The following is a 71,788-nucleotide window of genomic DNA, read 5'->3' as shown; positions in this document are numbered from 1 at the left end:
AGGTAAGCCTATCTGGGCTCACAGCAGGGCTTCCAGACTCCCAGGTCCTCCTCCCTGGTGCAATGACCACAGGATACCAGGGAATGGGTCATCTCGATAGACAGCAAAGGGACATGGTTAAAAGCGCAGGCCCGAGGCTCACACTGCCCAGGCTCAGCCTCTTCTCAGCCACTTACCAACCCCAGGACACCGAATAGCCATTTAACTCCTCTTTAATAGCTATTGAGCTTCAGAGAGTCCATTCATAAAACAGATAAAAATAGAAGTTGTTTCATGCAATAGATGCCCAGTATCTGACATGCAGTGAAGCACTCAATAAATTCTAGATATTATTGTTATTAATGTTGACATCTTTCATTGGATTCTCTTTGTGAATTACAGCAAGTTTATAGGCTGGGGGGGATATTGAGAGCACTTCTTTGCTATTTGTGGCCAGGCTTGTAAATCTGAAGGGTTGCTTTGGTTTGCTATTAGCATTCAGTTGTGCCTAGAGATACTGTATAAATTTTAAAAAGCCTGTTTATGCCAGGTGTTGCGGCTCACGCCTGTAATCTCAACATTTTGGGAGGCCAAGGCGGGAAGACAACTTGAGTCCAGGAGTTTGAGACCAGCCTGGACAACATAGTGAGACCCTTCCTTCCTTCCTTTTGTTTCCTTCTTTCTTTCTTTTTTTTTTTTTTTTTTAAAAAAAGACTGTTTGTGATGACTGTTCTAGACATAGATACTTTTACTTCAATGGAAGAGGATATTTGATATTATATCTTCCTGAATAAATGTACATAATCTACCCTATTAAAAAAAAAAAACAAACCCCTGCCAGGTGCAGTGGCTCATGCCTGTAATCCCAGCACTTTGGGAGGCCGAAGCGGGTGAATCACAAGGTCAGAAGGTCGAGACCATCCTGGCTAACACGGTGAAACCCCATCTGTACTAAAAATACAAAAAATTAGTGGGGCATGGTGGCGGGTGCCTGTAGTCCCAGCTACTCAGGAGGCTGAGGCAGGAGAATGGCGTGAAACCGGGAGGCGGAGCTTGCAGTGAGCCGAGATGGTGCCACTGCACTCCAGCCTGGGTGACAGAGAGAGTCTCTGTCTCAGAAAAACAAACAAACAAACAAAAAACAAATCCCAGCCAGGTGCGGTAACTTACACCTGTAATCCCAGCACTTTGGGAGGCCAAGGCAGGCAGATCACAAAGTCAGTAGTTTGAGACCAGCCTGACCAAAATTGTGAAACCTCATCTCTACTAAAATACAAAAATTAGCCGGGCATAGTGGTGCATGCCTGTAATCCCAGCTACTCAGGAGGCTGAGGCATGACAATCGCTTGAATCCAGGAGGCGGGGGTTGCAGTGAGCCGAGATCATGTCACTGCACTCCAGCCTGGGCGACAGAGCGAAACTCCACCTCAAAAAAAAAAAAAAAAAATTCCAGCTCTATCCAAAACACAGGCAATAACAAATGCTGGCAAGGATGTGGAGAAGGGGGAACCCTCATACACTCTTGGTAGGAATGTAAATTAGTACATTTACTATAGAGAACAGTTTGGAGGTTCCTCAAAAAACTAAAAATAGAGCTATAGCACGATCCAGCAATCCCACTGCTAGATTTATCCCCAAAAGAAAGGAAATCAGTCTATCAAAGAGATCTCTGCATTTCATGTTTATTGCACCACTGTTCACAGTAGCCAAGATTTGGAAGCAACTTAAGTGTCCATTGACAGATGAACGGATAAGGAAAATGTGGTATTTATACACAATGGAGTACTATTCAGCCATAAAAAGAATGAGATTCTGTCATTTGCAACAACATGGATGGAACCGAAGTTCTTTCTGTTAAGTGAAATAACCCAGGCACAGGAAGACAAACTTTGCATTTTCTTCCTTATTCGTGGGAGCTAAAAATTAAAAATAATTGAACTCAGGCCAGACGCGGTGGCTAACGCCTGTAATCCCAGCACTTTGGGAGGCTGAGGCAGGTGGATCACTTGAGGTCAGGAGTTCAAGACCAGCCTGGCCAACATGGTGAAACCCTGTCTCTCCTAAAAATACAAAAATTAGCCAAGCATGGTAGCTGGCGACTGTAATCCCAGCTACTTGGGAGGCTGAGGCAGGAGAATGGCCTGAGCCTGGGAGGTGAAGGATGCAGTGAGCCGAGATCGTGCCACTGCACTGCAGCCTGGGCGACAGAGCAAGATTCCATCTAAGAAATTAATTAATTAATTAAAACAAAATAAAATAATTGAACTCATGGAGATAGAGAATAGAAGGATAGTTACCAGAGGCTGGGAAGGGTAGGTGGCAGGGGCGGGTGAAAGAGGGGATGGTTAATGGGTGCAAAAAATAGTTAGAAAAAATGAATAAGACCTTGTATTTGATAGTACCACAGGATGACTATAGTCAATAGGAATTTAATTGTGCATTTTAAAATAACTAAAAGAGTATAACTGGATTGTTTGTAACACAAAGGATAAACGCTTGAGGAGATGGATACCCCATTTATCCTGATGTGATTTTTTTTGAGACGGAATCTTGCTCTGTCGGCCAGGCTGGAGTGCAGTGTCACTATCTCAGCTCACTGCAACTTCTGCCTCCCGGGTTCAAGCAATTCTCATGCCTCAGCCTCCCAAGTAGCTGGGATTACAGGCATGCGCCACCACACCCGGCTCATTTTTGTATTTTTAGTAGAGATGGGGTTTCGCCATGTTGGTCAGGCTGGTCTCGAACTCCTGACTTCCTGACCCACTCAGCCTCCCAAAGTGCTGGGATTACAGGTGTGAGCCACTGCGCCCGGCCCCCTGATGTGATTATTATACATTGCATGCCTGTATCGAAGTATCTTATGTGCCCCATAAATATATACACCTACTATGCACCCACAAAAATAAAAAACAAAAAAATTCGAGTCCTTGGTGAAGGATTAGGACGGATCTCAAGGTTTTGTCCCTGAAGTCCCCTTCACCCTTCTGCACTCACCTCTGCACACGTTTCTGTCTTTACATGACATCCATCAATCAACTACGTTGATGTAGTTGTAGTGCTGCTCACTGCACAATCAGGGCTGTTTGCCGAGTAGGCATTTGGGACATCACGCCATGGGTCGCCACTGAGGCAGAGCCAAAGGTGAGTAACTGTGGCAGCTCACAATGTAGTATTCTGGTGGAGAAAACCAACAAAGTGAAAAAACAGTCTACAAAAGGACACCTGCCTCCTTCCCTCCCTTCCTCCTTCCCTCCTTTCATTCTTTTTTTTTTTTTTTTTTTTTTTTTGAGATGGAGTCTCGCTCTGTCACCCAGGCTGGAGTGCAGTGGTGTGATCTCGGCTCACTGCAAGCTCCGCCTCCCGGGTTCACCCGGGTTCACACCATTCTCCTGCCTCAGCCTTCCTAGTAGCTGGGACTACAGGCGCCTGCCACCGCGCCTGGCTAATTTTTTGTATTTTTAGTACAGACGGGGTTTCACCGTGTTAGCCAGGATGGTCTCGATCTCCTGACCTTGTGATCCGCCCGCCTCGGCCTCTCAAAGTGCTGGGATTACAGGAGTGAGCCACCACGCCTGGCTGGCCTGCATGCCTGCCTGCCTGCCTGCCTGCCTGCCTGCCTGCCTGCCTTATTTCCTTCCTTCCTTCCTTCTTTCTTTCCTTCCTTTCCCTCTTTCTTTCTCCTTTCTTTCTCTCTTTTTCTTTCTTTCTTCTTTCCCCTTCTTCCTTCCTTCTGCCCCCTCTGTTTCCTTTTTCTTTCTTTTCTTTCTTCCTTTCTCTTTCCTTTTCTTTTGTCTCTTTCTCTTTCCTTTCTCTTCTTTCTTTCTCTCTCCTTCCTTCCTTACTTCTCTCTCTTTCTTGCTTTCTCTCTCTCTCTCTCTCCGTGTGTGTGTGTGTGTTCGCGTGCTGACATTCATGACTCCAGCTCCCCAAGATGGGGCGTCTTTGTCCGTGGGATCCAGTGGAGATTTTGTTTCTGCCTGGATTGCAAATCTGGGGCAGGAAAGCAGAAAAAGTACCAGGAAGCCAGGCATGGTGACACGCACTTGTAGTCCCAGCTACTTGGGACACTGCCGCTAGAGGATCGCTTCAGCCCGGGAGTTCACGACTGCAATGAACTATGATCGCATCACTGCACTTCAGCCTGGGTGACACAGCAAGACCCTGTCTCTAAAAAAAAAAAAAAAGTATTAGAGAACTGCCACTTAATGCTAGAAAAGGAGGGAAACTGCACTAGGAAAACATATGCATAATTTAACAAAAGGAACAAGAATATTTGATGAAGGTGCAGGAGGAACATACTCTCATACACGGTTAGAGAATGAATTAGTTTCAACTTTCTAAAACCCTACCTGGCAAATAAAGTCTTTACATTTTAAAAGTATATAGTTTTTGGTCTGTGCATATTTGCGTGTGTACAGAAAAACACGGGAAGGCGCTAGGCAAACATTTATAGTGGTTTTACCTAGTTGAAGGAATTATGGATAATTATTTTTATGTTTTCTTATAATTTCTTCCAATGCTTCTGCCTTTCCTCAAAAATCGTTGTTTTTTTGGGTTTTTTTGTTTTTGCTTTTGTTTTTTTTTGAGACGGAGTCTTGCTCTGTTGCCCAGGCTGGGATGCAGTGGCATGATCTCAGCTCACTGCAATCTCCGCCTCCCGGGTTCAAGCAATTCTTCCATCTCAGCCTCCTGAGTAGCTGAAATTACAGGCATGCGCCACCATGCCCGGCTAATTTTTGTATTTTTAGTAGAAACGGGGTTTCACCCTTTGGCCAGGCTGGTCTCAAACTCCTGACCTCAAGTGATCCACCGGCCTCAGACTCCCAAAGTGCTGAGATTACAGGCGTGAGCCACTGCGCCGAGCCCAAGAAAAGACATCTTTAAAAGGAAGGCGGGAGGAAAGAAAGGGCTCGACAAATGTAGGCACGCAGGGAGATGCCTTCATTTACACACATGAGCCAGGTCAGATCCACCTGGGGGCAGAGGAGGAAACTGAGCTTCCAAACTAATATTTCTCCCAACACAAAGACTCGGGACCATGATTACAGCTAGTTCTGTGGCCCAGGACAGGCAATCTAATCCCTCTGAGACTCGGTTTTTTATTTATTTATTTATTTTGAGATGGAGTCTCACTCTGTCACCCAGGCTGGAGTGCAGTGGCGCGATCTCAGTTCACTGCAACCTCTGCCTCCCGGGTTCCAGCGATTCTCCTGCCTCAGCCTCCTGAGTAGCTGGGACTACAGGCGCCCGACACCACGCCTGGCTAATTTTTTATATTTTTAGTAGAGATGGGGTTTCACCATATTGGCCAGGCTAATCTCGAACTCCTGACCTTGTGATCTGCCCACCTTGGCCTCCCAAAGTGCTGCGGTTACAGGTGTGAGCCACCGCACCCAGACTATTCTTTCTTATTTTTTTAGAGACAGGATGTTGCTCAGTCACCCAGGCTGGAGTGTAGTGGCACAATCATAGCTCTCTGCAGTCTCCAGCTTCTGGGCACAAGTGATTCTCCCACTTCACCCTCCTGAGTGGCTGGGACCACACTTGGCTCTTTTTTTTTTTTTTTTTTTTTTTTGGAGAGATGAACGCTCACTGTGATGCCCAGGCTGGTGTTAAACTCCTGGGTTCAAGCAACCCTCTCACCTCTTCCTCCCAAAGTGCTGGGATTACAAATGTGAGCCACTGAGCCCAGTTGATTTGTATTTTTTAATCCGAAGCTGCTCTGGTGTTAGGACTGACTTGCTTCCTGACCACAGATTTAGATGTCACTGCAGTACTGATTCCCCAGTGCTCTGAGGCACGCATCCTCCTGTTGGGGAGTCCTTATGGTCCCTTCAGGGCTTGATTCTTCTCAAATGTTTAAGCATTTTTATTTATTTATTTATTTTTTGAGACAAAGTCTCTCTCTGTCACCCAGGCTGGAGTGCAGTAGCGCCATCATGGCTCACTGCAAGCTCCGCCCCCTGGGTTCACACCATTGTCCTGCCTCAGCCTCCCGAGTAGCTGGGACAACAAGCATGTCCCACCATGCCCAGCTAATTTTTTTTTTTTTGTAGAGATAGGGTTCTCACTATGTTGCCCAGGTGGATCTCAGACTCTAGGCCTTAAGCAATCCACCCACCTTGGCCTCCCAAGGTGCTGGGATTACAGGCATGAGCCACAATGCCCAGTGAAGCAAAACACTTTGTATGCTCTCCCTGCTCCAGAGACAGAGGGCACTTCCCGAAAAGATATGAGGCCACAGACACGCAGTGAGCTGGCAATCTGTGCTTAGTTTTATTTCCTGGAATTGGCAAGGGGAGTCACTGCTCTCAATTGGGCATCGAACTTCCAAATGGTGAAAAACGAGGGTTGTGTGTATATCATGGATATCTCTGTGTGTATGTGTGTGTGCGTGTGTGTGTGTGTGTGTGAGAGAGAGAGAGAGAGATCGAGTTTGGCGGCCAGGCACAGTGGCGCACACCTGTAATCCCAGCACTTTGTGAGGCTGAGGAGGGTGGATCACTTGAGTTCAGAAATTTGAGACCAGCCTGGCCAGCATGGTGAAACCCCATCAATACTAAAAATACAAAGATTAGCCGGGCATAGTGATGCACGCCTGTAATCCCAGCTACTCAGGAGGCTGAGTAGGAGAATCTCTTGAACCCAGGAGGCAGAGGTTGCAGTGAGCTGAGCTCATACCACTGCACTCCAGCCTGGGCAACAGAGAAAGACTCTGTCTCAAAAAATAAATAAATAAAATAAAGAGTTTGGGGAGCTACAGAGAGGGGATAGCAGAGTTATTTCGCCCTGGGCTGTAGTCATCCTTGTTGAAATCTGACTTCGTTCATTCCATGGAATTTGGGGAGTGGGATGTATATGGAATAAATGTGTCTGGGATAGCTGCATTCAGCATTGCACACACCCAGCTAGGGAGATGGATCACCTTCCCAGGACAGCTTGATCCAGCTGCCTGCTTGGGGTCGGAAGCAAAGACAAACTGGGACCTCCACCAGAAGTCCCATCCCCTGGATACAAACAGGGGGAGGGCGGTGGCAGCACCTGGCTTCTTACTGCGTGCAGATATCAGCTGGCCACAGGAAGCCCCATTTCAACACCTTCAGAGGCCATCTGCCAAGCGCATCTATTCTAGATCCTACAGCTGTGATCACATGCACTGAGTAGGTGTGAAGAGCTGGGCGTCCAGGACTTTCCAGCCCAACCCTGCAGGGTCTTTCTTCTTGGCCCCAGTCTCTGGCTTCTGTTGACATAGCTGCGAGGACAAGTTCTCTTTCCCCGCGTTCAGGACTGTCACGCCATCCACGTATAGTGTGAGGTCGGCCTTTCCTGGGGTGGTTGGAGAATCAGTGTGCAATTCGCAGTTGACCTTCTCTATTCTATTCTATTCTATTCTATTAATTTAAATAGAGACTATGTTGCTCAGGCCGGAGTGCAGTGGCTATTCACAGGTGTAAACCCACTGCTGATCAGCACGGGAGTTTTGACCTGCTCCGTTTCTGACCCGGACCGGTTCACCTCTCCTTAGGCAACCTGGTGGTCCCCTGCTTCTGGGAGGTCACCAATGAATGCCAAACTCCTGGGATCGAGCGATCTCCTCACCTCAACCTTCCAAGTAGCTGGGACTACAGGCATGAGCCACCACACCCAGCGCAGTTGACATTTCTTATGTGCACCCAGAAATGTCATCCTGGTGACCAAGGAGAGAATATGATGCCCCCTGTTTATAAAAGCCCAGTGCTATAATGGGGTTACCAAGTGTCTATCAATGCTCACACAAAAAGTCTTCCATGAGAAGGAGTGAAGCTCAGCCGGGCACAGTGGCTCACGTCTATAATCCCAGCACTTTGGGAGGCAGAGGAGGGAGGATTGCTTGAGGTCAGGAGTTTGAGACTAGCCTGAGCAACAAAGTGAGACCCAACCCCCACACACATCCCCCCCAAAAATTAAAAAATTAGCCTAGCATGTTTGCAAGTGCCTGTGGTCCCAGCTACTCGGGAGGCTGAGTCGGGAGGGTTGCTTGAGCCCAGGAGGTCAAGGCTGCAGTGTGCTATGATAACATCACTGCACTGAAGCCTGGGCAACAGAGCAAGACCCTGCTCCTAAAAAAATTACAACATTAATAATAAAAATAAAATAAAGATCACCCAGGCAGCTTAAAACTCAGGTTATCCCTGTGGTCAGTGCTGCAAGGCATTGACTGTTAGCATTGACGAGTGTCTTCAAGAAGCTTCCATCAGAGGCTGCAAAATGGTACCCACAGGCCAAGCTCGGCCGTAGATCGCCTTGACTGGCCCATGAAGAGTTTGAAAATAATTGTAACTAACTGCCAATATTCAAACATTTGGAGATTTCATGTGGGAAAAAAAAATCTGCATTTTCCAATTCTCTGGCCACGCGGAGCCCACATTCAGGCCTAGTAAGCGCCCAGGAGCTGGGCTACAAATGCAGCTACCCCCTTAGAGTTGGCCTTGGTGCCCACAGGCCTCTCTCCCAGGGGCCGGGTCTGCTCAGGCCTGTGGACACCTCTCCAGCCCTGCTGGAAAAATGCAGTTCCCGGAGTGTGTTCTGACCAGGAGGGACTCCTCAGAGCTCCTGAGGAAGGCATGGGCCCCTGGCCTGAGGCCCACTGCAGCTGTCCCAACCCTGTCACCACCTCCGGGCTGTGGTTTGATTTGGTTTGGTTTGGTTTTAGAGACACAGTTGCACTCTGTGATCCAGGCTGGAGTGCAGCGGTGCAATCATAGCTCACTGCAGCCTTGAACTCCTGGCCTCAAGTGATCCTCCCGCCTCAGCCTCCTGAGTAGCTGGGACTATAGGTGCCCACCACCACATCTGGTTCATTTTTACATTTTTTTGTAGAGATGTTGCCCAGGCTGGTCTTCAACTCCTGACCTCGAGCGATTCTCCTGTCTCAGCCTCCCAAAGTGCTGGAATTATAGGCTTGTGTCACCCCACCTGGCTGATTTTTATTGCCTATTTATTTATTTATTTATTTTTGAGACAAGGATCTCATTCTGTCACCCAGGCTGGAGTGCAGTGGCACGATCATAGCTCACTGCAGCCTCAAACGCCTGGCCTCGAACGACCCTCCCACCTCAGCCTCCTGAGTAGCTGTTCATGCTCAACACCTGGCTCATTTTTAAGTTATTTGTAGAGATGGGATCTTGCCATTTTTCCCAGAGTGGTCTTGAACTCCTGGCCTCCAAAGATCCTCCTGCCTTGGCCTCCTAAAGTGTTGGGATTACAGGTGTGAGCCGTTGCACCAGACCCCGGTGTTTGTCTCTGAGGGACTTCCCCACGCATGACCTCACCTGACCCTCAGAGAAATCATCCAGAGGGAAAAGGGACAAGGTCACTACCTGTGCAGGGAGAGCCCTTGGGCTGGGTAAATGGCGCAAGGTATGGGCTGAAGCTTCCCTTGGGGAGGGAAGGGACATAGGTCATGCGACAAGGTGATGTGGCCTGGACACTGTGGGGCACTTTCTCATCCTGGGTGAAAGTAAGGACGTAGGGAGGATGGGAGCATGGAGTAATAGCAGAGTGGGTGACAGGAGAAAGTGGAGGCCCGGCCTGAAAACGGAGGGGGACAATGGTGGGAGGTGATGGGCGGTGGAGATGCCAGCCTGGCCCAGCCGGGACTCAGAGCTGTGGCAGCGGCGCCCCCTGGTGGCCGTGAGGGAGCCTGCTTCCCCTTCCCTGGAGATTTGATGGCAACATCATGGGAGAAATGATACAAAGCTGAGCAGGTGCCAGGCACCGTTCAAAGTACACAATACATGGGTGTTTCTCTTTTAAATTTTTTATTTAAAATATTATTTAAAATTTTTTAACAGGCAGTTTTCCTTGGGTCTTGAAGTCATAATTTCTTTTTCTTTTTTTCTTTTTTTTTCTGAGACAGAGTCTCATTCTGTCGCCCAGGATAGAAGGCAGGGACACAATCACAGCTCACTGCAGCCTCGACCTCCCACCTCCCAGGCTCAAGCAATCCTCCCACCTCAGCCTCCCGAGTAGATTGGACTACAGGTGCACACCACCACGCCCACCCAATTTATATATTTTTTTGTAGTGATGAGATCTCACTGTGTTGCCCTGGCTGGTCTTGCACTCCTGCGCTCAAGTGATCCTCCCGCCTCGGCCTCCCAAAGTACTGGGATTACAGGTGTGAGCTGCCATGCCCAGCCTGCGTGGGTGTTTCTACAAAATCTTAAGTATCTCTCACAGCAACCCTGTGATTGCCACTATTATCACTATCCCTTTTCACAGCTGAGGAGACCCAGGTTCTGAGAACTGAGGACAGTGATATATCCTATGCAGTGCTATACTGGGATTTGAGCAACCCAGGCCCACCCCAACCCACTTCAAAAACAAAAGTAGGCCAGGTGCAGTGGCTCATGCCTGTAATCCCAGCACTTTGGGAGGCCGAACCAGGTGGATCATTGACGTGAGGAGTTTGAGACCAGCCTGGCCAACATGGTGAAACCCTGTCTGTACTAAAAATACAAAAATGAGCCAAGCCTGGTGGGCGCCTGTAGCCTCAGCTACTCGGGAGGCTGAGGCATGAGAATTGTTTGAACCTGGGAGTGCAGTGAGCTGAGATCGTGCCATTGCATTCCAGCCTGGGTGACAGAGCAAGACTCTGTCTCAAAAAAAAAAAAAAAAAATGTAGACCCAGCAATTCCACTTCCGGGTAGATGCTCCAAAGAATTGAAAGCAGGGATTCCAGCTGATATTTGTGGGATTTTTTAACCTCTTTTTTTTTTTGAGATGGGGTCTCACTCTGTCCCCCAGGCTGGAGTGCAGTGGTGAGATCATAGCTCACTGCAGCCTCAACCTCTAGGCTAAAGCAATCCTATTGCCTCAGCCTCTCAAGTAGCTGGGACTACAGGCATTCCCCACCATGCCCAGGTAAGTTTTTTATTTTTTGTAGAGATGGGGTCTTGCTATGTTGGCCAGGCTGGTCTCAAACTCCTGGCTTCCAGCAATCCTCCCACCTCGGCCTCCCAAAGTGCTGGGATGACAGGCCTGAGCCACTGCACCCATCCTCAACAGATATTTGTACACCCATGTTCATTGCAGCATTATTCACAATAGCCAAGAGGTAGAAGCAACCCAGGAGTCCACCTACCAATGAATAAACAAAATGTGTCTATCCATACAGTGAAATATTATGTAGCCCTGAAAAGGAAATAAATGCTGAAATAAAAGTTTCCTCCTGCTACTGCATGGAGGAAACTTGAGGACATTATGCTCAGTGAAATCAGTCAGTCACAGCTGGGTGCCGTGGCTCACACCTGTAATCCCAGCACTTTGGGAGCCTGAGGTAGGAGGATCACTTGAGCCCAAGAATTCAAGACCAGCCTGAGCAATAAAGTGAGACCTCATCTCTACAAAAAAATTTTAAAAGCCAAGTGTGGTGGTGTATTCCTGTAGTCCCAGCTACTAGAGAGGCAGAGGTGGGAGGACTGCTTGAGCCAGGGAGGCAGAGGTTGCAGTGAGCAGAGATCATGCCACTGCACTCCAGCCTGGGGGACAAAGCCAAACCCTGTCTCAAAAAAAAAGAAGAAGAAGAAGAGGAAGAGGAAGAGGAAGAGGAAGAAGAAGAAGAAGAAGAAGAGAAAGAAGGGAAGCAAGGGAGGGAGCGGAGGGGAGGAAATAAGTCAGTCACAAAGAGGCAAATATGGCTGGGTACAGTGGCTCACACCTGTAATCCCAGCACTTTGGGAGGCCGAGGCAAGTGGATCACTTGAGGTCAGAAGTTTGAGACCAGCCTGGCCAACATGGTGAAATCCCGTCTCTAATAAAATACAAAAAATTAGCTCGGTGTGGCGTGGTGGCGCAAGCCTGTAATCCCAGCTACTTGGGAGGCTGAAGCACAAGAATCACTTGAACCCAGGAGGCAGAGGTTGCAGTGACCCGAGATTACGCCACTGCACTCCAGCCTGGGTGACAGAGTGAGACTTCTCTCAAAAAAAAACAACAAAAAGGCCGGGCGAGGTGGTTCATGCACTTTGGGAGGCCGAGGTGGGCGGATCACCTGAGGTCAGGAGTTCGAGACCAGCCTGGCTAACATGGCAAAACCCCGTTTCTACTAAAAATACAAAAAAATTAGCTGGGTGTGGTGGTGCGCGCCTGTAATCCCAGCTACTCAGGAGGCTGAGGCAGGAGAATCGCTTGAACCTGGGAAGCAGAGGTTGCAGTGAGCTGAGATTGCACCACTGCACTCTAGCTGGGGCAACAAGAGCAAAACTCCAAAAAAAAAAAAAAAGGCAAATACAGCGTGATTCCACTTATATAAGGTACCTAGAATAGTCAAACTGATAGAGACAGAAAAAAAGTAAAATGTTGGTTATCAGAGCCTGGGGGTAAGGAGGATGGAGAGTGAGTGTTAATGGGGACAGTTTCAGTTTCAGAAGATGGAAAAGTTCTGGAGATGGATGGTGGTGACAGTTGCACAATATTTTGTTTTTTTCTCTCTCTGTCTTTTTTTTTTTTTTTTTTTTTTTTTGAGACAGAGTCTCGCTCTGTCACCCAAACTGGAGTACAGTGGCGCGATCTCGGCTCACTGCAACCTCCGTCTCCCAGGGTCAAGCAATTCTCCTGCCTCAGCCTCCTGAGTAGCTGGGATTATAGGTGCGCACCACCACACCCAGCTAATTTTTGTATTTTTAGTAGAGACGGGGTTTTGCCACGTTGGCCAGGCTGGTCTTGAACCCCTGACCTCCTGCCTGCCTCGGCCTCCCAAAGTGCTGGTGTTACAGGCGTGAGCCACCATGCCCAGCCCGATTGCACAATATTTTTGATGTTATAAATGCCACTGAATTGTACCCTCAAAAATAGCTAAAATGGCAAATTTTATGTTATGCATATTTTACCATAATTTTTTAAAAAAAGCAAGTGTAGGATCCACTCCCAGCTGGGGCTCTGGCCCTGCCCTGGCCCCACAGTGGAGGAAGGTGCTTCTCTCCCATTAAGGTGGACACACATTGACCAGGATTTTGAGCGTGTGGTTTTTTCCTTCCCTAGCCCAGGCCTCGACCTTCTATGACAATCTGCTTTCCTCTTTCATGTGATTTTACTTTCCCAGACTGGAACATTCGCTTTCTGTTCACTTTACTGAACAATTCTCAGATATCCAACCTCTCTTTGTCCTTTCTCTCTCTTCTCTGAAGCTTCCTTGGCACACAAGACACCTAGGCAAGCCTGGGTGGGTACAGGAGTGGTTCACCCCATCCCTGGAACAGGATCAGGGGCTTTCGGGCATAAAGGCCTCCTCCCTGGCTTGATGGTCAACCTGTGCCCGGTGTCACATCCACCAAATGACTTTGTATTTCCCAGCTCCTCTTCCACCCCCACTCTCTTGGGAGAGGTCAGGCCCTTCCAGCCCAGAGTGGGGGTCAGTGTGGACCTGGGATTTGATGTATACTCTAAGCTTGGAGAAAAAAAATGGTTAAAAAGTCCCCCAAGGGCAGCAGGAAATCAGGCTCTGGCCCCAGATGTATTTGTGACAAAAGGGATTAGACTATTGGCAGCTCCTGTTAAAATCAGCCACTGCTGATGGGTTGATCCATGGGTTGATTCAAGAATTCTCTGCAAAGTCTGTAAAATTCCATCCTTGGTCTTCTTGCTTTAATGACAGTCTTTCACATTTTTGTCCTAACGTGTTCCTTCTCAGCCTGATTTTTTAACAAACTGGCAACTTTGAAATGTAAAACAGTGAAATCTAGAATTTTCTCCCAGAGAAAACTTTTCCAGAGAGAACTTCACACACACACACACACACACCAGTTGAGAACCATATGCTAAGAGCAACTATGTTTACTTTACAAAAGAATAATGTCTTGGCTGGGCACGGTGGTTCATGCCTGTAATCCCAGCACTTCGGGAGGCCGAGACAGGCAGATCACTTGAGCTCAAGAGTTCGAGACCAGCCTGGGCAATATGGTGAAACCCTGTCTCTACAAAAAAAATCAGCTGGATGTGGTGGCACGTGCCTGCAGTCCCAGCTACTCGGGAGGCTGAGGTGGGAGGATCGCTTGAGCCTGGGAAGTGGAGGTTGTGGTGAGCCAAGATTGCGCCACGGCACTCCAGCCTGGGAGACAGAGTGAGACGCTGCCTCAGTAATAATAATAACAACAACATCTTGAAATATCCATTTCTGTCTCTTTATTGCCACTGGAGACAGTGAGCCAGGTTGCAATTATTTTTTTCCCATTCCTCGCTCCTGCAGGCAGCCAGGCCACTGGGTTCTGAGCTCCTTGTCTCCAGGGAGTTAAGATAAACATGCTAGAGTCAGCTTGCTTCAAGTCTCAGCTCTACCATTTGCTAACTTTGGGTAAATCATTCAAGCCTCAGTTTCCCCATCTGTAAAACATTGAAGATTATCAATGTAACTACATCCTACATGGAGTAGACAGCAGACTACAAGGGTGTCTCGAGACCAGCAGAGGCAACATAGTCTTGCTCTGTCACCCAGGCTGGAGTGCAGAGGTGCGATTATAGCTGACCGCAGCCTTGAACTTCTGGGGCTCCAGCAATCCTCCTGCCTTAGCCTCCCAAGTAGCTGGGACTACGGGCGCACGCTATCACACCTCACTAACTTTTTAACTTTTTCATAGAGATGGGGTCTCTCTATGTTACCCAGGCTGGTCTTAAACTCCTTGCCTCAAGCATTCCTCCTGCCTCTACCTCCCCAAGCAGTGGGATTACAGGCGCGAGCCACTGCGCCTGGCTAATTTTTAAATTTGTGGCAGAGACAGGTGTTGCACGATGTTGCCCAGTCTGAGTCTATATTTTCATATGGTCATTATTCCCCATGTTGAACTTAGAGGCAAAGTCTTATTATTATGGTTGTAGTTGAGAAAACCTGGGCTCAGCAATATAACAAGGTTCATCTGAGGTCAGCCAGTTTATAGCACACCTGAGTTGGAACTGGACCCCCACCCCCGCCCCCGACCTTCTGTCGGGTACAAGGTGCTGCCTACATAATGCAAAATATCCACAGTAAATTACAGTGAGGTGAGGCTGGAGCTGTAGTCTGCATGACAAAGCGTCTTTAACACACAAACACACACTGCAGTAATCCCCACGTACAGTATTCCCCTGTGAGAGTTAGTTGGCTTTTAGGTTGAAAACAAGCTGATTCTCTGAAACAAGAAACATGTCAGATTGCTTTGCCAAAAAGAGATTCACACACTTTTTTTTTTTTTGAGACAGTGTCTTGCTCTGTTGCCCAGGCTGAGTGCAGTGATGCAATCATGGCTCACTGCAGCCTCGACCTCCTGGGCTCAAGTGATCCTCCTGCCTCAGACTCCCACAGCTGGGATCACAGGCATGCACCACCACACCTGGCTAATTTTTTTATTTTTTGAGGAGATAGAGCCTCACTATGTTGTCCAGGCTGGTCTCGAACTCTTGGGCTCAAGCAATGCTCCCATCTCAGCCTCCCAAAGTGCTGGGATTACTGGGATTACAGGCGTGAGCCGTAGCACCCGGCCTCAGACACATAGGACGAAATCTCCAAACTGCTTCTCTATAAACGACAGACGGTGACTCAAGAACATGAGCTCGGCCGGGTGTGGTGGCTCATGCCTCTAATCTCAGCACTTTGGGAGGCCAAGCTGGGTGGGTCACTTGAGGTCAGAGGTTCGAGACCAGCCTGGCCAACGTGGTAAAACCCCATCTCTACTAAAAATAAAAAAATTAGCCAGGCATGGTGGCAGGTGCCTGTAATCCCAGCTACTCAGGAGGCTGAGGCAGGAGAATCACTTGAACCTGGGGGGCAGAGGTTGCAGTGAGCCGACATCGCGCCATTGCACTCCAGCCTGGGTGTCAGAGTGAAACTCCGTCTCAGAAAAGAAAAAAAAGAACGTGAGTTCAAGGAACCTGACCCTCACGCCATCTTGTTTCCACCTCGGGCGTTTATTTCCTTGTTTATTTGTGTTTCTTTTCTCCTTCCCCAGAAAACTGACTTCATGAGACCGAGGATCTCATTCGTTGATCGATGCTGCATATTCAGCATGTTGGATAATGAGGTTGGTGAGATTAATGAAATCCCACCCACCAGGGCCGACCCATAAAGAGTGTTTTTATGAAGAACATGCTCCTGAACTCCGCTCCAGAACCAGCTTTTGAAAAGAAAAATCTGAAAAAATTTGACCTCAGTTAAACTGGTCCAAGTCCCTGAGCATAACCAAATCTTTCCTCATTCACTCTTCCCTTAGACCATGTTTAGTTCGGTTGCTGATGACAATATTTGTTTTAGTAAGGCTGTCACTCTACCTTGGGTGAAGATTTGGGTTCTGTGGACTGATGTTTTTATTTTATTACTTCATTTTATTTATTTATTTTCATTTATTTTATTTATGTTATTTTATTTTATTTTTTACTTGACACAGGGTCTCACTCTGTTACCCCGGCTGGAGTGCAATAATGTGATCATAGCTCACTGCAGCCTCAAACTCCTGGGATCAAGTGATCCTCCTGCCTTAGCCTCCCGAGTAGCTGGAACCACAGATGCATGCCACCACGCCCAACTATATATATATATATATATTTTGTTGTTGTTGTTTTTGGTAGAGACAGGGTCTTGCTATGTTGCCTAGGCTGGTCTCTAACTCCTGGGCTCAAGCCTACCTCAGGCTCCCAAAATGCTAGGATTACAGGTGTGAGCCATTAGGCCTGGCCAAGATGTCTTGATTTAAAACAAAACCCTCTTCTGTGTTTGACACGGGGCCTTTCCACTCATGCTCTGGCGTCTGCTGCGGTGCTGCGGTTCTCACTCTGGGATTTTTATTCCCTCTGACTTGCCTTCCTCTGGTAACATCTATAGGCAGCTGCGTAATTCATGCCCACAAAGAAGGACAGACCGAGGAGGCTGGAGAAGTCAGGGTTCCTCTGGAAATAAATATTCTGTATTCTGTTGCATGCACACATATATGCACTTTTTTTTTTTTTTTTTTGAGATGGAGTTTTGCTCTTGTTGTCCAGGCTGGAGTGCAATGGCATCATCTCGACTCACTGTAACCTCCTCCTCCTGGGTTCAAGCGATTCTCCTGCCTCAGTCTCCTGAGTAGCTGGGATTACAGGCGCCCGCCACCACGCCTGGCTAATTTTTTTTGTATTTTTAGTAGAGATGGGGTTTCACCACATTAGCCAGGCTGGTCTCGAACTCCTGACCTCAAGTGGGGCACCCACCTCGGCCTCCCAAAGTGCTGGGATTACAGCCACGGTGCTTAGCCTTTATTTTCTTATTATCAAAAACCCTAATACTTTATATAGGCTCTAACCCACAATTCCCCTTCCAGGAACTTAAAATATTTACATAAATTGTGGAGATCTCCCCTTCTCATGGCCGAGATGGATAACCCTTCTTGCCTTAAATTCCTACAACTGCACAAAACACAGGAAACAGCAGCTTGTTTTCGTTTTTGAGAAGGGTCTTGCTCTGTTGTATAGGCTGGAGTACAGTGGCAAAATCAGGGCTCATTGCAGCCTCAACCTTCCAGGCTCAAGCGATCCTCCCACCTTGGCCTCCTGAGTAGCTGGGACTACAGGTGTGAGCCAGCATGGCTGGCTAATTTTTATAATTTTTGTAGAGATGGGGTTTCACCACATTGCCCAGGCTGGTCTTGAACTCCTGAGCTCAAGCCATCTGCCCACCTCAGCCTCCCAAGTACTGGGATTACAGGCGTGAGCCACCAAAAGCTTTAATTCTTTTTTTTTTTTTTTTTTTTTTTTGAGATGGAGTCTTGCTCTGTCACCCAGGCTGGAGTGCAGAGGCACCATCTCAGCTCACTGCAACCTCTGCATCCCCAGTTCAAGTGATTCTCCTGCTTCAGCCTCCCAAGTAACTGAGATTACAGGTGCTCACCACCACGCCCGGCTAATTTTTGTATTTTTAGTAGAGATGGGGTTTTGCCACGTTGGCCAGGCTGGTCTCAAACTCCTGACCTCAGGTGATCCGTCTGCCTTGGCCTCCCAAAGTGCTGGGATAACAGGTATGAGCCACCACACCTGGCCAACTGCTCCGTTTTGACCAATAATTTGGGAATGTGATTTTAAAAAAGCTTTAATTCTTTATATAGCCTTTAACTCACCCTTCCAGGAACTTAAAATGTTTTATTTTTTTCTTGAGACAAGGTCTCACTCTGTCACCCAGGCTGGAGTGCAGCGGTGCGAACATGGCTCACTGCAGCCTTGATCTCCTGGGCTCAAGCAATCCTCCCACCTCAGCCTTCTGAGTAGCTGAGACTATAGGCGCACATTGTCATGCTCGGCTACTTTTAGTATTTTTATTTTCTTGTAGAGATGGGGGTCTTGCTGTGTTGCCCAAGCTGGTCTTGAACTCCTGGCCTCAAGCAGTCTTCCCCCCTCAGCCTCCCAAAATGTTGTAAAAATTGTGGAGACTTCCCCAACTTACAGCCAAGATGGATTAACCCTCTTGCCTTAAATACCTACAAAACCATACAATACATACGCAAAGGCAGTTTTTAGACACCGGTCAATAGGCGGCACTAAAGACCGTGATCTCTGTTAGGGAAGAACCCAATGAGGCAAAGTGTTTCCAGCTGCCACAGGAGGAGGGCAGCCAGGCAGAGCCCAGCGGTCTCCCTGAGTGCAGGAGACAGAGCTGAAAGTGTGAGCAGGCCTGGCCAGGTGTGGTGGGTCACACCTGTAATCCCAGCACCTTGGGAGGCCGAGGTGGATGGATCATTTGAGGTCAGGAGTTCGAGACCAGCTTGGCCATCATGGTGAAACCCTGTCTCTACTAAAAATACAAAAAATTTAGCTGGGCGTGGTGGTGCATGCTTGTAATCCCAGCTACTTGGGCAGCTGAAGCATGAGAATCACTTGAACCTGGAAGGTGGAGGTTGCAGTGAGCCGAGATCGTGCCACTGCCCTCCAGCCTGGGCCACAAAGTGAGACTCCGTCTCAAAAAAAAAAAAAAAAAATGTTTGAGCAGGCCAAAGCAGCTGGAATTTGCAGGATGGAATCCCGCAGGAGAGATGAGCAAAAAAAACCAAACTCTGCAGCTTTGCAAAGGAAACCTCTTGACTCTGAAGCTGAGTGGGATCAGCTCACGCATGGAGGAAATTACCCGAGCAAGACCAGGGGAAGGAATCACACAATAGAAACAGGCAGAATAATTCCAAAGTCCACAAAAAGCTGGGAACCGTTCGTGTTCCCAGCAGGCAAAGTGAAAAACCTCATAATACATGGGGCATTGAGTCAAGTGTTCAGAGGAGCATTGCCTTCGTGGTGCGGCAGAATTGGCCCTAGACTAAGGGTTGCTCTAGTTCTGCAAGTCTCAAAAGGACCACACATCTGGGCATGGAGGCTCACGCCTGGAATCCCAGCACTTTGGCAGGCTGAGGCAGGTGGATCACCTGAGTTCAGGAGTTTGAGACCAGCCTGGCCAACATGGTGAAACTCCTGTCTCTACTAAAAATACAAAAATTAGCCAGGTGTGGTTGTGTGCACCTGTAGTCCCAGCTACTTGGGAGGCTGAGGTGAGTGCATCGCTTTAACCCAGGAGGCAGAGGTTGCAGTGAGTCGAGATCGTGGCACTGCAGTCCAGCCTGGGTGACAGACCGAGACTCCCTCTCAAAAGAAAAAAAAAAGGATTACGCTATTTCCAAGTCACTTAACCATGTCCCAGAATAAAGCTCAAGAATATATTTTTTAAACAAGAATATTCAGCGCCCAACCAGGTAAAATTCACAATATCTGGTGTCCAGTAAAAAATCACCAGGCATGGCAGGGAAGTGTTGGCTCACACTTATAATCCCAGCACTTTGGGAGGCTGAGGCAGGAGGATTGCTTGAGGCCAGGAGTTCAAGACCAGACTGGGCAACATAGCGAGACCTCATCTCTACAAAAGTAAAACTAAAAAATTAGCCAGGTGTGGTGGTGCACACCTGTAAGCCCAGCCAGTTGAGAGGCTGAGGTGGGAGGATCGCTGAAGCCCAGGAGGTTGAGGCTGCAGTGAGCTATGGTGGCACCACTGCGCTCCAGCCTGGGCAACACAGCAAGATCCTGTCTCTAAAAAATAATAATCACCACATATGCCAAGAAGCAAGGATTATACCCCAGGAAGAGGAGAAAAACCAATGAAATGAAATGACAAAGATAGAATTAATAAAGAGATTAAAACAGCTACTACAACTATTTGATATGTTCAAGAAGGTAAATGAAAATATGAGCATGTTAAGGGTAAGTATGATGGCTCACACCTGTAATCCCGGCACTTTGGGAGGCTGAGGCGGGTGAATCACGAGGTCAGGAGTTTGAGACCAGCCTGACCAACATGGTGAAACCCCGTCTCTACTAAAAATACAAAAATTAGCCGAGCGGGGTGGCACATGCCTGTAATCCCAGCTACTCAGGAGGCTGAGATAGGAGAATCACTTGAACCCGGGGGCGGAGGTTGCAGTGAGCCAAGATCGCACCACTGCACTCCAGCCTGGGCAACAGAGAGAGACTCTGTGTCTCTCAAAAAATAAATAAATAAAGTAAAAATAAGAAAACTGATGTTCTGAGAGATTAAGTGAATTTCCCAAAGGCAGACAGCTAGAAAAGCCCAAGATAGGATGGGATCTCCTGTCTCCTGAGCTTCTTTCTATCCATTCAAGGTCATATCTAGATAAGAACATGAGGGTTTTTTTAATTATTATTTTTTAGAGACAGGTTCTCGCTCTGTCACCCAGGCTGGAGTGCAGTGGCACAATTTTATCTCACTGCAGTCGTGAATTCCTGGGCTCAAGCAATCCTCCCACCTCGGCCTCCCAAGTAGCTGAAACTGCAGGCATGCGCTACCATGCCTAGCTAACTTTTTACATTTTTGTAGATGTGGGGTCTCCTCTGCTGCTCAGGCTGGTCTCAAACTCCTGGCCTGCAGCAATCCTCCTGCCTCGGCCTCCCAAAGTGCTGGGATTCCAATCGTGAGCCACTGCACCTGGCCAACATGAGAGTTCTTGAGGGTTTGGAACAATCCTCTGAATTCAACTCTGACATCTGTCCCAGGTCGTTGAAGCTTTTTTTTTTTTTTCTGAGACAGAGTCTTGCTCTGTCACCCAGGCTGGAGAGCAGTGGCACGATTTCGGCTCACTGCAAGCTCTGCCTCCTGGTTTCACGCCATTCTCCTGCCTCAGCCTCCCCAGCAGCTGGGACTACAAGAGCTCGCCGCCACCGCACCGGCTAATTTTTTGTTGTTGTTGTTTGTATTTTTAGTAGAGACGGGGTTTCACCTTGTTAGCCAGGATGGTCTCAATCTCCTGACCTCGTGATCTGCCCACCTCGGCCTCCCAAAGTGCTGGGATTACAGGCGTGAGCCACCGTGCCCGGCTCATTGAAGCTTTTGGGCGACAACATCTCTTCCTTGATGGTTTTCTTTTTGTTTTTTTTTTGTTGTTGTTTGCTTTGTTTTTGTTTTGTTTTGTTTTGTTTTGTTTGAGACAGTTTCATTCTTGTCCAGGCCGGAGTGCAATGGCGTGATCTCGGCTCACTGCAACCTCCATCTCCCAGGTTCAAGCAATTCTTCTGCCTCAGCCTCACGAGTAGCTGGGATTACAGGCGCCCGCCTATAATTTTTGTATTTTTACTAGAGACGGGGTTTTACCATGTTGGCCAGGCTGGTCTTGAACTCCTGATCTTAGGTGATCCACCTGCCGTGGCCTCTCAAAGTGCTGGGATTACAGGCGTGAGCCACCGTGCCCGGCCAGTGTTTTTTTATGGGATGGTTTTTCCTGGGTTCTGAATCTCATGGGGATTTCTGCCCAATACAAGGAGACCCCCCACAAAGAGAACCCACATCATGGACAAGTGCAGACAGATAAAAATACAGGACCCTGGAGCGAGAGATGCCAGCTCTGTCATTATGTGGGGTTTAGTTGCAATTTCTCCTTAATTAACTCACTTAAGTCTTCATTAACTGTTGCCTCCAGCTCATCCGTAAGTTGAGATGGAGCCGCTCACATTTCTTGTTCATGAAAAAATCAGCATCCTATAGCATTTTGTTTCTTTTCTGCTATAGCATTTCACACGTGCCTAAGCAGTTTGGGGCTCTCCCTATATATATATATATGTATATATATGTATTTTTTGTTGTTGTTGTTCTTGTTGTTCCTGCTCAAAAACTGAAACATTGATTTAGTGACCACAGAGTTGGCCAGAGAGCAAAAGCAGCAAGAACAGGTTTTGGGTGAAAACTGCTGGAGAACTTCTTGGCAAGAAGTCCTCAAATGTGGTAGCCTGGAGGTGGCTCACTAATGCTGACACCAAATGTGTGTGCCACAGGTGGTGGTGGTTATAGTTGTTGCTGGTTTTTAGCAGGATGGGAGGGAGGTGTGCTTTAACAATCCCAGTTCTGGCCGAACGCGGTGGCTCACACCTGTAATCCCAGCACTTTGAGAGGCCGAGGCGGGCAGATCACCTGAGGTCAGGAGTTCGAGACCAGCCTGGCCAACATGGTGAAACCCCATCTCTACTAAAAATACAAAATTAGCCGAGCTTGGTGCCGTGTGCCTATAATCCCAGCTACTTGGGAGGCTGAGGCAAGAAAATGGCTTGAACCCAGGAGGCGGAGGTTGCGGTGAGCCGAGATCGCACCATTGCACTCCAGCCTGAGCAACAAGAACGAAACTCTGTCTTAAAAAAAAAAAAAGAATCCCAGTTCTTGGGGAGGAAGTTGGAATAGAACCAGCTGGGTCATGTGATAGACACTTCCACTGTGTTTTCCAAAGGAAATTTACATTCAGGAAGGAAAACATGTTGAAGAGTGGAAGGAGAGCCAAGAGAGTTGCTCAGTACTTGGGTAACACATTTCTTATTCAGAGGAAAGTGAGTTTAGCAGGGAAGGAGGGTTCCAGTTCCTCCCTCACCAGTGCTTGGCATGGGTCAGCCCTCCTCATTTTGGACATTTTCATTAATGTGTATTGGCATCTCATTGTGGTTTTATTTATTTATTTATTTATAATTTGTTGTTGTTGTTAGAGACAGGGTCTTGCTATGTTGCCCAGGCTGGTCTCAAACCCCTGGGCTCAAGTGATCCTCCCACCTCGGCCTCCCAAAACATTGAAATTGCAAGCATCAGCCACCACACTTGGCCTACTTTTTAATTTAAAAAAAAATTTTTAGAGACAGGGTCTTGCTATGTTGCCCAGGCTAGAGTACGGTGGCTATTCACAGGCATGAACATTGCACACTACAGCCTCAAACTCCTGAGCTCAAGTGATCCTCCTGCCTCAGCCTCCTGAGTGGGTGGAACTATAGGCATGTGCCACTGGGCCCTCACAGTGGCTTTAATCTGCATTCTCTAATGGTGAATAACGTTAAGCATCTTTTCATGTGCTCATTTGCCATCCATATTGAAAGTTTGTTTTAAAGATAGGATCCATACACCAGCATGTTTGTATTGTGAAAGAAGATAAATTCTCAGGACCCCAAACTCACTATGCCAAAGAGAAAGTCAAGCTTGGAAACTGAGTCATGCAATACTGTCTTCCCTTTTGTTCCCAAACGGAGAGCTGTATTTTCATAACCCCATGTTCTAGCCTCATGCATAAGCCAGGTGCCCACCATGATAGGTTACATATCTTCCCAGATGGCTCCCTCACAAGTTGCTCACAAAGTGAGCCCCTAATTCTTTCAGGATACATCTCCCCCTATAAACTAGCTCTAAAAGCAAATTATGTTAAATCTCACACTAACAATGTCGATTACCAGCTTATTTTCACATGGATAGGACAAGGACAAGACCATAAATCATCCTTCCACCTACCCTGAGATAAATGCAGCATGGCCCTATTCCCCTACTACCTCTTTTCATGTTTACTTTATGTTATATAAAATGCAGATTTACTGAGCTCAAGATGAATGCATCATAAACTTTACTCTTTTCACGTTTATCTTATGTAAAATGTAGATTCACTGGGCTTAAGATGAATGCATCACAGACTCCTTTTCAAGTTTACTTTATCTTGCGTAAAATGTAGATCTACTGAGCTCAAGATGAATGCATCATGGACTCCTCTTTTCACATGTTTATCCTATGTAAAATGTAGATTTACTGAGCTCAAGATGAATGCATCATGGACTCTTTCCTCTACTTCTTTTCACATGTTTATCTTATGTAAAATGTAGATTCACTGGGCTTCAGATGAATGCACCATGGACGCCTCTACTCTTTTCATATGTTTATGTTATGTAAAATGTAGATTTACTGAGCTCAAGATGAATGCATCATGGACTCTTTACTCCCTCATGTTTACTTTATCTTATGTAAAATGTAGATTTACTGGGCTTGAGATGAATGCAACATGGACTCCTGTACTCCCTCTTTTCATATGTTTATCTTATGTAAAGTGTAGATTTACTGAGCTCAAGATGAATGCATCATTGACTTTTTACTCCTTTTTTCACATGTTTACTTTACCTTACGTAAAATGTAGATTTCCTGAGCTGGAGACGAATGCCTCATTGACATGTAAAATGTAGATTTATTGATCGCTAATCAGAGCCTTGAGAGAATGGGACCACTTGCCTCTCTGCCTGCCCTCCCTTCCTTTATCCCTCCTGCTTGCTCTTTCCCCTTTAAATAGTGAAGTTCCCAAACCCTCTTTGGAAACTCACAGGTCACAGATGCTCCTGTGGCTGATGTTCCTCCCGGGCGTGTCCTCAAACTGCTGCATCAACCTCAGTCAATGGGGACTCATGCCTCAGTCCCTTTTTCGGTTAATATTATGTTAATGGGAAAGATCTGTTAGGGAGAGAGAAATTGATGGCACAGGAGAGGGAAGGGGGAGTATGTGGAGTGATGTGCTTGAGAGGGTGGCAGGAATGGAATCCAGTTTAGATGGTGGAGGGGCTGGCTTTAGATAGGATGTGGATGGTTCATTTTTTTTTTTTTCTCGAGACGGAGTCTCGCTTTGTCACCCAGGCTGGAGTGCAATGGCATGATCTCAGCTCACTGCAACCTCCACCTCCTGGGTTCAAGCAATTCTCCTGCATCAGCCTTCCAAGTAGTTGGGATTACAGGTGCGCGCCACCACGCCCAGCTAATTTTTTGTATTTTTAGTAGAGATGGGGTTTCACCATGTTGGCCATGCTGGTCTCAAACTCCTGACCTCATGATCTGCCTGCCTCGGCCTCCCAAAGTGCTGGAATTACAGGCGTGAGCCACCACACCCAGCCTGATGGTTCATTTTATAGCTAAGGCAGGAAGGCAGAGTGAAAGGATGCAGAGGCTGGGAGAGGGCTGATGTTGTCTAGGGAACTTGGGGACACTCCCCTCTGGTCGTTACTATTTTCTCAGTTAAGGAGAAGGCAAGGTCATCTGCTGAGGATGAAGACATATTAGGGTTTGAGAAGGAGATCAGGAATGCAAGAATGATCTGGGGAACAAGGGGGAAAAGAGGGGGCCAGGTGCTGTGGCTCATGCCTGAAATCCCAGCACTTTAGGAGGCCGAGGCAGGAGGGTCACTTGAGCCCATGAGTTCGAGACCAGCCTGGGCAACATGATGAGATCCCGTCTCTACAAAAAATAAAGCATTAGTCAGGCATGGTGGTGCATGCCTGTGGTCCCAGCTACTGGTGGCGGGGGGATGCTATAGTAGGGGAAATCACTTGAGCCCAGGAGGTTGAGGCTGCAGTGAGCTGTGATCGCACCACTGCACTCCAGTCTGGGTGACAGGGGAAGACCTTGTCTCAAGAAAAAAAAAAAAAGGAGGAAAAATGACCTTCACGGTGTTCTAAAAAGCAGTGGCTTCCAGTTCAGAAGGGGTTTGGTGCTCTCTGTCTAATGAGTTGGGGTTCTCTTTTCTCCTCCACGTTCTAGGGTTTTGATGCCTCTTAGCATCACCATCTCTCATTTGGGGAGCAATTATGAATCATTAGTAAAAGCTCAACTTTTTTAAGAAGCAAAACCAGCAAGAAAATTCAGCATGTCTCGGTTTTCTAGACGGCATCCTCGAAGATCACACCCAGGCGCTTAATAATTTAGCCTTTTGGGCAAAGTTCTCATTAGAATAGATCAAATAGGCTGGGCATGGTGGCTCACGCCTGTAATCCCAGCACTTTGGGAGGCCGAGCCAGGCAGATCACCTGAGGTTGGGAGTTCGAGACCAGCCTGACCAGCATGGAGAAACCCCATCTCTACTAAAAATACAAAATTAGCTGGGCGTGGTGGTGCATGCCTGTAATCCCAGCTACTCAAGAGGCTGAGGCAGGAGAATTGCTTGAACCCGGGAGGCGGAGGTTGCAGTGAGCCGACATCGTGCCATTGCATTCCAGCCTGGGCAACAAGAGTGAAACTCCCTCTCAAAAAAAAAAAAAAAGAACTAGAGAAATAGAGTGTGATTTCCCGGCAGGAATTTTGACTGGCATGAGACATTTGACTTAAAAGACCTGCAGAAGACAGGGGGCAGTGGCTGTAGTTTGATACCATCGGATATGACCTGGGATTCCCATTAACCAAATTTGGTGTCATCATGACCCAGTCACCCGATCTAGTCACCCTGAGCCCCTCTGCAACTGCTTCAGGTGTTTCCTGGCCAGTGTCAGGGCCGACGAGTAGTGTGATTCGCAAATGCCTGCATTATTCATGTTTTTGATCCATTCTAATGAGAACTTTGCCCAAAAGGCTAAATTATTAAGTGCCTGGGTGTGGTCTTTGAGGATGCCGTCTAGAAAACTGGGACATGCTGAATTTTCTTGCTGATTTTGCTTCTTAAAAAAATTGAGCTTTTACTAACGATTCATAATTGCTCCCCAAATGAGAGATGGTGATGCTAAGAGGCATCAAAACCCTAGAACGTGGAGGAGAAAAGAGAACCCCAACTCATTAGACAGAGGGCAGCAAACCCCTTCTGAACTGGAAGCCACTGCTTTGTAGAACACCGTGAAGGTCATTTATGGTGGCCATACCATTCCCATAGCTTGTCAGCCAAGGTGTTTTTTTATTAGGCTGGTGCAAAAGTTATAATTGCAAAATTATATTATAGTGGCAATAATACAAAAACCACAATAACTTTTGCACCAACCTAATTAATAAACATGAATCACCTCTAGCGATGGGAGAACACTAAATTCAGGAAATATACATGCTCAGCTGTGACCTGGAAGTCCCAGAGAACTGTTCTGGGCTTGGGCAACACATACCCTGTGCATTTAGAGACAGTGAGTTTAACTGTGTGTTTAATACATAGGTAACAATACTGAAATCTTTTGTTCTTTTATTCATTTTCGGAAAAGAAAATGCTTATACACATCTAGATGTAGGTCAAATATGCCACACTCTTGATAATAATAGAGTTGTCTTCATTTGGATGAAGATTTTCATCACTTCATTCCCATAATTTCAGGGCAGTTTAAAGGCTACTCGTGAATAGTATAGGTATTTGTACAAAAATCCAATATTTTTCTGCCTGGTGCAGTGGGTCGTGCTTGAAATCCTAGTGTTTGGGGAGGCTGAAGAAGGAGGATTGTTTGAGGCTAGGAGCTGAACACCAGCCTGGGCAACATAGCAAGACCCCCATCTCTACAAAAAAAATAAAATTTAATTAGCTGGGTGTGGTGGTGTGCGCCTGTAGTCCCAGGTACTTGAGAGGGTGAGGTGAGAAGGAGCCTTGAGCCCAGGAGTTCAAGGTGACAGTGAGCTATGAATGTGCCACCGCACTCCAGCCTGGGCAACAGAGTGAGATGAAGGACAGAAGGAAGGAGGGGGGGAGGGAGGGAGGGAGGAAAGGAGGAAGGAAGGGAGGGAGGGGGGAAGAGAAGGAGGAAAGGAAGGAAGGGAGGGAGGGGGGAAGAGAAGGAGGGAAGAAGGTAGGAAGGAAGGAAGGAAGGAAGGAAGGGAGGGAAGAAGGAAGGAAGGAAGGAAGGAAGGAAGGGAGGGAGGGAAGAAGAAAGGAAGGAAGGAAGGAAGTTAGAAAGGAAGGGAGGGAGGGAAGAAGAAAGAAAGGAAGGAAGGAAGGAAGTTAGAAAGGAAGGGAGGGAGGGAGGGAAGGAAGGATGTTGAATTTCCTACCTCCTTGATAGGATGGGAGGGATTGGAGTGAAAATTAGGTTGACTTATTATATTAAAAAACCAAATGTATTGTTTGATTTTCTCACATCTGACCTGTGTACTGAGAATTTAAACTCACTCAACTCCCAGTAATAACTGCTAAAACCATCTGGGTGAATTTCTCTGTAGCCTTTTACTGATATGTGGTGGATTTGTATTGTGTCAATTTAGCAAAACTGGGACTGCATTTCCTAAAATTCCCCTCCCTGCCTAGTTCCAGTTTATTGTGAGCAAGAAGACATATCTGTGGAGTGTGGAGGTTGGCACTGGTTACCATGTAACCTGCTCCCACAATTGTGTAAGGTCCAGTCCCTATAACCGCCATCCTGTGTCTATAAACATATATTTTCCAATTTACAAAATACATTTAATATAGTGTCTGTTTCACTTTACAATATGTGGTGGATATTTTTCCATATCATTAAATAGACTTGTAGACTATCCTTTTATTTTTTATGGCCCATCAATTAACAAATCCCTGCACATTGGATGTTGAGGTGATTTCTAATTGCTAAGAGAAACAAAATCTTTGTGTCCATCCGCAATAGTTTGTTTGTTCATTTTTCTTGCAGTTCTTTAAAAAAAATTCCTCCTCTGCCTTCTGGCCTGTATTGTTTCTGATCAGAAGTCTGATGTCACCGGGGGCAGTGGCGTGCGCCTGTAATCTCACCTACTCAGAAGGATCGCTTGGGCCCAGGAGTTCAAGACAAGCCTGGGCAACATAGCAAGACCCCATCTCAAAAAAAAAAAAAGAGAGAGAGAGCAGTCTGATGTCAATCTTATCTTTGTTCCTCTGAACATATTGTGTCTCTTTTTTCTGGCTGCCTTTATGAACTTCATCTTCTCTTTATCACTGGTTTTAAACAATTTTATAATAATGCGCCCTTTATACGTGTTGGCTCTTCCTCCTCCTCCTCCTTTTTCCTCCTCTTATTTTTTCTGGAGGTTCATTGAGCTTCTTGAGCCTACTTTTATCCAATGTGGAAAATTTTCTGCCATTATTTCTTTAAATATTTTTCTGTTCCTTCCTCTTTCTCCTTTCCTCTGAGACTCCAATTACATGTATATTAGGCCACTTTAAGTTGTCCAATAGCTCACTGATGTCTGGTTTTATTTCTTCCAGAATTGTTTCACTCTGCGTTTCAGCTTGTATCTTTTCTATTGCGATGTGGGGGTGTTTGGGAGGGGATTGGTTTTGTTTTGGGGGATTGTTATTTTTTAGGACAGGGTCTTGCTATGTTGCCCAGGCTGGAGTGCAGTGGCACAATCTTGGCTCAATGCAGCCTTGACCTCCTGGGCCCAGGTGATCCTCCCTGGTAGCTGGGACCACCATACCTGGCTACTTTTTAAAATTTTTTGTAGAGATGGGGTTCCACCATGTTGTCCAGGCTGGTCTCAAACTCCTGAGCTCAAGTGATCCACCCACCTCAGCCTCCCCAAGTATTGGGATTACAGGAGTGAGCCACTGTGCCCAGCCTCTATTCCATTGCTATGTTTTCAAACTCATTACTCTTTTTTTCTTCAGTGTCTACTTTGCTAATCCCATCCAGTGTATTTTTCATCCCTAGCTTCACTGTGTTTTGTTGTTGTTGTTTTGTTTTGTTTTGTTTTGTCTTTTTTGGAGACAGGGCCTACCCAAGCTGGAATGCAGTGGCAAGATTATAGCTCACTGCAACCTCAACCACCTGGGCTCAAGCAATCCTCCTGCCTCAACCTCCTGAGTAGCTGAAGTCACAGGCATGCACCACCACACACAGGCGAACTTTTTAATTTTTGTAGAGATGGGGTCTCACTATGTTGCTCAGGCTGGTCTTGAACTCCTGGCCTCAAATGGTCTCCCACCTTGGCCTCCCAAAGTGCTGGGATTACAGGTGTGAGCCACCACGCCCAGCCACTCCCATCTTTATTTCAGCCTTTTCTTCCCCGAACAATGCTCTAGTAAGCTCAGGAAGACACAGCCAGCCAAAGGTCTAAAGGGCTTTTGCCATCAATTTCACTGAGTAATTTAGAGCAAGTGTGTAAGAGTGAGGGGGAAAAAAGACATAGCCAATAGTCTCTCAGATAATTTTAAGAAATTGTCCTCTCCTGCAGCATTTGGATAAGAAATGATGTAGCTTCTGTCTTCCTTTGAGGGTCAGAAGGCACGGGGAAGGTAAAGTCTGACACCCATAACGGCTCTGGGCTACCCAGAAAGTCAGCTAAACCAATACTCATGCCAAGAGCTACTGAGTCCAGGCTGGTCACAGTGGCTGATGCCTATAATCCCAGCACTTTGGGAGGCCAAGTCAGGTGGATCACCTGAGGTCAGGAGTTCGAAATCAGCCTGGCTAACATGGTGAAACCCTGTCTCTACTAAAAATACAAAAATTAACCAGGCATAGTGGTGTACACCTGTAATCCCAGCTACTTGGGAGGCTGAGACAGGAGAATTGCTTGTACCCAGGAGGCAGAGGTGGCAGTGAGCTGAGATCGTGCTATTGTACTCCAGCCTGGGCAACAGAGTGAGACTCTGTCTCAAAACAAACAAACAAGCAAACAAAACAAAACAAAACAAAAACGACTGAGTCCAAACTTCTAAATAGCTGGGCTGACTTCATACCATTGGCATTCTGAATACGGTACTGACAGAAAGCTGCAGGAAGAAAAGAGAGAAGAAAGGAACTCAGGAAGCATGAATGTTCCCCACGAGGGGGTGCCAGGCCCTCCTAGACCCACCTGTGAACCTACCCCTTCCCCAAGGCCATTGGCAGCTGGAGTCTTAAAATACTTCCTGAGCTCTGGCTGGGCACGGTGGCTCATGGCTGGTAATCCCAGCACTTTGGGAGACTGAGGCAGGCGGATCACTTGAGGTCAGGAGTTCGAGACCAGCCTGACCAACGTGGTGAAACCCTGTCTCTACTGAAAATACAAAAATTATCCGGGCATGGTGGTGTGCACCTGTAATCCCAGCTACTCAGGAGGGTGAGACAGAAGAATCACTTGAACCCAGGAGGTGGAGTTAGCAGTGAGCCGAGATGGCGCCACGGCACTCCAGCCTGGGCAACAGAGACTCCATCTAAAAAAAAAAAAAAAAAAATTTTTTAATTTAAAAAATATATTTCCTGCAGCACTGTATCCTCCCCTATGATCTCATTCCCACCTGCACCCTTCTCCAGTCCCCTCCCACCTGCACCCTTCTCCAGTCCCCTCCCACCTGCATTACCCTAGAACAGCTTCTTCCGCACTACCCAGCAACAAGTCACCGCCCCACCCATCATCCGCACGTGCTCGCCCTGGAGGCCTCATCCTAACCTCTCGGAAGCACTCAACTTGCCGGGTCCATCCTTCCTTCTCGAAGCATTCGTACCCTCGCTCCTGCCCCTGACATTGGCTGACCCGGAACCAGAGCAGAGAGGCCCACGCGCCACGTGTGCGAATTGCAAGTGAAACTGACAAGCGGTTAAGTACAGCACGTTTGCGCCATCCTCCAGCCTTGACGAGAGTATTCTCATAGCAACAAAACCATAGCTGTGACATCTTTGCTTTGTTTTCTTTGTTATTATATATTTTGGGCAGAGGAGTAGGCTGACATTTGCAGAATCCTTTTTTATTTTATTTTATTTTATATTTTATTTTTGGAGACAGGGTCTCGCTCTGTCACCCAGGCTGGGGTGCAGTGGCATGATCACGGCTCACTGCAGCCTTGATCTCCCGGGCTCAAGCCATCCATCGTCCCACCTCAGGCTCCTGAATAGCTGGGACCACAGGCTCGTACCACCCCGCCTGGCTAATTTTTAAATTTTTTTTTAGAGACAGGGTCCCACTATGTTGTCCAATCTGGTCTCGAACCCCTGGGCTCAAGCGATCCTCCCTTCCTCAGCCTCCCAAAGTGCCAGGATTATAGGCATGAGCCATTGCGCTCGGCCTTTGCAGAATTCTTTATGCATTCTCATAGCAGCCTGTCCATTGTCTGGGGCCAGAACAAGCCCTTATTAATAATAATTTCTTCTCACTGGGGTTCTGTGCTCTGTGTCTTATAAAATAAGTCATTAGTCCAGGCCGTGTAGGAAAAGCAGGGAACCAGAGATTTCAGCACGCATCTGAAGGCTGGTAAATTCTGCATCTAATCTCTGAAATTTAGTTTATCTTCATCTGTAAAATGGGAGCATCAATACCTGCCTTAATGTTCTGAGCAGTGAGGTATCCTGTGGAAAATGTTTGCTGCTTTGCTGGGTACAGAAGTGCTTGATATATCAGCACAGAGGCTTAACACATGTTAACATAAGTATGCAGTCTTAGCCAATGTTTAATCTGGGGACCCCATGGCCCACTCAAATTGACATACAAAATTAACTATCACAACTACCACATGAAATTCTTGTAAACATCACGCTAATTGGTGGGTATCTTTTTTTTTTTTTTAGACCGAGTTTTGCTCTTGTTGCCCAGGCTGGAGTGCAATGGCATGATCTCAGCTCACCGCAACCTCCACCTTCTGGGTTCAAGCGATTTTCCCGCCTCAGCCTCCTCCCCAGTAGCTGGGATAACAGGCATGGTGATCCACAAATTAAAATGCCCAGAAAGCCGGGAGCAGTGGCTCACACCTGTAATCCCAGCAGCTTGGGAGGTCAAAGCGGGAGGATGGCTTGAGCCCAGGCATTCGAGACCAGCCTGGGCAACATAGTGAGACCCCCCCCCTCATCTCTACAAAAAATAAAATAAAATAGCTGGGTGTGGCGGCGTGTGCCTATAGTCACAGCTACTTGGGAGGCTAAGGTGGGAGGATTATTTGAGCCCAGGAGGCAGAGACTGCAGTGAGCCATGATTGAACCACTGCACTCAAGCCTGGGTGACAGAGTGAGACTCTCGAAAGAAAAAAAAATTAAAGGATAGGGGTCTCACTCTGTTGCCTACGCTGGTCTTAAACTCCTAGCTTCAAGCAAACCTCCCAAAGTGCTGAGATTATAGGCTTGAGCCACCACACCCTGCATGACCTGGGATATCTCTCCCTTTTTCGTCATGGGGATAATAATATTTCACAGAGTTGTTGCCATGGTTAAATGACATGACATCATATTGGTGAACTGGGCAATGTTGTACAAACCTCTTGTGAGCAGGGCAGGCTTCAAGGGTGTGAGACCTATAGTCTTCAGGGTCCTGCACTTAGAAAGCCTGCACACTTGATTTAATCCGCTGAGGCCCCCATATCGAAATTCTTTGAACAAGAGGACTTGCATTTCCTATTTTCTTTCTTTCTTTTTTTTTTTTTTAGGGATGGGGTCTTACTATGTTGCCCAGGCTGGAGTGCAGTGGCTATTCACAAGCATAATCCCACTACTGATCAGCACAGGAGTTTTGACTTGCTCCGTTTCCAACCTGGGCTGGTTCACCCTCCTTAGGTAACCTGATGGTCCCCTGCACCCAGGAGGTCACCATATTGATGTCAAACTTAGTGGAGACACCCAATCGGCAGAGTGCACTGCAGCCCAGAGCTCCCGGGCTCAAGCAATTCTCCTGCCTCAGCCTCCTGAGTAGCTGGAACTACAGACACCAGCCACCATGCCTGGCAGGACTTGCATTTTCACTGTGCACCGCAGCCCACGGATTACGAGGCCAGCGGTAATTAGGGGACTTGTGCCATTTCCACACCCATAGTAGGTCATGAGGGATGCATTTTGCCCTGCCCCGTGGGTAATCAAAACTGTAAACCCAGGAGAGGTCAGCTCTTATAGACGGGGGCTGTGTACTCCTGAGGATCCCCCATCCTTGTTATTCATTCATTCCATTGGGAAACACACAAGCTGTCCTTTTCACGCAGCCCTAAGACACTTTACAGTCTTCGTTTGTAAACAGCAGTCACTTCGTCTTATGAAGGAGCTTGTCCCAAACCCCCACGTGTAAACTTATTTAACCAATTATTGCTCAGTCCCTGAGTGCGAAAGGAAATCCACTCTTAGAGAAGTATCTCATTTATAAATAAACACTCCGGTAACTCTGGATCCCACCCCATCCCCCACGTCACCACACGGAGACAGTTGGATGCAGAAACTCAGGTTCAGAGAGCCAGTTCATTCAATGCACAAATATGTTCATTGAATAGTTACACTGTGACAAGGAATGTGCCAATGAAAGACCGAAGATAAAAATGGACGATGGGGCTGGGCGCGGTGGCTCACACCTGTAATACCAGCACTTTGGGAGGCCAAGAAGGGAGGATGGCTTGAGCCCAGGAGGTCAAGGCTGCAGTGAATCACAATCGCATCATTGCACTCCAGCCTGCATGACAGAGCCAGACCCTGAATCTACAAAACTTAAATTAAAAAATTAAGCCCCGGCGCAGTGGCTCATACCTGTAATTCCAGCATTTTGGGAGGCTGAGGCGGGTGAACCACTTGAGGTCAGGAGTTCAAGACCAGCTTGGCCAACATGGTAAAACCCTGTCTCTACTAAAACTACAAAAAAATTTGCAGGGTGTGGCTGCACACACCTGTAATCCCAGCTACTTGGGAGGATGAGGCAGGAGAATCACTTGAATCTGGGAGGTAGAGGTCGCAGTGAGCCTAGATCTTGCCATTGCACTCCAGACTGGGCAACAAGAGCAAAACTCCATCTCAAAAAAAAAATTTTTTTTAATTAAATTTAATTTAATTTAAAAATTAGCCTGGGGTGGTGGTACATGCCTGTAGTCCCAGCTACTCAGGAGATTCAGGCAGGAGGACCGCTCAAGCCCAGGAGCCTGGATAATTATTTAGTTATTTTCATTTTTTGTAGAGATGGGGTCTTGCTACGTGACCCAGGCTGGTCTCAAACTTCTGGGCTCAAGCAATGCTCCTGCCTCGGCCTCCCAAGTTGGGATTACAGGCATGAGCCACCCAGTCCAGCCATGTTTGGGTTTTTTCAAAACCCACCTGGCTAGGTTGGAGGTGACCCCGAGTGGAGAAAGGTTAAGAGGCCACCATAGTTGTTTCCATTCCCAAAAGAGATGCTGGTGGCTTGGGCTGGGGTAGTGACGGTGGTCCGTGAAGAGAAGATGAAGTTGAGAGACGTTTAGGAAGTGATGTCTGTTGAGAGAACATGGAAGTGGGTCCACGGTGCTCTTAACTAGCCCATCATACATGATGGAAGGAGGGTCTCCCATACATTCAAGAGTTTTGTCCCCACAGTGGCAGCCAGGCTAGGCGCGGCAGCTCATGCCTGTAATCACAGCACTTTGGGAGGCTGAGGGGGGTGGATTACTTGAGGTCAGGAGTTGGAGACCAGCCTGGCCAACATGGCGAAACCCCGTCTCTACTAAAAATAATAAAAAAAAATTAGCCGGGCATGGTGGCGGGCACTTGTAATCCCAGCTACTCGGGAGGCTGAGGCAGAAGAATCTCTTGAACCTGGGAGGTGGAGGCTGCAGTGAGCCGAGATCGCGCCACTACATTCCAGCCTGGGTGACAGAGCAAGACTCTGTCTCAAAAAAAAAAAAACGATCTACTTCCACATCTTCCTCTTATTCTTTCCTGGGAGCAATTAGGAATTGGTGGCCAAAATAATGAAGACGACGAATTATTTAAACGAATAATGATTTAAACGAATCAACGTTTAAAAATTGTTAATATATACATATACATGATATACATAAGCATTACATTTCATAAATATGCAAATATGATAAACAACATATCATTATGCATATGCAACATATGTCAGATGCATAACATGACATGCAACATAAAATACATAATATGAAATTTACCATCTTAATCATTTTCTTTTTTTTTCTTTGGAGAGACAGGGTCTCACTCCGTTAACCAGGCTGGAGTGCAGTGGTGTGATCACAGCTCACTGCAGCCTCAAACTCCTGGGCTTAAGTGATCCTCCCACCTCAGCCTCCCGAGTAGCTGGAACCATAGGTGCACGCAACCATGTCTGGCTAATTTTTTTTATTTTTTGTAGAGAGGGGTACTGCTTTGTAACCCAGGCTGGTCTCAAACTCCTGGCTTCATGCAATTCTCCTGCCTCGGCCTTCCAAAGCACTGGGATTGCAGATGTGCACCTCCGCACCTGACCCATCTTAACCCTTTTGAAGTTCAGTGGCATTAAACATATTCACATTGTGCAACCGTCACCACCATCCATCTCCAGAACTTTCTTATCTTCCCAATCTGAAACTCTGTCCCCATTAAACACTCACTCCCGTTACCCCTCCCCCCAGCCCTGCTAACCACCATTCTGTCTGTCTCTGTCAACTTGAATAGTCTAGGTACCTCGTATTAGTGGAATTATACAATATTGTCTCTCTGTGTGAATCTATCTATATATATACATATATATTTATATATATATATATATATATTTTTTTTTTTTTTTTTTGAGACGGAGTCTCACCGTGTCACCCAGGCTGGAATGTAGTGGCACCATCTCGGCTGACTGCAGCCTCCACCTCCTGGGTTCAAGCGATTCTCCTGCCCCAGCCTCCCAAGTAGCTGGGATTACAGACACCCACTACCATGCCCGGATAATTTTTTTGTGTTTTTAGTAGAGACAGCGTTTCGCCATGTTGGCCAGACTGGTCTCCAACTCCTGACCTAAAGTGATCCGCCCACCTCAGCCTCCCAAAGTGCTGGGATTACAGGCGTGAGCCACGGCGCCCGGCCTGAATCGATATTTGATGCTCAGATTGCACATAATGGAATTCAAGTTATCATCTTAAGTGCCTCCTTGATTCAGAAAACATGTTCACTGAATGTGTTATCTTTTTAAAATTTAAATAAATACAATATTTTTCTATAGACATGGGAGTCTCACTACATCTCCCTGGCTGGTCTCGAATTCCTGGGCCCAAGCAATCTTCCCGTCTCAGCCTCCCAAAGTGTTGGGATTACAGTCATGAGCCACCACTCCTGGCCTGGTCTCTGGTATCTTTATTTTCTATCAGAAAAATAGCATGAACATAAAAAGTATCTTGGTTTAACCCATATGCTACTTTGATTTAAATGAGCAGATTTTTAAAAAATGTTTTATCTCTATGGACAATTGTAAACACTCCCAAAGGAAAAGAAAGGGCTCAGCTAGTTTCTATGGCAACTTAATGTCAGAAACCTAATTCAAAACTCTTAAGACTTATTTTCAGAAACTTTTTTTTTTTTTTTTTTTAAGACACGGTCTCACTGTGTCGCCCAGGCTGGAGTGCAGTGGTGCAATTGTAACTTGCAGCAGCCGTTATTTCCCAGCCTCAATCAGTCTTCCCACCTCAGCCTCCTGAGCAGCTGGCCACAGGCATGCGCCACCATGCCTAGCTGATTTTTTTTTTTTTTCCCAAGGCAGAGTCTCACTCTGTCACCCAGGCTGGAGGGCAGTGGCATGATCTCAGCTCACTGCAACCTCTGCCTCCCGGGTTCTAAGCGATCCTCCTGCCTCAGCCTTCGGAGTAGCTGGGATTACAGGCATGCACCACCACACCAGGCTAATTTTGTATTTTTAGTAGAGACGGGGTTTCACCATGTTGGCCAGGCTGGTCTCAAACTCCTGACCTCAGGTAATCCACCCGCCTCGGCCTCCCAAAGTGCTGGGATTACAGGCGTGAGCCACCACACCCAATCTTCAGAAACTTCTTTAAGGGGCTGGGCGAGGTGATGCTAGTTGGGAATCGTATTTTCAACTTCTTGTTGCTATTTTTATCTGTTCATTCATCAAATAACTGCTGAACACCTAAATCTAGGTCAGTCCTGGGCTAGGCACTGGGGAATAAAATGTGGACAAGAGATAGGGTGCCGGCTGGAGGTTTGGTCATTTAAGAGAGGCTGCAGGTATCCCTGAGAGAAACTGTTCACTCACGACACTAGAGTGTATACCATCCTGGTAGGAGAATATATCTGGGGCAAAGTGAAGATGCCCACTGTTTTACCCCGGAAAGAGTCTGAGGTCTTGCTCTAGGTATCCTGAATTGTCTACTTCTTTTTTTTTTTTTTTTTTTTTTTTTTTGAGATGGAGTTTCACTCTTGTTGCCCAGGCTGGAGTGCAATGGCGTGATCTCGGCTCACCACAACCTCCACCTCCCCAGTTCAAGCGATTCTCCTGCCTCAGCCTCTCGAGTAGCCAAGATTACAGGCATGTGCCACCACGCCCAGCTAATTTTATATTTTTAGTAGAAATGGGGTTTCTCTGTGTTGGTCAGGTTGGTCACGAACTCCTGACCTCAGGTGATCCACCTGCCTCAGCCTCCCAAAGTGCTGGGATTACAGGCATGAGCCACCGCACTCAGCCTGAACTGTCTACTTCTAAGCCACTGTATGTTTCTGATTGCAACATGGGATCTATTTTTGCACTTTTTAAAAACTTCAGGCTGGGCATAGTGGCTCACACCTGTAATCCCAGCACTTTGGGAAGCCGAGCAGGGTGGATCGTTTGAGTCCAGGAGTTTGAGGCCAGCCTGGGCAACATCATGAGACCCCCATTTCTACCAAAAAAAATACAAAAAATTATCCAGGTGTGATGGTGTGTGCCTGTAGTCCCAGCCTCCCGGGATGCTGAGCTGGGAGGATTGCCTGAGCCCAGGAGGTCAAGGCTGCAGTGAGCCGAGATCACACTACTGCATTCCAGCCCGAAGAGCGAAACTCCGTCTCAAAAACAAATAAAATTAAAAATGAAAAACAAACAAACAAAAAACATGAATCCAGCTTTTAAAAAGGAGATCCTAGGCCAGGTGCGATGGCTCACACCTGTAATCCCAGCACTTTGGGAGGCCGAGGCAGGTGGATCACTTGAGGTCAGGAGTTTGAGACCAGCCTGGCCAACATGGTGAAACCCCATCTTTACTAAAAATACAAAAATTAGCCAGGTGTGGTAGCATGTGCCTGTAATCCTAGCTACTCGGGAGGCTCAGTCAGGAGAATTGCTTGAACCCGGGAGGTAGAGGTTGTAGTGAGCCGAGATCATGCCTCTACACTCCAGCCTGGGTGACAGAGCAAGACTCCATCTCAAAAAAAAAAAAGAAAAGAAAAGAAAAAAGGAGATCTTGACACATGCCACAACATGGATGAACCTTGAGGACATTATACTCAGTGAAATAAGCCAGTCTGAAAAAGACAAATACTATATTATTCCACTTATATGATGTCCCTAGATAAAGCAGTCAAACTCTTTTTTTTTTTTTTTTTTTTTGAGGCGGAGTCTCGCTCTGTCACTCAGGCTGTAGTGTAGTGGCGCAATCTCGGCTCACTGCAACCTCTGCCTCCCAGATTCAAGTGATTCTCCTGCCACAGCCTCCCGAGTAGCTGGGATTACAGGCTACCATGCCCAGCTAATTTTTGCATTTTTAGTAGAGATGGGGTTTCACATCTTGGTCAGGCTGATCTCGAACTCCTGACCTCGTGATTTGCCCACCTCGGCCTCCCAAAGTGCTGGGATTACAGGCATGAGCCACTGTGCCCGGCCAGTAGTCAAACTCTTAGAAGCAGAAAGTACAATGATGCTTACCAGGAGCTGGGAGGTGGGGGAACAGGGGAGTTGTGGCAGCTCAATGGATACAGAGTTTCCATTTTTCCAGCTGAATAAATTATAGAGGTCTCTCGTTCAATAGTGCACCAAGAGTTAACACTATTGTACTATACATACACTTAAAAATGGTTAAGATTATATATTTTATGGAATGTGGTTTTTACCCAATAATTAAAAAGAAGAGTCTAGCACGGTGCTGGCCATATAAAGGCTCAGTAAATGTTTGCTGAAAATTAAAAAAAAAAAAAAAAAAAGGCCGGGTGCAGTGGTTCACACCTGTAATCCCAGCACTTTGGGAGGCTGAGGTGGGAGAATTACTCGAGCCCAGGATTTCGAGACCAGCCTAGGCAACATGGCAAAACCCTGTCTCTCCAAAAAATATGTATATCAAAAAAATTAGCCAGGCATGGTGGTGTGTGCCTGTAGTACCAGCTACTCGGGAGATTGAGGTGGGTGGATCGCTTGAGCCTGGGAGGTCAAGGCTGCAGTGAGCTGAGATCATGCCACTGTACTCCAGCTGGGGCAACAGAGCAAGACCCTGTCACAACAGAAACAAAATCTTGAGGTGTCTAGTCCTGGCCTCAGCCTCAGAATATTTGTTTCTGAACATGTTAGTTTTGGGGGTTGGGAATGCTGGTTTGATTTCCTCCTTTTTGCCTTTTGAGTGTGTGCAATTTATGGTACAGCTGGGAAATGTCAAAGTCAAGAGTTTTGTAGGAAAATCACGTCACTTAGCCCTGTCTCCTGTGCCGGACGAGTCCTGTGTGTGCACTTGGTGACAATGGCTTTGAGTCTGTCAACTCCAGATTGAGGTCAGCTTTACACACCCATAGTTCCCAAAGCTGAAAACAGGCCTGCCTCCAGCGGTACCTGCTAACATCTGGGGAGCCTTTTCAGCTTACAGAGCACCCCGTATGTGTTTGTCTTAGTTCAGGCCACCATCTCCACCTTACCAGGCATCTAGAACCTCCTCCACACTTTGCCAACAGGGTTCGTTTGCAGAATTGAAACCTTAGTTAAGGTTTGTTGAGGTTGTTTTTTTTTTTTTTTTTTTTTTTAACAATTGGCTATTCCCACCCACATTCTGTTGAGACATAAATAGAAAAAAAAAGAGGTTTCATAAGTAAGACAAGACATTTGAGCTACATCCACTTGATCCTTGAAAAGGAAATCTAAGAGGTTGTAACTATCACTTTTTCTAGCCTATATAAGGTAGGTCAGTAAGGTAGCAAAAGCACATCTGTTGTTTTTCTCCTTCAACTCTTTTTCCTGATTCTTCCTGGGGGGAAACCTAAAACGGTGAGTAACTGGTGGACCCATCAGACCCCAGACTCTTCTTCACTGCATGCATTCACATTAGGCTCAGGTGCTTAGACTCCTCTTTTCCCGTGGCTCTGACACCTGGAAGGATTTTCATCTCTGGGAGATGGGCTTTTCATCCATCTGCTTCCCACCTTTCAGGACAGGTAGCATGCCTTCTTCCACAGAATGTCTGCAAGCAGCCCAAACTGTATCCTTTCCCACATGGAATTTGCAACATTGCATCTCTCGAGCTGCTGTAGGAAAATGCCAGTGCATTTCTAACAGTTTACGGCTGCCTATGCAAATGACTGATTATGTCAGTATAATTTTTGTAAGAAAACAATTGAATCCTTCTTTGGGTCATTTTTTTTTTCATTTTTGGCATATATTCAAAAGAAGGCTCTGAGACAAAAAGGGCTGGGGTCTTTTCAGTATCTGGTTTTAATTTGGATATTCTGTCCTGTCACTTAATACAAAACCATGCTTATCACATTTTAAAAATTCTAGACAGGCCTGGCTCGGTGGCTTATGCCTGTAATCCCAGCACTTTGTGAGGCCAAGGCAGGCAGATCACCTGAGGTCAGGAGCTCGAGACCAGCCTGGCCAACATGGCAAAACCCCATCTCTACTAAAAACACAAAAATTAGCCAGGCATGGTAGTGCGCACCTGTAATCCCAGCTACTCGGAAGGCTGAGGCAGGAGAATCACTTGAGCGCAGGAGGCAGAGGTTGCAGTGAGCCAAGATCGTGCCACTGCACTCCAGCCTGGGCAGCAGAGTGAGACTCTGTCTTAATTAAAAAAAAAAAAATCTAGACACACATACAGTTTCAGTGGGCCTGGGAAGATGTGTTTCCCCTGGATGTGTGCATTCCTGTTTGTGGCTTATCGCCTCTTGTTTATTCCGTGTGAGTAGGTAGAAAATGAGCATCACGGACGTGCTCAGTGCTGACGACATTGCAGCAGCGCTCCAGGAATGCCGAGGTAGAGGGGAAGTGGGGCGGGGATGGGATTTCCTCACAGCTTTGCACCTCCAGCGAGGCAACACAAAATCAAAATGTAGGACAGGCGGCCAGACGCAGTGGCTCACACCTGTAATCCCAGCACTTTGGGAGGCCGAGGTGGGTGGATCACAAGGTCAGGAATTCAAGACCAACCTGGCCAAGATGGTGAAACCCCATCTCTACTAAAAATACAAAAAAATTAGCTTGGCATGGTGACAGGTGCCTGTAATCCCAGCTACTCGGGAGGCTGAGGCAGAGAATTGCTTGAACCTGGGAGAAGAAGGTTGCAGTGAGCTGAGATCATGCCACTGCACTCCAGCCTAGATGACAGAGCAAGACTCTGTCTCCAACAACAACAACAAGAAATACATATATATATTATATATATATATGTATATAGAGAAGGCATGGTGGCTCACATCTGTAATCCCAACACTTTTGGAGGCCAAGGTGAGAGGACTGTTTGAGCCCAGGAGTTTGAGACCAGCCTGGGCAACATAGCAAGACTCCATCTCTACAAAATAAAAATAAAAATAAAAACTAGCAGGGCATGGTGGCACGTGCCTGTGGTCCTAGCTACTCGGGAGACTGAGGTAGGAAGATCACTCAACCTCAGTGAAGTTGAGGCTGTGGTGAGCTATGATCGCTACACTGCACTCCAGCCTGGACAACAGAGTGAGACTCTGTCTCTAAATAAATAAATAAATAAATAAATAAGAGCTTGGCTGGAAAATTCATGGAATCGGAGGAGAAAACTGCTATTTATTAGATAACTAAAATTATAGAGATCTGGGATCTGAGCACGCGATTACATTTCTGTAAGACAAAAGAAACCTACTAAACATGAAAGCAAGAAATCACTGAAGGGCCAGGTGTGGTGCTCACACCTGTAATCTCAGCACTTTGGGAGGCCGAGGCCGGTGCATCATTTGAGGTCAAGAGTTCAAGACCAACCTGGCCAGCATGGCAAAACCCTGTCTCTGTTAAAAATACAAAAATGAGCTGGGCATGGGGGTGCACGCCTATAATACCAGCTACTAGGGAGGCTGAGGCAGGAGAATCACTTGAACCTGGGAGGCAGAGGTTGCAGTGAGCCGAGATCATGCCACTGCACTTCAGCCTGGTGACAGAGTGAGACTCTGTCTCAAAAAAAACGAAAGAAAGAAAGAAAGAAATCGCCAAAGGCCATTTAGCCTGTTGAAATCCAGTGATTGCATGTCCCCCTACCAATTAGACCAGGGATGTTGGGGGCTCGGCTACACAGCCTGTAAAGTGAGCCAGGGGGAGGGGGAGGGAAAAGGAAAATGGACAAAACCAAGTGGAGGAGGGAAGACCGGGGCAGAGGGGACATGGGATGCCATCACAGAGCCATCAAGTCTTGGCTGTCCCAAAATCTTGGACCAGTTGAGCATCCCCTCAGCTCAGGGATATTGTTGAAGTGTTTTTAATCATCTGTGTTTTCAGTACCTTGGCCCCAACATAGAATGTGATCCAATGAGTGTCAGAATAACCCATTCTCTGTTCTTCAGACCCAGACACTTTTGAACCCCAAAAATTCTTCCAGACGTCAGGCCTCTCCAAGATGTCAGCCAGTCAGGTGAAGGATGTTTTCCAGTTCATAGACAATGACCAGAGCGGGTACCTGGATGAAGAAGAGCTTAAGTAAGCTTTGTCCTGAGTCTGTCTGGTACCTGGCACTGCTGGGTGGGCCTGGTGTTGGTCATTCAGCCAAGCATCATTAAAGCAAAGGACATGAGTCAGCTGATCGCACATCTACCCATGCAAAGCCCTCAACGTGGGCAGTGAAGACTGCAGGTGCAAATATTCTTTTTTTTTTTTTGAGACAGGGTCTCGCTCTGTCACCCAGGCTGGAGTGCAGTGGGGTGATCTCAGCTCCCTGCAGCCTCTGCCTTCCAAATTCAAGTGATTCTCATGCCTCGGTCTCCCAAGTTGCTGGGATTACAGGTGCTTGCCACCACATCCAGCTAATTTTCGTATTTTGAGTAGAGATGGGGTTTCACCATGTTGCCAGGCTGGTCTCAAACTCCTGACTTCAAGTGATCCTCCTGCCTTGGCCTCCCAAAGTGCTGGGATTACAGGTGTGAGCCACTGTGCCCAGTCGCAAAGATTCTTTCATGTAAGGGATTTCCTTTGGCAAATGGACTTTAAAAAACTAAAAACTTGGCTGAGCGTGGTGGCTCATGCCTGTAATTCCAGCTACTCAGAAGACTGAAGCACAAGAATCACTTGAAATCAGGAGGCAGAGGTTGCAGTGAGCCCAGATCGTGCAGCTGCACTCCAGCCTGGGTGACAGAGAGAGACTGTCTCAAATAAATAAATAAATAAATAAATAAAAATTAAAAACACTAAAAACTTAAAAATGGGCCAGGCACTGTGGCTCACACCTACAATCCCAGCCCTTTGGGAGACTAAGGTGGGCGGATTGCTTGAGCGAGCCCAGGAGTTCAAGACCAGTCTGGGCAACATGACAAAACCTTGTCTCTACAAAAAAAAAAATACAAATGTTAGTGGGGCATGGTGGGGTGCACCTGTAGTCCCAGCTACTGGGGAGGTTGAGGCAGGAGGATTGATTGAGCCCAGGAAGTTGAGGCTGCAGTGAGTCATGATGGTATCACTGCATTCCAGCCTGGGTGACAGAGCAAGACCCTGTCTCAAAAATAAACAAATAAACAAACAAAACCTTAAAAATGAAGTGCCCACCATTGGTTTCTACAGCTTAAGGAAACCTCTGCTTGCTAAGACCTTGGCTAATTATTGCAGGTGCTGGAAACAGATGATTTGCTTAAAGGAAAAACAAAAGTATAAACACAGAGATGCATGATCTTTCAGAAAATCCCCATGGATCTTTATTATCCTGTAGGTTTTTCCTCCAGAAGTTTGAGAGTGGTGCCAGAGAACTGACCAAGTCAGAAACCAAGTCCCTGATGGCTGCGGCGGATAATGATGGAGATGGAAAAATTGGAGCAGAGGGTATGTCCACACGTGTACATAGCATAAAACACTCTAGCTCAGGAAGCATTCGTGAGGGCTTGGGCTGTGAGATCAAACCAATGTGGCTTAAAATCTCCCTTTCTTAACCTTACCGAGCCTCAGTCTTCTAATCTGTAAAATGGGACTAAAGTAAGGATGCAAATGATGTGTGCAAAAACCCTGGCATAATGCTCGGTAGGTACTATAGAAGCTGGTCACACTGGTCATTGTCTATGAGCTGCAAAATATCCTTCACCTGACTAGGGGACTAGCTAGCCACCTAGCCAATTATTTGCAAGATACTGTAATGCACCTGCATATAGCACAAGGAATTTCCACCAGTGGGGTTTGAACCCCTCAGAATAAGGGAAAGATTTACATCCTCAGACCAGGGTCCATTGGCATGCGTAGGAAGGCCTCTTCGTCTTCAAGGGTTTAGACAAATATATTTTATTGGACATTAGCCCACCAAGGGGATAATATTAAACAGAGAACAAATAAGCCAGCCTCATTTATTGAGTCTTCCGTAGGCAGAATCCTAGGTTTGAGCTTTAGAATACACTAGCACAGCTGTAGGACTACTTTCACTTGATTTTGTCATGTTGCTAGCGTGCTTTTTAGCTACTTTGTGCCTGCCAACTCAGCAGAACGTATGGTGGTCCTTCTGGTGGTGCTAATTTGAAATTTAAAACTGCTACATTAGATGCTTATTTTAAAAAAACCTGTTCAAAATTATACCACTATTGCTTACTACATGGGAGTTAATGCAGATAGATAGCTCATAAAAACAGACTAGGTAAGGGGGGATTGCCTTATTTAAACATAACCACAGGCTGGGTGTGGTGGCTCAGGCCTATAATCCCAGCACTTTCGGAGGCCAAGGTGGGCAGATCCCCTGAAGTTAGGAGTTCAAGACTAGACTGACCAACATGGTGAAACCCCATCTCTATTGAAAATATAAAAAATTAGCTGGGTGTGGTGGTGGGCACCTGTAATCCCAGCTACTCGGGAAGCTGAGGCAGGAGAATTGCTTGACCCTGGGAGGCAGAGGTTGCAGTGAGCCAAGATGGCACCATTGCACTCCAGCCTGGGCAACAAGAGTGAAACTGTATCTCAAAAGAAAAAAAGAAGATAAACATAACCACGAAAGATTTCCAAATAAAGCTTACCAATAAATATAAAGCAAGTCCCCAGTTTTTTATATCAATCTGTAACAGCCATACCTTGTTATTATTACTATTATCCTTCTTTTAGTAACAGAAACTTTTGGAGTTTGGTTTGATGGAGGAAAGTCAGTTCAAAGTCCCACCCTATCAAATACATCCTAAAAATGCAATACCCAGCTATGGAATAGAGAAAGAAAACCTCCCCTTCCTGTCTGAAATTGACCAGACAAAAAGTTAAATGTTCACAGATGGTCACAGGTAATTACACTGAATTCATGCATTGTCAGGGAGAAATGATGGGCTTGACAAGTTCTAATTCAAAGTTCTAATTCCTCTATTGCAAAGCTGAAGATGTTTGTTAAATAAGATTATTCAGAGAAATGGAACCCTGTGGACTCCCTCGAGATATAGTCATTGATACCCAGGTTTTTCCTTCTTTCTTTTTTTTTTTTTTTTTGAGATGGAGTCTGGCTCTCTCGCCCAGGCTGGAGAGCAATGGCGTGATTTCGGCTCACTGCAACCTCCGCCTCCCAGGTTCAAGTGATTCTCCTGCCTCAGCCTTCCAAGTAGCTGGGACTACAGGCATGCACCACCATGCCCAGCTAAGTTTTGTATTTTTAGTAGAGACAGGGTTTCACCATTTTGGCCAGGATGGTTTTGATCTCATGACCTCATGATCCACCCGCCTCGGCCTCCCAAAGTGCTGGGATTACAGGCGTGAGCCACTGTGCCTGGCAGGTTTTTCTTTCTTTTGTGCCCTCCAAGGGGGCCATGCCCATCATCTGACAATTTTCTTCGCTTCCTTCCTGCTTTGGGATTCTCACTGGCCACAGCATGTCTGTAAAGAACCAAGCCACCTCCACTGACCCTGTTCTCACCTCTTCTGTTCTAGAATTCCAGGAAATGGTGCATTCTTAAAAGCCCGAGTCTCTGGAGAAAAGAGAGAAAGGGATAATCACCTGGAAGGATTCCAAAGCCCTGGGAATGGGGAACCCCACATCCTACCCCTACCTAATTTGTAAATTTTCCCTGAAAATCTTCTGCAATTTGCTCATTCTTTTAGCGAGGTCACGAGAGAGTCACTCATGACTTTCTTGGTGGTGGGAATATGGCCTGACAACTTCTGTAAGCCCCCCTTCCCCCAACACGCAATGCCTCTAAAAATCACCCAATAAAGACAGGCTTCTCATCATCTGCTCATGTGTGGGCGTGTTTTTTCCTCAGCACGACACTCAAGCAAGCTGGGACCAAAGGCTTTTTGTAGGATTTCTGGTCCCATCAAGCTTGGAGCGGGCCACACTGGTGTTATGCTCGAGCCAACAAGGAAATCAGGTTTTGGAGGGTGTTTTTGTTGTTTCTTTAAAGTCACAAATAAATGCCATTGTCATGCTAGGATTTTTCTCAGCAAATCTTCTGACACTGAAATTATTAGGAACGGATTTTAGCCAGCATAAAATCACTCTTTTTTTTTTTTTTTTTTTTTTTTTGAGACAGAGTCTTGCTCTGTTGCCCAGGCTGGAGTGCAGTGGCATGACCTCGGCTCACTGCAACCTCTGCCTTCCAAGTTCAAGCTATTGTCCCACCTCACCCTCCCAAGTAGCTGGGATTACAGGTGCACACCACCACACCCGGCTAATTTTTGTATTTTTAGTAGAGATGGGGTTTCACCATGTTGGCCAGGCTGGTCTCAAACTCCTGACCTCAAGTGATCTGCCCACCTTGGCCTCCCAAAGTGTTGGGATTACAGGCATGAGCCACTGTGCCCAGCCAATCACTCTTACCGGTGTGTTTTCTGCCATGTGTTAGCCACTTTGCTTTTAATTAAAAGCAAAAGGTACAAGACAAAACAGAATACGTGTCTGTAGCGGTCTGTAAAGCTCAGGAGAGACTTGCAATTCCAGGTTAGTACAAACGGACCCATTTCCTCTTTATTATTTATTTATTTTGAGACAAGATCCGGCTCTGTCACCCAGGCTGGAGTGCAGTGGCACGATCTCAGCTCACTACAACCTCTGCCTTCTGGACTCAAACCATCCTCCCACCTCAGCTTCCTGAGTAGCTGGGACTACAAGCATGCACCACCACACCCAGCTAACTTTTGTGTTTTTGGTAGAGGTGAGGTCTCACTATGTTATTTAGGCTGATCTCAAACTCCTGGGCACAAGCGATCCTCCCACTCAGCCTCCCGAAGTGTTGCGATAACAGGCGTGAGCCACTGCACCCGGCCTTACTTTTTATTGTTTGTTTATTTATTAGAGATGGTGGGGGAGGGTCTCGCTCTATTGCCCAGGCTGGTTTGGAACTGCTGGTCTCAAGCCATCCTCCCACTTCAGCCTCCCAAAGTGCCGGGATTGCAGGTGTGAGCCACCACAGATCCATTTTCAAGTCCTTTTTCTTCTTTTTTTTTTTTGAGACAGTCCCACTCTGTCACCCAGGCTGGAGTGCAGTGGCATGATCTCGGCTCACTGCAACCTCCGCCTCCCGGGTTCAAGCAATTCTCCTGTCTCAGCCTCCTGAGTAGCTGGGATTACAGGTGCCCGCCACCACGTGCAGCTAATTTTGTATTTTTAAAGACGGGGTTTCACCATGTTGGCCAGGCTGGTCTGGAATTCCTGATCTCAGGCGATCCTCCCGCTTAGACCTCCCAAAGGATTCCAAGCCACAATTAGGCATGAGCCACCATACCCGGCCATCTTCTTCTTCTTTGAGAAACAAGCTCTCAAAAAAAAAAAAAAAAGAGAGAGAGAGAGAGAAATGAGTTCTCAGAGAGGCTCACCTGCTCTCACCCAATCCTCTGACACCTCCCCCTTCTCTTTCTCAGCCACTGGTTTCCTGGCTCTAAGGCGATTCACCTAAGCCCAATACACCTAGCCTTGCCTTCGGTTTGAGGTGAGCCTCCGGGGTTCTGTTACAGGGCTGTCATTAGGGCTGGGCAGTCTTAAGCCAGGAAATTCTCACCAGGCTGGTTTCCAGGTGGCACATTAAAGCTCTTCTCTCGGGCTAACCCTACGAGTTGAGGACTCCTGGGAACAATTGGGGCATTTTCTGGAGAGCTTGTGTAAAAGCTCACACTTTTTACTAAACCCTCCAGCTCATAAGAGGCCTTGGGGCTCTTCCAGACTGCTTCTGGCACACTACCCAGCTTAGTGGCTTTTGAGCCGTTGTTTTCCGGAGGGTCATGTTAAACGCAGTTCCTCAAAGTATGGGGCGCATACTAGTAGGGGGCCTAAAGATGACTTAGGGGGACAGGGACAAACTTTTTTTTTTTTTTTTTTAACAGTATCACTCTCAGCATAGTGACTTTTTTTGTTTTTGTTTTTTGAGACAGAGTCTCACTCTGTCACCCAGGCTGGAGTGCAGCAGCTCACTGCAACCTCCGCCTCCCAGGTTCAAGCGATTCTGCTGCCTCAGCCTCCTGAGTAGCGGGATTACAGGCATGGACCACCACACCCAGCCAAGTTTTGTATTTTTAGTAGAGACGGGGTTTCACCATGTTGGCCAGGCTGGTCTCGAACTCCTGACCTCTGGTGATTCGCCCACCTAGGCCTCCCAAAGTGCTGGGATTGCAGGTGTGAGCCACCACACCTGCCTGAGCCTTGATTCTTAAAACAATTCACATTTTGCCTTCACTGCCACACCATACACTGGTATTCTGCTCTGCTATTTTCTTTTCACTCCACCGACCGTCCCCAGCTAAGGATTCTCATCAACAGTTCTAAACAGGTGATTCTGTTGTTCCATGGGGCTTCTGACCACCGTAGACACCTCAAAGAAACAACGTGGATGATAATGCTTTTTAAATCACAGTTGTGAGTTTTTCATGGGCCAAGAACTCCATTACCCACTGGAGCTGCCAATACAACCTCACCCTAATGTAGGTTAAGAGCGTGGATTTCTCTCTCTCTCTCTTTTTTTTTTTTAAATAGAGATGGGGGTCTCACTATGTTGGCCAGGGTGGTTTTGAGCTGGTCTCAAACAGTCCTCCCTCCTTGGCCTCTGAAAGTGCTGGGATTACAGGCATGAGCCGTATGCCCAGCCTAATTTCTCTTATTTCTTTTCTGTCAATCAGAAGGGCACCTGAATATAAAAAATGACTAAAGGGGTTATATGGAGCTGCCAGGGGACACTGTGTCATTAAGTCTTACATAGCAAGACCCCATCTCTACAAAAATAAATTCATGCCCAAAGAGGTTTACTTGTATTCATAGGTGGAATTAAACACCCCAAGAGCATTCCCCAAATCCAAACACCACAGTTAAAAACTGGTGTGAGTAAAGACAAGACTATTAGCATTGGATTAGGTCAAGACTATTAGGTCTGACTGTCTTAGGGAAAATGTTTCGATGTATACAAAGGGATAAATAGCCAGAAAATTTTTTTTTCTTTTTTTGAGGCAGAGTCTCGCTCTGTTGCCCAGACTGCAGTGCAGTGGCACAATCTCAGCTCATGCAACCTCCACCTCCCAGTTCAAGCAATCTCTTGCCTCAGCTTCCTGAAAGCTGAGATTACAGGTGTGCACCACCATGCCTAGCTAATTTTTGCATTTTTTGTAGACACGGGGTTTTGCCATCTTGGCCAGGCTGGTCTCAAACTCCTGGCCTCAAGTGATCCACCGGCCTTGGCCTCCCAAAGTGCTGGGATTACAGGCGTGAACCACTGCACCTGGCTGGATTTTCTATAGGTAGAATTTTAGTTGGTTATTCATAAATTATGTTCATTCTACTGTTTGAAAACTACAATTCAAATGGACAATTATTTTTGTCCATTTCAAATAACAGTACACTACTTTTTCATTCTTCCAACCCGATCTTAGGGACATCATTTCAGAGTCTCTGTCAACAGACAATAAGCAGCAATAATGAAGCACTAGCTCTATTTACCACCCAAGAAGTGCCAGGTGGTACACTTACATGAAACCTAATAATCTTGTCTTTACTCATACTGAAGTTTAATTATGTTATTTGGATTCTGGGTATGCTCTGGTGGGGTTGGGGGGGGATTTATTCCACCTGTGCATACAAGTAAAACTCTCTGGGGATTAGAAAAAAAGTTTTTTAGAGATGGGGTCTTGCTATGTTGCCCAGGCTGGAGTGTGGTGATGCAATCACAGCTCACTGCAGCCTCCAACTCCTGAGCTCAAGTGATTCTCCTGCCTTAGCCTCTCAAGTAGCTGGGACTACAGGTGGTCACCAATGCACCCAGCTAATTTTTGTATTTTTTGTAGAGATAGGGTCTTGCTATGTTGCCGGGGGTGGTCTGGAACTCCTAGCCTCAAGTGATCCTCCCACCTGAGCCTCCCAAAATGCAGGGATCACAGGCATGAACCACCATGGCTGGCCTCTTTGCACATTTGAGCATATTCATTAATTAGCACTTTTTGATTAAGTTGTTATTTTTCTAAGTTTGCATTTTGTAAAAAAAAAAAAAAAAAAAATTAGCATTTCCAAGTCTTTGATGGGAAGTATAATTTGAAAATAATTTTTTTGAGTTACCTGAGTTTAGTCATTACATAAATTTCATACAAATTTCCTATTCAACATGTATCTCACAATAAAAAGAATGAAATGAGATGCAGTAAAATTTTAATACTAGTTATTGCCAGCTGGGAGGATTACAGAACAGTGAGAGAAGACTGGAGCCTTTATAAACATGCAGCTGGGCCAGGTGCGGGGGCTCACGCCTGCAATCCCAGCACTTCGGGAGGCCAAGGCAGGCAGATTACCTGAGGTCAGGAGTTCGAGACCACCCTGGCCAACATGGTGAAATCCCATCTCTACTGAAAGTACAAAAATTAGCCAGGCATGGTGGCAGATGCCTGTAATTCCAGCTACTTGGGAGGCTGAGGCAGGAGAATCACTTGAACCCAGGAGGTGGTGGTTGCAGCGAGCCGAGATCATACCACTGCGCTCCAGCCTGGGTGACAGAGAGAGATTCCATCTCAAAAAAATAATAAATAAATAAATAAAAAGAAATAAAGTGCAGCATGGTAACTAGAGAAAATGAAGGAAAAAAATTAAAATCAAAATTTTAAAAAGACCAGTCTGGACAACATAGGTAAACCGTGTCTCTACAAAAAAACTTAAAAATTAGCTGGGTGTGGTAGCATGCACCTGTGGTCCCAGCTACTCGGGAGGCTGAGGTGGGAGGATCCCTTGAGCCTGGAAGTTGGGGCCACAGTGAGCCATGATCATGCCACTACACTCCAATCTGGGTGACAGAGCGAGACCCTGTCTCAAAAATAAATTAATAAAATAAAATGAAAAGAGATGCAGAGTTTGCCCAATTATCAATTATCACTAAACTGAAGTAGTAATAAATTCTTTTTTTTTTTTTTTTTTTGAGACAGAGTCTCGCTCTGTTGCCCCCAGGCTGGAGTGCAGTGGTGTGATCTTGGCTCACTGCAACCTCTACCTCCCGGATTCAAGTGATCTTCCCACCTCAGTTTCCCAAGTAGCTGGGATTATAAGTGCCCACCACCATGCCCAGGTAATTTTTGTATTGTTACTTGAGATGGGGTTTCACCATGTTGGCCGGGCTGGTCTCAAACTCCCAACCTCAGGTGATCCACCCACCTCAGCCTCTCAAAGTGCTGGGATTACAGGCATGAGCCACCGCACCTGGCCCAAAGTAGTAATAAACTCTGATTTCAAAAAAACCTTTCATGCCTAGAGTGTGTCCCACACTCAAATTAATGAAAGCTTGGCATGCTGTTCTGTTCCCCAAATTTCTATTCATTGTTTGACTCATTTGTATGTATTTTCATGTACTGAAGGAGAATGTTAAATATAACATACTCAAAATGAAATCAAAACTCTAGAGAAAATTATAACAATCCAGAAAAGGGATTGACAAACATATAACCAACTTTATCTTCATGCTCGCCTTCTCAATTTTTACCTAATTTGTAGATGACCACAGGTCTACCTCAAGAGAGCTTGTTCTCAGCACCAAAATGATGTATGTTGACTTTGTTTTTGTTGAGACAGAGTTTCGCTCTTGTTGCCCAGGCCAGAGTGCAATGGTGCAATCTCGGCTCACTGCAACTGCCACCTCCCCAGTTCAAGTGATTCTCCTGCCTCAGCCTCCCAACTAGCTGGGATTACAGGCATGTGCTACCACACCTGGCTAATTTTGTATTTTTAGTAGAGACAGGGTTTCACCATGTTGGTCAGGCTGGTCTCGAACTCCCGACCTCAGGTGATCTGCCCACCTTGGCCTCCCAAAGTACTGGGATGACAGGTATGAACCACTGCGCCCGGACATATATTGACTTTGAAATGAAAGTCTACGGCCAGGTGCAGTGCCTCACACCTGTAATCCCAACACTTCGGAAGGCCAAGGTTCAAGGATCACTTGAGCCCGGGAGTTTGAGACTAGCTGGGGCAACATAGCAAGATCCCATCTTGAAATTTAAAAGTTAGCTGGGTATGGTGGTGCGGCTATTGTCCCAGCTATTCGGGAGGATGCCTTGACCCACGGAGTTGGAGGCTGCAGTGAGCTGTGATTGCACCACTGCACTCCAGTCTGGATGATAGACCAAGACCCTATTTCAAAAAAAAGAAAGAAATGAAGGTCTGATTGCAACGCAGGTCACAGAGTTGAAAAACCAGGCATCCTATTATTTTCCCTAATTGCTTATAAAACAGGACTGGAAGTGTGGGCTTTCATTTTGACTATTTTTACTTAATTGTAATTTTGGCTTATAGTTTGGGAGAGTAGTTCATATTTTGGTAGAACATGATTTATTTATTTATTTATTTATTTATTTATTTATTTATTGAGATGGAGTCTCATTCTGTCACCAGGCTGGAGCGTGGTGGCGTGATCTCGGCTCACTGCAACCTCCGCCTCCCGGGTTGGCAATTCTCCTGCCTCAGCCTTCCAAATAGCTGGGACTACAGGCACCTGCCACCGCACCTGGGTAATTTTTGTATTTTTAGTAGAGACGGGGTTTCACCATGTTGGCCAGACTGGTCTTGAACCCCTGACCTCAGGTGATCCACCCACCTCAGCCTCCCAAAGTGCTGGGATTACAGGCATGAGCCACCCCGCCCGGCCAGAACATCATCTTAAAACCAGCTTTGTGTGTTTGCTTTGGCAGCACGTATACTAAAATTGGAACAATACAGAGATTAGCATAAAAAAATAAAAATTTAAAAACCAGCTTTGTGAATGTTTAGTTGTTGAGACTAATAAGAATTATTAAAATACTTCAAACATTATCTAGTATTTGCTTCAGCATCTGTACATTATGATTTATAAGATTTTGTAAATACTATTTTGTAAGTACTACTAATTAGTAAATACTTTAATAATTTGTAAATACTAAGTATTTTAATATTTAGCACTACTACATAATTGCACAAAATCTAATTAATTAGTATTTTGTAATAGTTATTTGCTAAGTACTGCAACTCATTAAATACATTAGTATTTTGTAAGTAGTCATTTGCTAAGTACTGCTACACAGTAAATACTTTCATATTTTGTAAGTAGTCATTTGCTAAGTACGGCTATTCAGTAAATGTTTTAGTATTCTGTAGGTAGTCATTTGCTAAGTACTGCTACACAGTAAATATTTTCATATTTTGTAAGTAGTCATTTGCTAAGTACGGCTATTCAGTAAATGTTTTAGTATTCTGTAGGTAGTCATTTGCTAAGTACTGCTACACAGTAAATACTTTCATATTTTGTAAGTAGTCATTTGCTAAGTACAGCTATTCAGTAAATGTTTTAGTATTCTGTATGTAGTCATTTGCTAAGTACTGATACTCAGTAAATGCTTTAGTATTTTGTAAGTAGCTATTACTAAGTAGTAGCACTTAGTAAAGACTTAGTAGCAGTATTTACAAAGTAGTTCTTTCTAGCTCATAAGCAAAGGATAGCAAAATAGTGAAGATAGGAAATACTTGTCCATTTGTACAGGTTTACAAGGTACATAGTTAATTCTCTGTCACGACTACAGTTTAAGTTTATGTAATGGGCACTCAGGAATCCTACTGCAAGCAAAAACCTATCTTCTATCTCTTCTGCTCATGTTAAGCTATGGGGTTACTTTGCAAACACTTAAGAAGACAGATGAAATTGGAATCACCAGGATGGTTTCCGCCTGGCCTGTTAATTTATTCACTGGAAAGACTCTTCATTTGCGTACGTTTTCACAGGTTTCAAAAAGTCAACTTTTTTTGGCGGGGGTGGGGATAGATTTTGACATTGTTTTCCTAGGGGCTCTACAATGAATATAAATCTATTCACTTTAAATTATTATGTTTTTGAGACAGGGTCTTGCTGTGTTGCCCAGGCTGGCATACAGGGGAGCGATCACGGCTCACTGCAGCCTTGACCTCCCCAGGCTAAGGTGATCCTCCCACCTCAGCCTCCTGAGTAGCTTGGAGTACAGGTGTGTGCCACCACGCCCAGCTAAGTTTTATATTTTTAGTAGAGACAGGGTTTCACCATGTTGGCCAGGCTGGTCTCAATCTCCTGACCTCAAGTGATCTGCCCGCCTTGGCCTCCTAAAGTGCTGGGATTACAGATGTGAGCCACTGCACCTGGCCAGAACTGTGACTTTCTACTTGGAACTGAGCTCCCTTTCCAACACCAAAATGTGTCTTTCCCACAGCTCATTCCCTTGGAATTTTGAGTTCGCAAATTCTTTGTGCAAAACATCTAACTTCTATTTCTATAACTGAACTTGATTTGAATTCCCATTGTGCTGGGAGTCAGAATCTTAATTATGTCAGGTAATTAAGCAGCCTCTTCTCCCTTCTTATCGTAGGCTGAGGGAGAGAGTCGAGGCCCCACATGGGACTGGAGTATTCTCAGTCGGAATAGTGAACACAGAGTCATCCTCAATCCTCTCTACTCTGGTGGTCTTGAGGGGCCACTGCTACCTCCTCCTGGTCCTGACCTTGAGGCTTCTCAGCACTGGCTTTCTCTGAATTCCTTCTGTGCACAAGTAAATCATTCAGCTTCTTCCTGAACCAATAAGGATTTCTTGCCCAGATACTCCTGTTCCGTGGTTACTCTAATGTTACTGAACCATGCTTGACCCAGAGGGGAACTCTGCAAAGCTCACCACCTCCCCCAGCTTCCCCAGGGAGAAAGACACACACACCCTCTCCTCTGAGACCTCCAAACCTATGTGGGTGTCTGTCATCACTGCCACTCCTGCCTCATACCCGTGCACACCCAAGGACTGTGTTTGGAGAGGCGGATGCATTGATGTCTAAGCGTTCTTGCATCCTTAACTTTGAAACCGTACAAGCATGTTCTTTTCTTTCATCTCTGGATGTTTCATTTTGTTTTTTATCATCTCCCTCTTTAATTGCCTCCTGCAATGAATTGTATGTTGGAGGAAGGGAGAGGCAAACATGTACAAGGACACAGAGGTATCCTGGGAGAAACTGTGACTCATACTATAAAATATTAACCTCACTCACTTATATAGCACCTTGTACTTTATTTTTATTTATTCATTTATTTATTTTTTGAGGCAAAGTCTCACTCTGTCCCCCTGCGGGAGTGCAGTGGCGCAATCTCAGCTCACTGCACCCTCCGCCTCCCAGGTTCAAGCAATTATCCTGCCTCAGCCTCCTGAGTAGCTGGGACCACAGGCACCTGCCACCACGCACGGCTATTTTTTTCTTTTTATTTTGTAGTAGAGACAGTGTTTTACCATGTTGGGCCTCAAACTCCTGACCTCAAGTGATCTGCCAGCCTCGGCCTCCCAAAGTGCTGGGATTACAGGCATGAGCCACCACACCCAGCCAAAACATGTATTTCTCATGGAATAATTTCATGCACTAGAGCAAGCTAATTGGGAAAGTCAATAGCAAGGAACAGTAGCAATCGTTTATGAAATAATGATTAGGTGCTGGCACTTGATGCACATTCATAGTCCCACTTAATTCTTCAAGTGAAATTCTCACTTGGCAGGAATTTACTATTAGCCATTTTCCAAATAAGAGATAGAGACGAGCGAGTCTCTATCTCTTCTTTGGTGCAAGGAGATTGGTGCAGTCGGTGAATGGCAAAAGTGGATATGTACCCAGGTCTGTCTCAAGTCCAAATTCCAACTCATCACTTCCCTAAATGTGGTCTATTCTGCCAGGCTGGATAAGGGAAGTGGTTCTGCTTCCAAACTTAATATGTGACAGATGAGGCAATCTAAACCAAAGTCTTCTTGAGTTTGGTCAAACCATATGCTGCCAAGGCGTGAATGCAAATAGCAAATAACTGTAACGAGCCATCCCAACTATGCCACAACTCACACAACTCAAAGGCAAGGGAATCCCAGGCGACAAGGTCCAGGAACAGCCACTCTGGGGAGTCTGCCACCTCTGATATTGCTCCCGTGGCACACACAGTGCCCCATCTGCCTCCAGACCTGCGCTGAAGGAATGGGGGGAAGGGGCAAGCTTTGTAGGTGTGGGTGATCCAATGGTCACTTGAGGTCTCTCAAACAAGGATTCTGTAGATGATGTTCATGGGCCAAACAGAAATGTGTTTCTTTTCTTTTCTTTTTTTTTTTTTTCAAGACAGGGTCTTGCTCTGTTGCCCAGGCTGGAGTGTAGTGGTACAATCTTGGCTCACTGCAACCTCCACCTACTGAGTTCAAGTAATTCTCCTGCCTCAAGCCTCCCAAGTAGCTGGAACCACAGGCATGTGCCACCACACCTGGCTAGTTTTTTGTATTTTAGTAGAGACGGCACTGGTCTCCAACTCTGATCTCGAACTCCGGGCCTCAAGTGATTCACCCACCTTGGCCTCCCAAAGTGCTGGGATTACAGGCATGAGCCATCATGCCCAGCCTTGTTTCTTTCTAAATGAGGCTTCCTTTGTGTCTTTACAGTTCCTTCTACAAAAAAACTGCCATGGTGGGCACAGGGGCTTATGCCTATAATCCCAGCACTTGGAGAGCCCAAGGCCAGTGGATCACTTGAGCCCAGGAGTTCGAGACCAGCCTGGGTTAACTTAGTGAGACCCCAGCTCTACGAAAAATTTAAAAATTAGCCAGCCATGGTGGCATGCACCTGTGGTCCCAGCTATTCGGGAGGCTGAGGTGGGAGGATCACTTGAGCCCAGGAGTTCCAGGCTGCAGTGAGGTATGATCTGGCCACTGCACTCCAGCCTGACCAACAGAGCAAAGTGCTGTCTTAGAATAAAATACTTTTTAAATAAACTAAAAACAAAATAATGGGCCAGGTGTGGGTGGCTCACATCCGTAATCCCAGCACTTAGGGAGGCCAGGTGAGGCAGAATAGGGAATGAGGGGAACCAAGGCTTAAGGCATAAACAAAAGAACAGCAGATGCAGCCAGTTCTAGGCAAGATTAGGCAGCATAGAGGCCACGTGTTCATTTCGTCAATCAGAGGCTGATTGACGGCAGGGGGGCGCGGGGGGAGGGGAGGGTAACAGCCTCTGATTGAGGGCGGGGGTGGGGGTGGGGGTGGGGATGGGTTGTGCGTCTCCACTTCAGCCTCTGATTGGTCACAGGCCAATCCTTCAGAGGGTGTAACCAATCGGAGGCCTCTAACGGGCACCTAGGGGCGTTACCTAATTCTTCCAGCTTAATAAAAATCCTAATGGGAGCTACTAAGCCGTTTGCTCTATCCGGCTCCTGCTCTGTGAATTGTACTTTCGCTTCAATAAATCCGTCTCTTCCTTACTCCAGTTTTTTCTTTTGTTTTCGTTGCTTTGATCTTTTTTTACTTTGTGCATTTTGTTCAATTCTTTGTTCAACACGCCAAGAACCTGGGCAATCCACGGTCAAGACCTTCCATCCAGTAACAGAGGCAGAAGGATCCCTTGATGCCAAGAGCTCGAGACCAGACGGTAACAAAGTGAGACCCTGTCTCTCCTATCTATCTATCTATTTCTCTATCTCTCTATCTATCTATCTTTTAATTATCTGGGCATGGTGGTGCATGGCTGTGGTCTCAGCTACTCCTTATGCTGAGGTGGGAAGATCGCTTGACCCCGGGAGTTGAGGCTGCAGTGAGCTATGATGGCACCACTGCACTCCAACCTGGGTGACAAAGCAAGATCCTGTCTCTAAATTAAATTAAAAACAATATCACCAAAAAAACAGGTTGGGTGGTGGTGTCTCACGCCTATAATCGGAGCACTTTGGGAGGTCGAAGTGGGAGACCATGTGAAGCCAGGAGTTCGAGAGCAGTCTGGGCAACACAGACCCAATCTCTACAAAAAATAAAACTGGCCTTGGCGCGCGCCTGTAATCCTAGCTACTTGGGAGGCTGAGGCAGGGGGATCGCTTGAGTCCCAGAGGTTGAGGCTGCAGTGAGCTGAGATCCCGCCACTACACTCCAGCCTGGATGACAAACTGAGACCCTATCAAAAAACAAAACAGTGCCCCGCTCAGTTTTTCCTGAAACGTGCAACCCTCGCCTGTAGCCAGGAGAGAACTCCGCGAGCCAGCAAAACACAAACTCGGCCAGGAAACAGATAAGGCCACCCGGGGGTGCCAGAAGAGGACGCTGCGAGGCGGGTTCTTCTTCTGGGTCCACGGCGAGCGCTTCCGGGGTGGTGGCGAGAGAGGCGGAAGTGCGGTGTGTTAGCCCGTGGCTGCTGTCTCTGGGCGGGTCGTGGGAGGCTCCCGAGGTGGGGACCGGGCCGGGATGGCTGCAGCGGCGGCCGGAGCCGGGAGCGGGCCCTGGGCGGCCCAGGAGAAGAAGTTCCCGCCGGCGCTGCTGAGTTTCTTCGTCTACAACCCGGGCTCGGGCCGCGCGAAGGAGAGGTATGCGGAGGGGGCGGCGGGCGGGCGATGTCTGTGCTCCCCGGGGAGGCGGCCCTGTGGTTCTGCCCACCTCCAGCGGCACTGACCTAGCCTGCGTTGTGCCAGGTGCGAGCCCGCGCCGGGGGCTGCGGCGGGGACCTGACAGCAGGCGGGGACGGCTTCAGGTCCTGGATCGATGCCTGTCTATGGAGTAAAGCCCCGTCGGGTCTATATCACTCCACACCCCAGGTTGAGGCTCTTTGTGCTTTGCTTTGCGTCAGTTCTGGGAAATTAAAATTGAACTTGCCTTTGTTAAGTGGGTAGTCCCCAACTAGAAGCGTGAAACCAGGGTGGCAGACGCTAGCCTTCAAATGATACAAGCCTGGAGGACCCTGTAAAAGTTTTCACCGAAATGAGGAAATAAATTAATTCCGGGAGGGGTGTGTGTGTGTGTGGTTTTTCTGATGTGGGGACGGCGACTTTCTCAAAGGATATCCGGAGCTGTGTTTCGTTACCAGCAAGTCAGGGTTCTTTTAAAGACTGTCCAGGCTGGGCGCCCTGACTCGCGCTTGTAATCCCAGCACTTCAGGAGGCGGAGATGGGAGGAGTACTTGGGGCCAGGAGTTCCAGACCAGCCTGAGCAACATAGCAAGGCCCCCAACTCTACCAAAAAAAAAAAAAAAAAAAAAATCGAAAAATGAGCTAGGCGTGGTGTCACGCACCTGTGTTTCCAGCTACTCAGGAGGCTGGAGGCCAGCTTGTGATTGAGGCTGCAGGTGAGCTGTAATTGGGCCGCTGCACTACAGCCTGGGCGACAGAGACCCCATCTCCAGAAAAAGAAAAAGAAAACCTTGTCAGTTCGAATGCCTGGGAACTGGCTGGATTTAATTTTCAGGGAGCTATGTGTCTGCAGATGTGCACACCTTTATTTCTTACAAGCATTGGTGTATTACAAGTTAGCGCCAGGAAAGAAACCTGGAGACTTGAGTTTTCATAAAAATTACCTGGTGCTACTTCAGATGTGATTTATTGACTATCGAAATTGCCTTTCTGACTGGCGGGCAGTATTTGCACAATGATGAGATAATTCCTGTTCTTCTTATTTTAAATAGAGACAAGGTCTCACGGTGTTGCCCAGGCTGGTCTTGAACTCCTGAGCTCAGGTGATCCTCTCTTCTCGGCCTCTCAAAGTGCCAGAATTACAATTCCTGTTTTTCTAAAACCGGTTTTTCTTTTGTTTTGTCATGAGCATGTGCGCCACAAGAGGTCGACACTGAACTTAGCGTTTTCAATAGCTAAGATGAAATGTTTCTATTCATGATGTGCTTGTTTCCTCATGTTTCGGGAGGAAAATAGGATTTTATTTTATCATCCAAATGAGGTGGAAAAGAAGAGGCCGGGCGCGGTGGCTCAAGCCTGTAATCCCAGCACTTTGGGAGGCTGAGGTGGGCAGATCACGAGGTCAGGAGATCGAGACCATCCTGGCTAACACAGTGAAATCCCGTCTTTACTAAAAATACAAACAAATTAGCCAGGCGTGGTGGCGGGCGCCTGTAGTCCCAGCTACTCGGGAGGCTGAGGCAGGAGAATGGCGTGAACCCGGGAGGCGGAGGTTGCAGTGAGCGGAGATCGCACCACTGTACTCCAGCCTGGGCGACAGAGTGAGACTCCGTCTCCAAAAATAATAATATTAGAAATGTCGGATTGTGTGAAGCTATTGTACAGTTTACAAGGTAATACCTCTAAGTGTGCCTTTTAGAGTTCAGTGAATTCTTAAAACTTCTGCTGGAGAATTGTCCCAAAGATAATTTTTTAACCTTTGTAGGACTTTTAGCCCATCAAAACCTGCAAAATCTTTACATACACAGAAGAACAGACAGTTCTTTAATGAACCAGAAGGAAATTTCTGGATGGTCATGGTATTTACATACACAGTATATCTTTCTGAAATTGTATGGCGAAGTTATGGGTGATCTTTACTATTCAGAATTTAGCAATGTTCTCTGGCTGTTGCATCGAAGTAAAATTACAATAAAATTGGTTGCAATTTTAAAATCAAGTTCTTCCTATTTGCTTTATTGGTTCTTGGGGCTGCTTTAAGCTGTATTTCTGGTGCTGTAGCATGTTCAAAGTTTTTAAACTAAGGCAAAATAAAAAACATGGTCTAATGAATTCATTGTATAATTTGAGTTTATCAAACTTTGTAGGTTGTTTGGAATCCTATAATTGTAAAACAGAGTAAAGATGGAAACCAGTTATTGAATATCAAGAGGAGGAGTTGTTGGTAATGTGTCATTGTTTATTTTTTTAAATGTATTGCTGAGTATGTTGAATGCCTTACTTGGTTTAAACTAGGAGGCTTTTGCGGAAGTTTCTTGGGGTATATAGCAAAAGTTTGTTTATCATTTACACTAGCACGATCTTTTAAAAATGTATATGCACCCTATCTCACTAATAGCTTCTATTCTTCATCTATATTGAAAGCCCTCCTATACTAAGGCTTACTGATTCACAAATTAGAATTTAAACACTTCTGGCTGGGAACAGTGGCTCACACCTGTAATCCTAGTACTTTGGGAGGCCAAGGTGAGGTGGGCAGATCACTTGAGGTCAGGGGTTCAAGACGAGCCTGGCCGATGTGGCAGAACCCTGTCTCTACTAAAACTACAACAACTGGCCAGGGATGGTGGCACACACCTGTCATCCCGGCTACTCTGGAGGCTGAGGCAGGAGAATCTCTTGAACCAGGGAAGCAAATGTTGCAGTGAGCCAAGATTCCACCACTGCACTCCAGCCTGGGCAACAGCAAGACTCCCATCTCAAAGAAAAAAAAAGAATGTAAACACTTTTTTTCAGCACAAGACTATGGTGGGACCAAGTTTATAAACATTATACTGTTTGGCCAAGAGTCAGTGTACCTTTGCCATCTATCCAGTGGACATTGATTTTCCCTTGAATTCAGATGTGTGCTGTGTTTTCGTGTTTGCAGGACAAGGTTTATAGTTCGCTGCCGCAGCAGTGCTACAGCATGTACAAGGTAAGCATGGCATTTTTTGAACTGAGTCCAGCCGCTTACCCCTATTTCTAGGCTCCACGGGTGTTTAAAGAGAAATCTTTAAATGACTGCAAGGTGACTCTGTATTTGTCTTAGAGAAGAAAATAATGAGGCCTTTGAAACAGGTAGTGAGGTTTATGCCTACATTTATTCAGTAAGTATTGAACTCCCTTCTCTTTTCTCAGCCTTGTAGTAGGAATGTGTCCCTATTGATGCAAAAGTGTGTCTATGTGCTCAAGGAATGTACAGAATCCAGATAATTTTATGATTTAAAAATTTCAGTGAGGCAGGGCACAGTGGATCACACCTGTAATTTCAGCATTCTGGGAGGCTAAGGCAGGAGGATTGCTTGAGCCCAGGAGTTCAGGACCAGTCTGGGCAATATAGCAAGATCCCATTTGTACAGAAAATTGTATAAAAGTTAGCTAGGTATCATGGTGCATGACTGTAGTGCCAGCTACTTGGGAGGCTGAGGTGGGAGGATCGCTTGAGCCTCGGAGGTGGAGGTTGCAGTGAACTGTGATTGTGCCACTGCACTCTACCCTGGGCAACAAAGTGAGATTCCATCTGAAAAAATAAAAATAAAAATTTTGGTGTTTCCATTCATTGAGAGAAAACTGAAAAATAACAAAAATGTGGGTGATATTCTGTATATAAATTGAAACTTCAGGGTAAGTTGAAATTTTTGAAAGATGCCTAGAATAATTAGGTGGTTTCATAAATGACACAGCATCACTTAACGGCATTTTTTGTAATTTATATTTTTAACTTTTCTCATGTAAATATTCTCTGTATTGAAAAGAACTGGGAGATTTAATAAGCTGAATTAATAATTCCCCAGAGCCTATATCTTGCTTGGCACAGAGGAGAGAGCAAAAGTAAAAATCTATGTTAATTCTTGAATTGACACTTCCTTGGTTCACAAAAATTGGCTGTCATAAGTGTGACTTTGACTTACTTGATTCCTCTTGTTTTTTTGTTTTTTGAGACAGTTTTGCTCTTGTTGCCCAGGCTGGAGTGCAGTGGTATGATCTCGGCTCACCGTAGCCTCTGCCTCCCAGGTTCAAGCCATTCTCCTGCCTCAGCCTCCCGAGTAGCTGGGACTACAGGTGCGTGCCACCATACCAGGCGAAGTTTTTGAATTTTTAGTAGAGGCAGGGTTTCACCATGTTGGCCAGGATGGTCTTGATCTCCTGACCCCCGTGATCCACCCTCCTCGGCCTCCCAAAGTGCTGGGATTACAGGTGTGAGCCACTGCATCCGGCCAAACTTTCTGATATGAAAACTCTTAAGTCCTCCTAAGCTAAGGACAGGAGTTATAGCTTACATGAATTTTAAAGCCAGACCCACCGATTTGAGGAAGCAATTACTCTCTTGAAGGAGAAAAGTCAGAAAACATAATGAGGAAAATCACTAGGACCTAACTGGCATGTGGAACGATTTTTTGCTTATGAACTATCAACTTTAATTTCATTTCCAGATGGCATGGTCTCAGCTGTTATACAGTGTTTATAAATGTTCTAAATCAAGGGAATGTGTATCAACCTACTAGAATAAAATATTTGAGTTTTTAATTTGCTTTAATTAGGATAACCTTTTTCTTCAAGTGAAGAGAATCATATTACATATTTTTTTTTGGAAAAGATGGGCTGCATTTTCTAGCAGTTACAAATTTGTTATGTATGATCTCATTCTTGGAACATTCTTGAATCTAGTGTCTCTAAGGCAGGTGTGTACAGGAAGAAATGAATAACAGAAATCAATGATGAAAGCATTAAGAAGACAATTGAGTCTGTCAACTGCAAAATATTGCTGAGTGTGGATTGCTCTGAAATCTGAAAACATGACTTGTGAATTGCTTCTATTCAAAATGTAGACACAATGCCAGGGTTGGTTTACTTGTTTCCGATTTTTCAATCCTCTTTTCTAGGCAAAAGGTGTCCAAACTATGCAGACCCACAGAATCTAACAGATGTCTCTCTCTTCCTCCTCCTAGAACTCTCAGGGGATCCAGAACTGCAGCCGGTCCTCGCTGGGCTGTTCCTGCCCATGTGCCTGGTCATGGTGCTGAGGAACCTGCTCATCATCCTGGGCATCAGCGCTGACTCCCACCTCCACACCCCCGTGTACTTCTTCCTCTCCAACCTGTCCTTCCCTGACATCGGTTTCACCTCCACGGTCCCCAGGCTGCCTGACTCAGATGTCTCTTTGCCATTTTTGGAGGCACGGAAGAGAGACGTTCTCCTGAGTGTGATGGCCTATGACCAGTTTGTAGCCATCTGTCACCCTCTATATCATTCAGCCATCATGAGCCCGTGTTTCTGTGGCTTCCTAGTTTTGTTGTCTTTTTTTTCTTAGTCTTTTAGACTCCCAGCTGCACAACTTGATTGCCTTGCTAATGACCTGCTTCAAGGATGTGGAAATTCCGAATTTCTTCTGTGATCCTTCTCAACTCCCCCATATTGCATGTTGTGACGCCTTCACCAATAACATCATCCTGTATTTCCCTGCCGCCATGTTTGCTTTTCTTCCCAGCTCGGGGACCCTTTCGTCTTACTCTAAAATGGTTTCCTCCATTCTGAGGGTTTCATCGTCAGGTAGGAAGTATAAAGCCCTCTCCATCTGTGGGTCTCACCTGTCAGTTGTTTGCTGAGTTTATGGAACAGGCGTTGGGGGGTACCTCAGTTCAGATGTGTCATCTTCCCCCAGAAAGGGTGCAGTGGCCTCAGTGATGTACACGGTGGTCACCGCCATGCTGAACCCTTTCATCTACAGCCTGAGAAACGGATATTAAAGGTGTCCTGCGGCGGCCGTACGGCAGCACAGTCTAATCTCAATATCTTATCTGTTCTATTCCTTTGTAGTGTGGGTTAAAAAAGGCAGCAAGTTCAAATAAGAATGATATCCCAGGGTGAACACCCACTGTGATAATAGTAATACCTCCCTAGGATACAAAAAATATTGTCATGGAGTATACACACATGGGGTATACCCACTGTGATATTAGAAGCAATATCTCCCTATAATATGAAAAATATCACAGGGTGTACACACTAATCTTAGGAGTAATCTTTAACCTGGATATTACGACTAATATCAAGGGTGTACACACATGGGGTACGTGCACTGTGATATCAGGAGTTGTATCTCCCTAGGATGTTATGAATCATATCGCAGGGTATATACTATGTACATCCACTGTGATATTTGAAGTCATATCTATGAGATTACAAATAATATCAAAGGGTATACACCCCTGTGACCTATTAGGAGTAACGTCCTTCCAGGGTATTACAGATAATGTCACAAGGTGAACACCTTGTGTGACAGTTTGTACACCTTTTGTGACATTAAAAGAAACATCCTCCTAGGATATTACAAGTAATGACACAGGCGGTGTACACACAAGGTGTGCACCACCTGTGCCATCAGGAGTAACATTCCCCTAGGATATTACGAATAATATCGCAAGTGTACACATGGTGTACATCCCATGTGACATTAGGCGGGACATGCCCCTAGGATATTAGGAATAGTATCAAAGTCGTTGAACATGTATGATATACACCCCCCGTGACATTAAAAGTAACATCCCCCTAGAATATTACGAAGAATATCACAGGGAGTACACCCCGTGTGACATTAGGTGTAACATCCCCCAAGGATACAATGAATAATATTGGAGGGTGTAGATGCCTTGTAACCTTAGTAACATCTCTTTAGGATATTGTAAATCATATCATAGGGTGTACACGCATTGTGACATTGGTAGTAACATCCCGCTAGGATATGATGAGTAATATCACAGGGTGTACACCCCCTGTGACAAGAGTAGTGACGTTCCCCTAGAATATGATGAATAATATCACAGGAGGTGCAGCCCCTGTGATTTACGAGTAACATTTCTATAGAATATTACAGGTCGTATCACTGTGTGACTCTGTACACCCTGTGCGACATCAGGAGTAAGCCTACAAAACCATTACGAATAATATCACAGGGTGAGCACCCCGTGACGAGGAATAATGTAGTTTTAGGACATTATGAATGATATGACAAGGTGTACACACCCTGTGATGTTAGGAGCAATATCCGTCTAGGATATCAGGAATGATATCACAGGGAACACACCTCCTGTGACATTAGGATATTATGAATATCCCAAGGTGTACACGCATTGTGACAGTACTAACATCCCTGTGGTATACTATGAATACGTTAGGAGTAACGTCCCCCTTGAATAGGAGGAATAATATCACAGAGGGTACACACCCTGTGACTTTAGGAGTATCACTGCCCTGGAATATGAGGAATACTGTCCCAGTGTATTAACCCCCTGGGACCTGAAGTGTAACATCCCACTGGAAGATTAGGAATCATATCAGTGTGTACACCAATTGTGATTTTAGGAGTCCTATTTATTTTTAGGATATTAGGAATAATATCACAGTAGGCATACACAAATAGTATGTACGTGTACAGTGATATTAAAAGTTATATCTCCCTAGGGTATTGTGAATAACATCACAGTGGGTGTACACCCACTGATATTTGAAGTCATATCTCCCTAAGATATGATCAAAAATATCAAAGGGTGAACCCTATCTGTGACATGAAAAGTAACATCTCTGTGGATATTCCGAATAATATCACAGGGTGTACACAGCCTGTGACGTTAGGAGTAGCATCCCCATAAGATATTCCGAGTAATATCACAGGGTGTAAACCCCATGTGACATTAACATCATCTTAGGATATTACGAACAACCTCACAGGGTGTACGCCCCCTGTGACTTTAAAAGTAACATCCGCCTAGAATATTAGGAATAATATCAAGGGCGTACACCCCATGGGACATTAGGAGTAACATCTCCCTAGGATAGTAGGAAGAATATCACTGGGTGTACACCCTCTGTCTTATTAGGAGTAACATCCTTCTAGGATATTATGAATATCACAAGGTGTACACACACTGTGATATTCGGAGAGAGAGCTCCCTGTGATGTAAGGTACATCACAGAACGTACACGCAGGGTGTACACCCACTGCGACATTATGAGAAATATCAAAGGGAGAACACTCTCTGTGATATTAGATGTAATGTTTACTATGGATATTACAAATAATATCACAGTGTACCCACGTGAGGTACACCCACTGTGGTATTTGTACTGTCTTAGATATAACACAAAAAGCTATAACTCTGTAATAGCTCTGAGATACTACAAATAATATCACAGCGAGTCTACACATAGTGTACACCCACTGAGATTTACAGTAATATCTCCCTATAGGACTACAAATATTATCGAAGTGTGTGCACCCCCTGTGACCTTAGGAGTAACATCCTTCTGGATATCGGGAATAATAAGGCATACACAACCTGTGACATTTTGTACACTCTTTGTGACATTCAAAGTCACAGCCCCCTAGTATATTAGGAATAATATCAAAGGCGGTTGACACGGTGTACACATCCTGTTACATTAGGCATAATCTTTTTCTGTGATTTATGAATATCACAGGCATACACACATGCTGTACACTCCAGGTAACGGGAGCAACATCCCCCCCAGATATTAGAAATAATATTACCAGGGTTGCATACACATGGTGTACTCTCCCTGTGATATTAGCAACATTCCCCTAGAATATTACAAATACCATCAGAGGGGGTGTCCACACATAATGTATGCACCTTGTAAAATTAGGTCTAGCATCTCCCTGTGACGTTAGGAATAATGTCACAGAAGGTGTACACACATGGCCTATACCCCATGTGATGTTAGAAGTTACGTCTTTCTAGTATGTTAGGAATAATACCGCAAAGGTGTTCACACACGGTTAACAGCATACGGAATATTAGGATTAACATCCCTCAAGAATATTAGAAATAACATCGCAGGGGCTGTACACGCATGGTGCACATGCCCTGTGACATTAGGAGTACATTTCCCTGGCACATGACGAGTAATATCACAGAGTGTACACCTGTGACATTTGGAGTAACGTCCCCTTGGATAGTATGAATAATATCACAGGGTGTATATACCCTGTGACCTGAGGAGTAACATCTTTCTAGGACATTGTGAATAATGTCACAAAATGCACAGCCCCTGTGACACGAGAAGTAACAACCACCTAGGATATTCTGAATAATATCACAGAGAGTACATCCCATGTGACAGTAGGAGCAACCTCCCCCGAGGCTATAACGAACAAATACAGAGAATGTACACGTGTTGTGTCATTAGCAGTAACATCCATTTAGGATATTACGAATATTATCACAGTGTGAACACCCCCTGTCATATTAGGAGTAACATCCCCCTACAATATTGGGAACCATAGCATACGGTGTACACACCCTGTGACATTAGAGGTAACATTTCATTAGGATATGATGAATAGTATTACAAGGTGTAAGGCCCCTGCGACATTTGGAGTAACATTTCCATAAAATATTATGAATAATATCACTGTACACCACGGGTGACAGTACGAGTCACAGCCTCCAAAGTTATTATGAATAACTTCACAGGGTGTACACCCTCTGTGACATGAGTCACATCTTTCTAAAATATGACGAATAATATCGCAAAATGTACACCCCCTGTGACATTAGAAGTAACATTGCCCAAGGATATAAGAAATAATATCAGATTGTGTACCTGCATTGTGACATCGTAGTAACATCCCTTTAGTGTATGACGACTATTAGAGTGTGAACACCTTCTGTGACATTAGGAGTAACATCACCCTGCAACATTGGGAAGAATACCACACGGTGTACACCGCCTGTGACATTAGCGGTAATATTCCTTTAAGATATTATGAATAATATGACAGGGTGTACAGCCCCTGTGATATTAGGAGTAACATATCCAAAAAAACTTGACAAATCATATCACAGTTTGTACACCATGTGTGACATTAGGAGTAACATCCTCTGAAACTATTATGAATAACTTCACAGATTGTACACTCTCTGGGATATTAGGAGTTCACATCTTCCTAGAATGTGAAGAATAACATCACAGGAGGAAGACCCCCGTCATATGAGGGGTAACATCACTCTAGGATATTACGAATAATATAACAAAGTGTACCCAATTTGTATGGTAGGAGTAACATCCCCCTGGGATAGTATGAATCATAGCACAGAAAGCACACCCGCTGTGACAACAGGAGGAACATCCCCTCAGGATATTACGAATAACATCACAAGGGGTACACACACTGTGACATTAGTAACAATATCCAGCTAGCAGATGGTGAATAATATCACAGCCTGTACACATCTGCGACATTAGGAGTAACATCCCCCTAGAATATGACGAAGAATATCACAGGGTGTACACACCCTGCGACTTGAGGATATGTACACCCACTGCGATATGAAAAGTTATCCCTCCCTCAGATATGGTGAATAATATCACAGGGTGTACACCATGTGTGCACACCCACTGTGATTTTTAAAGTAATATCTCCTTAGGATATTACGAATAATATCAACGGGTGTACACATCCTATGACATGAAGATAACATCCCTTTAGGATATTCGAAATAGTATCCCAGCATGTACACTCCATGTGACATTGCAAGTAACATCTTCCTAGGATATGACGAATAAGATCCCAGGGTTGACACCCCCTGTGATTTTAACAGTAAAATCCCCCTAGAATATGACTAATAATAACACAGGATGTACACCCCTGTGATGTTAGGAGGAACATCCTCCCAGGATATTATAAATACTATCAGAAGGTGTACACACACGGTGACGTTAGTAGTAATCACCCGCTAGTATATTGGGAATACTATCACAGGGTATACACACTTGTGACTTTACGAGTAACATCCCCCTGGAATATTCCGAGTGCTATCACAGGGCATACACCTCCTGTGACTTTAGGAGTATCATCCCGCTAGAGTATTATGAATAATGTCACAGGGGTTTAGCCTCTGTCATATCCCAGGGTGTACACCCCCTATGACATTAGCAGTAACATCTTTCTAGGACATCACGATTAATATCACAATGTGTACACCCCCTGTGACATTGAAAGTAAAATCCCCCTAAGATATTCCGAATAATATCACAGGGAGTACACCCTGTGTGACATAGGAGGAATAACCCGTGAGGATATGATGAATAATATCAGAGGGTGTACACATATTGTGACATTAGTAGTCAAACCCCACTAGGATATTATGAATAATATCACAAGGTGTACACCCTGGGTGACATTAATTTAGGTAACATTCCCCTAGAATATGACCAATAACATTACAGGCTGTAGAACACCTGTGATTTATGAGTAACATTACTATAGAATATGACAAGTCATATCATTCGGTGTGCACCCCGTGTGACATGAGGAGTAACATCCCACGAAACTGTGATGAACAATTTCAAAAGGTGCACACCTCTGTGACATTAAAAGTAACATCTCGCTAGGATATTACGAATAATATCACAGGGTATACAGCCCCTGTGACATGAGGAGTCATGTCTTTTTAGGATATCACGAATAATATAACAAGATGTACACACCCTGTGACATTAGGTGTCACATCCGTCTAGGAGACTACGAAGACTTTCGCAGCGAACACACCCCCTGTGACAATAGGAGAAACATCCCCGTAGGATATTATGAATAATATCACAAGGTGTACACACATTGGGATTTCAGTGCTAATATCCCTCTCATATGCTGTGAATAATATCACAGGTTGTGCACCCCTGTGATATTACATTAGGAGTAACATCTCCCTAGAGTATTATGAATAATATCATAGGGGATACACACGCCTTTCATTTAGGAGTAATATTCCCCTAGGACATTACAAAGAACATCACAGTGTGTACACTCACTGTGATATTAGGAGTCCCATTTGACTAGGACATTATGAATAATATCACAGGAGGTGTTCACACATAATGTGTACACCATGTGTGTACATCCAATGTGATATTTGAAGTACTATGTCCCTAGGATCTTACAAATAATATCACAGGGTGTACACC

At 45.8% G+C, this 71,788-nt stretch overlaps 1 protein-coding gene and 1 pseudogene across 3 annotated transcripts; both read left to right on the top strand.

Annotated features, from left to right (window-relative positions):
- Positions 1 to 15,957: 15,957 nt before the first annotated feature.
- Positions 15,958 to 47,155, top strand: OCM2 (oncomodulin 2). 3 transcript variants are annotated; one of them, XM_054496199.1, is made up of 5 exons: positions 15,970 to 16,010; positions 41,719 to 41,786; positions 43,336 to 43,468; positions 44,688 to 44,797; positions 46,856 to 47,155. In XM_054496199.1, the coding sequence occupies exons 2-5, from the start codon at positions 41,726 to 41,728 to the stop codon at positions 46,879 to 46,881; spliced, it is 330 nt and encodes a 109-aa protein (XP_054352174.1). In that variant the 5' UTR covers positions 15,970 to 16,010; positions 41,719 to 41,725; the 3' UTR covers positions 46,882 to 47,155. The 3 variants fall into 3 exon arrangements, with proteins under 3 accessions (XP_054352176.1, XP_054352174.1, XP_054352175.1); XM_054496201.1 differs by lacking the exon at positions 41,719 to 41,786 and having other exon boundaries at positions 15,958 to 16,010; XM_054496200.1 differs by lacking the exon at positions 41,719 to 41,786 and having other exon boundaries at positions 15,975 to 16,010; positions 43,371 to 43,468.
- A 12,343-nt stretch (positions 47,156 to 59,498) lies between these two features.
- Positions 59,499 to 65,593, top strand: LOC129041051 (olfactory receptor 7E24-like; annotated as a pseudogene).
- The last annotated feature ends 6,195 nt before the right edge of the window (positions 65,594 to 71,788 follow it).

This window comes from Pongo pygmaeus, chromosome 6 (assembly GCF_028885625.2).
Source record: "Pongo pygmaeus isolate AG05252 chromosome 6, NHGRI_mPonPyg2-v2.0_pri, whole genome shotgun sequence".
In the NCBI taxonomy this organism is placed as follows: Eukaryota; Metazoa; Chordata; class Mammalia; order Primates; family Hominidae; genus Pongo; species Pongo pygmaeus.
Note: the sequence above shows the minus strand (reverse complement) of the source record. Positions and strands in the feature narration are given on the sequence as shown.

What these genes read in the sequence shown, in the direction of transcription:
- OCM2 (XM_054496199.1), top strand. Translation starts at nt 41,726, where the DNA reads ATGAGCATCACGGACGTGCTCAGTGCTGACGACATTGCAGCAGCGCTC. An exon ending in CTGGATGAAGAAGAGCTTAA is followed by an intron (nt 43,469 to 44,687) that starts GTAAGCTTTGTC and finishes ATTATCCTGTAG; the next exon opens with GTTTTTCCTCCAGAAGTTTG. An exon ending in TGGAAAAATTGGAGCAGAGG is followed by an intron (nt 44,798 to 46,855) that starts GTATGTCCACAC and finishes CTTCTGTTCTAG; the next exon opens with AATTCCAGGAAATGGTGCAT.